Source organism: Pan paniscus, chromosome 2 (genome assembly GCF_029289425.2).
Source record: "Pan paniscus chromosome 2, NHGRI_mPanPan1-v2.0_pri, whole genome shotgun sequence".
In the NCBI taxonomy this organism is placed as follows: domain Eukaryota; kingdom Metazoa; phylum Chordata; class Mammalia; order Primates; family Hominidae; genus Pan; species Pan paniscus.
In genome coordinates, this window is record NC_085926.1 from 188,152,203 (window position 1) to 188,224,291 (window position 72,089).

The following is a 72,089-nucleotide window of genomic DNA, read 5'->3' on the forward strand; positions in this document are numbered from 1 at the left end:
TTGGCATATATTCGTTCATAATTGTCTCTATTGATTCTCTGTATTACTATGGTGTCAGTAGTAATGTTTCCTTTTCCCTTTTTATTTATTTGGTTCTTCTCACTTTTTTTCTTAGTCTAGAGAGATAAAAGTTCATCAGTGTTGGTTATCTTTTTGATAAAATAAGTTTTTGTTTTGTTGATCTTTTTCTCATTCTCAATTTTATTTGTTTCTACTCTGAACTTTATTATTTCTTTTCTTCTACTATTTTGGGTTGCTTTGTTTTTGCATTTCAAGTTCTTCGAGATTATCGTTAGGTTGTTTATTTGGAGTCTTTCCATTTGTTTTTCATATAGGCATTTATTGCTATAAACTTTCCTCTTAGTAGTGCTTTTGCTGTATCCCATAGGTTCTGATATGTTGTGTTTCTATTTTTATTTGTTTCCAAAAGTTTTTAAATTTTCTTCTTAATTTCTTCATTGACCCATTGGTTGTTCATAAACTTGTTGCTTTATTTCTCAGTATTTGTTCAGTTTCCAAAGTACCTTTTGTTATTTATTTCTGTTTTTACTTTATTATGGTGAGAAAATATACTTGATATGATTTAGAATTTTTACAATTTTTTGTCTTGTATTGTGGCCTAACATATGGTCTACGCAGTGGAAATGCTGAGAAGAAAAATGTATATTCTGCAGCAGTCAGATGAAATGTTCTGTAAATGTCTGTTAGGGCCATGTGGCCTAGAGTATAGTTTAACTCCAATGTTTCTTCATTGATTTCCTGCCTAGATGATCTGTTCGTTATCCAAAGTGGAGTATTGAAGTCTCCTTCTGTTTTTGTATTGTAATCTATCTCTCCCTTTAGATCTATTGGTATTTGCTTTATATATCTGGGTGCTCTTGTATTGAGTAGAAAATATATTTATTATTGTTAGATCCTCTTAATGAATCGTTATATAATGCTTATATAATGACCTTTATCATTATATAATGACCTTCTTTGTCATTTGTTTGTTTTTGACTTAAAGTCTATTTTTTCCAATGTAAGTGCAGCTATTTCTGATCTTTTTTGGTTTCCATCTCCATGTAGTATCTTTTTCCATCCCTTTACCTTCAGTCTGTGTATGTTTTTATATGTGAAGTGATTTTCTTGTAGGCAGCCTAGTTAGGTTTTATTTTTAATTTATTCAGCCACTCTATGTCTTTTAATTGTAGAATTTAGTTTATTTACATTCAATATTATCTTTAATAGGTAAGACCTTATTCCTACTATTTTGTTATTTGTTTCCTAGTTTTTGTGTAATTCCTGTCTTCCTTTATTACTGTCTTTATACATGGTTAAGTGATTTTCTTTGGTACTATATTTTAAATTGTTGTTTTTCAACTTTTGAGTGTCTTATACATTTTTGCTTTTTTGTTACCATGAAACTTACTAAAATCATCCTGTAGTGGCTGAGCACAGTGACTCACGCCTGTAATCCCAGCACTTTGGAAGGCCGAGGTGTGTGGATCACCTGAGGTCAGAAGTTCAAGACCAGCCTGGCCAAATTGGTGAAACCCTGTGTCTACTAAAAATACAAAAAATTAACCGGGTATGGTGGTAGGCACCTGTAATCTTAGCTACTTGGGAGGCTGAGGCAGAAGAATCACTTGAATCCAGGAGGTGGATGTTGCAGTGAGCCAAGATCATGCCTTTGTGCTCCAGCCTGGGCGAGAAGAGTGAAACTCTGTCTCAAAAGGAAAAAAAGAATCATTCTATACTTATAACAAATATTTAAAACTAATACTGACTTAACTATGAATGCAACCACAACAAAAAAGAAATCAAACAACTTGCAGGACAAAAACCTGGTATACATTGTGAATTAATTCCCTTCTTCCTCTACAGTTTGAATTTTTTGTGTCACAATTCACATTTTTATATTTCTTATTGCTTTACAAATTTTTGTAGTCATTCTCACTTTTAATAGTTTTGTGGTTTGATATTCTCACTAAAGACACAAGTGCTGTAAACACTACAATTACAATATTAATATTGCAATTACATTAGCATCCTTTTCTTTCAGTTTGAAGAACTGCCTTTAGCATTTCTTGTAGAATAGGTCTGGTAGTGATAAATTCTCTCAGCTTTTGTTGTCTGAGAAAGTCTTTATCTCTTCTTCATTTCTGAAGGATAAGTTCACTGGGCACAGTGTTCTTGTTTAACAATTTTTTCCTCTCAGAACTCTGAATATATTGTCCCATTCTCTCCTGGCCTGTAAGGTTTCAGCTGAAAGCCTGTTGCCAGGCATATTAAATCTTCCTTTACATGTTTTTTCCTTCTTTTCTATCACTGCGTTCAGGATCCTCTCTTTGCCTACCACCTTTTAGAATTTGACTGTAATATTTCTTGGAGTATTCTTATTTGGGTTGAATCTGACTGGTGACCTTAGACCTTCCTTTAGCTGACTATTTATATCTTTCTGCAGGTATGAAAAGTTTTCTATTGTTTCTATGGTTCCATCCAATCATTTTGTCTTTCTCAATTCCCTCTTTAACTCCAGTAACCTAAATATTGCTCTTTTTATGTCATCCAATAGATCACATAAGCTTTGTTTTTTTCTTTATATTCTTTTTTCATTTTCTTCTTCTGACTATATATTTTCAAATAGTCTGTCTTCAAGCTCACTGATTCTTCTCTTTTTTTTTCATTGATTCAGCTCTTGATACTCTGTTGCATTTTTTATTTCATTCATTGTATTTTTCAGTTCCAGGATTTCTGGGGGTTTGTTTTTTTTTTTGTCTGTTTTGCTTTAGTTATTTCATCTCTCTGTTAAGTTTCTCTGATAAATTCCAAATTGATTCTCTTTGTTTTCTTGATGTTTGTTTTCTTTTTTTTTCATTTTTTTTATTATTATTATACTTTAAGTTTTAGGGTACATGTGCACAATGTGCAGGTTAGTTACATATGTATACATGTGCCATGCTGGTGTGCTGCACCCATTAACTCGTCATTTAGCATTAGGTATATCTCCTAATGCTATCCCTCCCCCCCTTCCCCCGCCCCACAACAGTCCCCAGAGTGTGATGTTCCCCTTCCTGTGTCCATGTGTTCTCATTGTTCAATTCCCACCTATGAGTGAGAACATGTGGTGTTTGTTTTTTTGTCCTTGTGATAGTTTACTGAGAATGATGATTTCCAATTTCATCCATGTCCCTACAAAGGACATGAACTCATCATTTTTTATGGCCGCATAGTATTCCATGGGGTATATGTGCCACATTTTCTTAATCCAGTCTATCATTGTTGGACATTTGGGTTGGTTCCAAGTCTTTGCTATTGTGAATAGTGCCGCAATAAACATACGTGTGCATGTGTCTTTATAGCAGCATGATTTATAGTCGTTTGGGTATATATCCAGTAATGGGATGGTTGGGTCAAATGGTATTTCTAGTTCTAGATCCCTGAGGAATCGCCACACTGACTTCCACAATGGTTGAACTAGTTTACAGTCCCACCTACAGTGTAAAAGTGTTCCTATTTCTCCACATCCTCTCCAGCACCTGTTGTTTCCTGACTTTTTAATGATTGCCATTCTAACTGGTGTGAGATGGTATCTCACTGTGGTTTTGGTTTGCATTTCTCTGATGGCCAGTGATGGTGAGCATTTTTTCATGTGTTTTTTGGCTGCATAAATGTCTTCTTTTGAGAAGTGTCTGTTCATGTCCTTCACCCACTTTTTGATGGGGTTGTTTGTTTTTTTCTTGTAAATGTGTTTGAGTTCATTGTAGATTCTGGATATTAGCCCTTTGTCAGATGAGTAGGTTGCGAAAATTTTCTCCCATTCTGTAGGTTGCCTGTTCACTCTGATGGTAGTTTCTTTTGCTGTGCAGAAGCTCTTTAGTTTAATTAGATCCCATTTGTCAATTTTGGCTTTTGTTGCCATTGCTTTTGGTGTTTTAGACATGAAGTCCTTGCCCATGCCTATGTCCTGAATGGTAATGCCTAAGTTTTCTTCTAGGGTTTTTATGGTTTTAGGTCTAACGTTTAAGTCTTTAATCCATCTTGAATTAATTTTTCTATAAGGTATAAGGAAGGGATCCAGTTTCAGCTTTCTACATATGGCTAGCCAGTTTTCCCAGCACCATTTATTAAATAGGGAATCCTTTCCCCATTGCTTGTTTTTCTCAGGTTTGTCGAAGATCAGATAGTTGTAGATAAGCGGCATTATTTCTGAGGGCTCTGTTCTGTTCCATTGATCCATATGTCTGTTTTGGTGCCAGTACCATGCTGTTTTAGTTACTGTAGCCTTGTAGTATAGTTTGAAGTCAGGTAGTGTGATGCCTCCCGCTTTGTTCTTTTGGCTTAGGATTGACTTGGCGATGCGGGCTCTTTTTTGGTTCCATATGAACTTTAAAGTAGTTTTTTCCAATTCTGTGAAGAAAGTCATTGGTAGCTTGATGGGGATGGCATTGAATCTATAAATTACCTTGGGCAGTATGGCCATTTTCACGATATTGATTCTTCCCACCCATGAGCATGGAATGTTCTTCCATTTGTTTGTATCCTCTTTTATTTCATTGAGCAGTGGTTTGTAGTTCTCCTGGAAGAGGTCCTTCACATCCTTTGTAAGTTGGATTCCTAGGTATTTTATTCTCTTTGAAGCAATTGTGAATGGGAGTTCACTCATCATTTGGCTCTCTGTTTGTCTGTTATTGGTGTATAAGAATGCTTGTGATTTTTGTACATTGATTTCTTAAAATAGCTTTGTTGAATTATTTTTCTGAGGGATTACACATCTCCATTACTTTAGGGCTAGTTTCTGGTGCCTTATTTTGCCTGCTTGATGAGGTCATATTTTCCTGATTGTTCTTGATGCTTGTAGAGTGTGATATTGTCTATACATTGAGTGCTTAGGTAAGTATTTTAGTCTTCACAGGCTGGCTTTTTATGTGCCTGTCCTTCAGAGGGCCATGTGGAGATTCTAAACTGACTGATTGTTCTGTTTCCTGAGACTGTGACCACGGTAGTCATCTTAGCCTTAGTGGATTGTCTAAGTCCAGGTTTGTCAAAAGTCTCACAAAGGCTCAGAGGTTGACATGGCTTTCCAGCCTATTTAGACCTGAGGAAGATCTAAGTAAGGTACTAAGGCTGTGTGAGAATGCTGCCCAGGTACCTGAGTCTAGAAGGATATCCCAGTGGCATAGATAGGTGTGCCCCCCAGTAGGTATTTGCACAGGCAGGAATGGTTTCCAACTACAACAAGAAGAGCTAAAGATGGGACTAGACCCCCTTGGGATCTGCTATGGGACAGGCTGAAGAGACCATCTCTTTGATCCAGACAGGTACATAGTTCTCCGCAAGTCCTTGTACAGGTGGGATAGGTTCCTGTTTGTAGTGAGAGGGACCAGATCTAACACTGAGCCTCTTTGGGATCTGCTGTGGAAAAGAAGTTGGCTGGTGTGCCTGTCTAGGAGGGTTAGATTCCCAGGCTGGGAAATATGGGCAAGTCTCCTCTGAGTCATTGTGTGAGCAGCTCTGAGCTGGGAGGTCAACTGAAGAAGGCTGGAGTAGCACCACAGGGCAACTTTTGGGTTCTACTGCCAAGATCAATGTTAGTGAGCAGACCAGCCTTTCTGCCAAGGGACTGGGGTGCTCAATTTCTTCAGGACCACATGGCAGCTGATTTTGGGCTCAGGTTCAAAGCCAAACAGGGCTGTAGCCAAGCCCCTTGGGGGACTGAACTATTACTGGACTTGAACCTAGAAGCAAGCTCAGCAGATCAGCCACCTGGATGTTGATCTGCACTTTTGAAACAACCTTCCAAGGACTTGAGCTCTACCAGGGTTTCACAAACTCCTACCTGAATCCTGAGGCTCTCACAGACAGACTTTTGACTCTAGGTTTTTAGGGGGCATTAGCAGACTACCTTCTATTTTACCATTTTGGTGACATCAGTCCTTCTATGATTCTCTTTATCATATTTATAAGATTGTCTCATTTGTCCAACAAATTTAATCTCACCGTATCTGAGAGACCCACTGTTGCCATGGAGGTTGTATGTTGAAAATAATACCAAAAAAAGATGAATGTAAATTTGAACTATCAAATTCTATGGACAACTCAATAAAAATGTTTTATTCATTTCTTAGTTATTGAGCAGGAAGTCTTAAAGTATCGAATTATCTATTATTAAGACAGTATATATTTAAAATATTTTATTAAAATTTGATTTGAATGATCAATAATTCAAAATTAATCATTAAAATAACTATGTACTCATTGTTATTACTCTCAACTAAAACTGAATAAATTGAAAATTACAGAGGATTAATGACCTCATCAAGGTCATAGAGGTAGTAAATGGAAGGGTACTTAATCATGAGGCTATTTAAGCGTCATGGTGAATTCACAAACTGGTTACAGAAAGAGTTGAGATGGTTCATGTCAAAGTAGGTGGCTCCCTATTCTTACAACTATAGCTGGCATTACTGTTTATCAACACTGACAAGCTTGTCACATAATCTAACACTGGTGTAAGTTCATGACAAAAGTCTCTTTTGAAAGGTCTTTAGACACAGATGTCTCTTTGCTGGGATCTGTGAACTGAATCATGGTTACAGAAAGGCTGACAATCTTTCAGCAGGGCCTGATGGTGAACTTCAGCAATTATGACAGTTTTCACAGTTGCTTAGCATCAAGACAGAGAATCTGAAAGGTGGTTTTTTGGGGACTTCACAGAAAAAATGTCCTCTAGTGATAAATGGAATAAAGTCTAATAATGTGCTGAAAGATTCTCTAAAGGGCGGAGCTTATTTGGGGGAAGTTTCTGAATTATAACATCTGCCACCTTGCATTTTAGAGAGCTTTTGTCTGTGAAGGCTAAAAGAATGGCCACTTGTAGAGGATACTTGAAAAAGAATTAGGTTTAGTCTAAATTGTATCATTTGACCTTCAGGATCTCTTTCAGTCCTAGGTGGAAGACAATTTTAAGGAAAAAAAAACCTACTCTTTCATACCTCACCATTTTTGTTTCCATAAATTGTCCTCCTTTCATCAGCTCATCTCTGAAATTCTACAAGGAGGTAAATGATAAAAGCAATTTATCTTCTTTTGCCAACTATCTCACCTGCTTAGCAATGAGTATCTTAAAATAGAGGGGTAATACAACCTTTATCTTACAGAAAGGATGTAGGAAAATCACAGATAAATAATTATTACAATTCTAATTTATTAGGGATATGTGAAAGAAAATTATATCAAAGTAGTGAAAGAAATGAAGAGGAATTAATTGCTTTTTAGTTATTTATCAAATACTAGCTTTGGGCTAGGCACAGTTCTAGAAATGAGATATAGCAGTAAATGAAAACAAAAAAATTCTACATATCTCTGGGAATATAAAAAACGTGCATGTAAGCCAATAACTGTCAGTTGGTGATAAGAATTATGAAGAAAAAAACAAGTAGCATGTTAGAGAGTAATGAGGGGCTGGGTTATGTACTATTTTCTATATGATGGTCTTGGGAAGCTTCTTGGATGAGGTGACATTTGAGCATAATGAATGCTATGCGGAACCATAGCATGTGGATATCTAGAGAAAAACAATCTAGGCAGAGGGTACAGCAAATGTAAATGGCCTGCAGTGGGACTATCCCTTTGATATCTGAGGAAGAGCAAGGAGATCAATGTGGCTGTTGAAGAATGTGTCAAGGAGAGGTGATGGTATCAGAGAAACAAAGGGCCATGTATTAGTCTGTTCTCATACTAGTATAAAGAACTCCCCAAGACTGGGTAAATTATTAAAAAAGAGGTTTAATTGACTCACAGCTCCACACAGCTGGGGAGACCTCAGGAAACTTACAATCATGGTGGAAGGGGAGGCAGTCACATCTTATATGGCCACAGGCAAAAGAGGGTGTAACAGAAGCAAAGGGAGAAGAGCCCCCTATGAAACCATCAGATCTCATGAGAACTCACTCACTATCATGAGAACAGCATGGGGGAAACCACCTCCATGATCCAATCACCTCCCATCAGGTCCCTCCCTCAACACACGGGGATTAAAATTTGAGATGTATTTGGGTAGAAACGCAAAGCAAAACCATATTATTTTGCCCCTGGTCCCTCTAAAATATTACATCTTTCACATTTCAAAACTAATTATCTGAGACAAGTCAAGTCCCTTCCACCTAGGAGCCTGTAAAATAATAATAATAATACTACTAATAATAAAGTTAGTTCCTTCCAAGATACAATGGGGATACAGGCATTGGGTAAATGCACTCATTTCAAATGGAAGAAATTGGCCAAAACAAAGGTGCTACAGGCCCCATGCAAGTCCAAAATCCAATAGGGCGTTATTAAATCTTAAAGCTTCAAAATAATCCCCTTGACTCCATGTCTCACGTCCAGGGCACACTGATTAAGGGGGCGGGCCACCACAGCCTTGGGAAACTCCTTCATGGGCTGGTATTGAGTGGCCTGTGGCTTTTCCAGGTGCACTTTGCAAGCTGTTGATGGATCCAACATTCTGGGGTCTGAAGGTTTGTGGCCCTCTTCTCATAGCTCCATTAGGCAGTGACCCAGTGAGGACTCTGTGTGGGGCCTCCAACCCCACATTTATTTCCCTTCTGCACCACCCTAGCAGAGGTTCTCCGTGAGGGCTCTTATGCCCAGACTTATGCCTGGACATCCAGGCATTTTCATACATCCTCTGAAATTCAGGTGGAGGTTCCCAAACCTCAATTCTTGACTTCTGTGGACTCACAGGCACAACAGCACGTGAAAGTCACCAAGGCTTGGGACTTACACCTTCTGAAACAATGGCCCAAGCTGTACCTTGGCCCCTTTTAGCCACAGCTGGAATGCATGGCATCAAGTTTCAAGGCTGTGTACAGCAGTATGGCCCTGAGCCCAGCCCATGAAACCAGTTTTTCCTCCTAGGTCTCTGGGCCTATGATGGAAAGGGCTGCCTCAAAGATCTCTGACATGCCCTGGAGATATTTTCCCCATTGTCTTGGCTATTAATGTTTGGCTCCTTATTACTTATGCAAATTTCTGCAGCTGGCTTGAATTTCTCCCCAGAAATGGGTTTTTCTTTTTCTATTGCATCATCAGGCTGCAAATTTTCCAAACTTTTATGCTCTGCTTCCCTTTTAAACATAACTTCCAATTTCAGATCATCTCTCTCAAGTTTAAAGTTCCACATATCTCTAGGGAAGAGGCAAAATGCCACCAGTCTCTTTGCTAAAGCATAGCAAAAGTGATCTTCATTCCAGTTCCCAGTAAGTTCCTCATCTCCATCTGAGACCACCTCAGCTTGGACTTCATTGTCCACATCACTATCAGTATTTTGGTCAAAACCATTCAACAAGTCTCTAGGAAGTTCCAAACTTTCCCACATCTTCCTGTCTTCTTCTGAGGCCTCCAAACTGTTCCAACCTCTGCCCGTTACCCAGTTCCAAAGTTGCTTCCATATTTTCTGCATCTTTATAGCAGTACCTCATTGCCTCAGTACCAATTTACTGTATTAGTCTATTTTAACACTGCTATAAAGAACTACAAATTTTAAAGAAACGATGTTTATTGGACTCACAGTTCCACATGGCTGGGGAGGCCTCAGAAAACGTATAATCATGGTGGAAGGGGAAACAGGCATGTCTTACATGGCAGCAGGCAAGAGAATGTGTGAAGGAAGTGAAGGGGTAAGAGCACCTTATAAAACTATTGGATCTCATGAGAACACTCACTATCACAAGAACAGTATGGGGGAACCACCCCCCATGATCCAATCATCTCCCACCACGTCCCTCCCTCAACACCTGGTGATTACTATTTGAAATGATATTTGGGTGGGAACACAAAGCCAAACCATATCAGGCCATGTAATATATAGGACCTTGTAGATCATATTCCAAGGTGTAGAATTTGAGTTTTATTCTAAGTGTAAAAGCCTTAGATGGTTGAGCAGAAGGGAAACACAATTATGAATTGAGTTGTAAGATAATCATGCTGCTCTCTGGAAATTAGACCATGAGTGGACAAGGATTAAAGTCCAGTGACCAATGAAAAGGTCCAATAAAATATCAATAGTCCAAATGAGGGACTATGGGGTTTGGACTAATATCCAATTGAGAAGTGAGCAGGGATCAGATTTGGGGTAAACTGTAAACTATAGCTAACGGGATTTAATAACGGATTGGACATAGCGTATGAGACAAAGAATGTATTCAAGAGTATTGTCAAGACCTTGGCTCACTGGCTAAAGAAATAGAGAAACAGTTAAACCGAGAAGATTAGAATCTCAGGTTTTTGTTTTGTTTGCTGTTGGTAGGGGACAAAGGGGCTAAAAGATGGAGGACAGAGGGAGAGAACTGGGATCAATAATTTGGTTTTGTTCATGTTTTGTTTGAGATTCCTATTAGATATTTTAGTGGAAATACTGAGCAAGTACTGTATAACAAGTGTGGAGTTCAATAAACAAATGATTCTGGAGTTTTAAGTTTGTGACAGTTTTAGATGAGTTTTGGTTGAAAAGTCTTGACAGAATGTCAGGAAGGAGAAACCAAAGGCTGTCTATTGTCCTGAGAATTGCTTCCTGTTGGGATTTACCCTAATCTGGGGGATTTTTCAGCTAGGGCAGAGTTTTGTGCTTGTATTTAACTTAAAATGCTTCCTTCTAAACTACTTCAAATCTCAACCATGTCTCATAATTTTTACACATCTAAGTTCTGACCTCATGACTTTGTCAAAGTAGACACTTAGTTCAACTAAAAAAATGGAACAATTTAAGCTGCTAGTATTAAATAAGTGTTCAGAGCACACCACATATAGTTGATAGCTGTGGGCACTTAATTCATACTTTTGATTGAATGAGAGGCTGATTGGCATTGAAAGACAATGTATTAACAGTCAAAGTAAATAAGCATTGTCTAAAATTTTAATATTGAATGTAAATTAATTTAATTTTTAAATTTTCTGGATTGTGCATGCTTTTACTTACTTTTTTTAAATAAGGAGAGTTTTAAAAGCCAGTAATAATAAAAACAAGTTTCAAAACATGTCCTGTTTAAACAATTAACAAAATAAACTTTCTTTAAAAGTTTGAAATTATCATTTTACACAAATTATTAATATATTCAATAAACAAAGCTTTTATATTTTAATTTAAAAACAATTTCTTCTGAAGAACATTTTTTACCCTAATCTTTTCTGTAGAACCATATTATTGATTCTGACAATTTACAATGTTCTTACTATATTAAATAGTGTAATTTAAACTATAAACCACATGACTTATAAAAACTGGATTAAAAAGTGCTTTTGAAAATGTCTTGCAAACTCAGTAAGAAAGTAATAAATATGAGGATTAAAACATGAAGTTATCACCACATTTTATTGTTGTCTTCTCCAGTAAACTCAAAATATAATGTGGAGACTGTTAGTCTTTTCTAGCTTTATTTTAATCATGTTCTAACAGATAATAAACTGAAAACATGGGAATTCAATAGAGGCATTATCTCAGGGCTCGAAATTATAAAAATTAAGACAATTTCCCTATAAATTTTTACAGTATTATAGGCAAGACACGCTCATATTCATATTTAATGAATATAAGTTATCAGATGCCTACTAAGTGCCAGGTACAAAGCAAGATACTTTCTCATTTCTCTGACAGTCTTAAGATGAGATTGTGTGGTTGTCAGGTACACAATAATACACAGAAACAATAACTGATTACATTCATCATGATGCAGTGATTTAAAATATCTATGACCTGCAATAAACTCAGAGAAAAAAAGCATGAATGGTACCCGTCTTAGAGGAAAAGAGAATCTTTATAAAAGCAAATTTTCTTTCCTTAACAAACCTATGGCTTAGGTTGGACAGAAAAGATTAATCCTAACATTTTCTTTGCGGGATTTCTTTTCTTTTTTCGGAGTTGGACTCCCTCACAGTGAGGTGGCAGTTTAGACTTAAAACGATTAAACAGCATAGGAAACTTAATATCAACCTACTTAATTTCCTAGGATTCCTGGCTGGAATACTAGGCTGTTTTGTAAATGTACAACCTGAGATCACAGAGCATTGGAAGCTGCTTGTACAGAAGAAAAAGATCAGTACTTGAACTCAGAAGATCCATGTTTACATCTTAGCTCCATTGTTTTTGTGAGTTTGGGCAAAACTCTTCTTTTTTCCAGGCCTCAATCTAACTATTTGTATAAAAGGAGATCAGTGAATATATCAGTCAGGACTCTGTCTGAAGTAAATGTAGAAATACACGTCAAAATACATTAAGAAAATATGAAATGTATATGTTCATAAAACTGAAAATTCTAGGCTTATAACTCACTCTATGTGGGGCTGGATCAAGAGGCTTGATTTATGTAATCAGGCATTTTTCTTCTCCAGCCTCAGTTCTGCTCTTTTCATAGAGTTACATTCATTTGATTTTTTATTGGCTCTAGGGTTTTTTATTTCATCTTCTAAATGAAGACTTTTCTTCCCTCATAATTATAAGAAAAGCTCTGAAATGGAGCCTCATTGATCTGACTTGAGTCATATACTCTACCTTAATCATTATTCATTAGTTTATTAATTTATTTACTAGTTACTATTTGAGCTCTACTATGTGATAGGCACTGTTCTAAACATTTGTGATACAATGACGAGCATAATATACATAAACATATAAAATAGCTGCTTTTATAAAGCATTCATTCTCATGAAACAGTCAGGCAATACAGTAATGCATGAATAAAAATATAATATTCTGTCATTCTTGTCATGTTACAAAGAAAAATAAAGCAGGGAGAGAGAATAGAGTGTCATAGGTGGCTACTTTATAAAGGGTGGTCAGAGAGGTCTTTTCTGGTAAGAAAATTCTTCTGGGAGAAAACTGATGCTGCGCAAAAAGCAGTAAGTTTAAGATGTGCACTTGTTACATCTCAGAAATAGCAAGGAGACTAGTATGGCCAGGTCAAGATGGTCTAGGAGGAGAGTAATAACGTATGAGGATGGGAAAGTAGCTAATGTCAGATTTAATTTTTTTTTTTTTTGAGACGGAGCCTCGCTCTGTCGCCCAGGCTGGAGTGCAGTGTCGCCGTCTCGGCTCACTGCAGGCTCTGCCTCCCGGGTCCACGCCATTCTCCTGGCTCAGCCTCCCGAGTAGCTGGGACTACAGGCGCCCGCCACCACGCCCGGCTAATTTTTTGTATTTTTAGTACAGTTGGGGTTTTCACCGTGTTAGCCAGGATGGTCTCGATCTCCTGACCTGGTGATCTGCCCGTCTCGGCCTCCCAAAGTGCTGGGATTACAGGCGTGAGCCACCGCGCCCGGCCCAGATTTAATTTTAAGTGATCTGGAAATCTTGGAGGATTGTGAACAGTAGAGTGATAACATAATTATCTAACATGTCTTCCAAAGATCTTGCTGCTAGATACAGAATAAACAGTAGGACCACAGTCAGAATGGTGTCACTCTGGGTTTTTACAACAAAGTAGCCCTGAGCCACAGACTGTCTTACTCATCTCTTTATACCATTTCTGTTTGGATAAAGATTTGACACATATTAAACACAAAATAACTAAACACAAAATTAAACACAAATGTTTCATTGTAGAGTGAATAGTTTCACTGATAACATTTCAGTAAAATTGCTTTGCTTCCAGTGTCTTATGAAGAACTAAAATAGCAAAGTGGCTGCATTTAGACTCATTTTTCAGTTTATTCTTTTTAGATAAAAAGTCACATCAACAGAAAATGTCCTTACTTCTGTAATACGTAATTCTCAATGCTGAGTCCATATATTATTCTGACAGACAGACATGAGGCAGGATGATATTTGAAAACGGGGAAAGGACTCTACCCAAATGTGTGCTTGAAATTGAAGATATAGGCTTTCATTTTACATTTATATATATAAAATTTACATACATATGTAAATATATGTATTATGTTATATTATCTATATATTATATATCTATATTATTATCTATATATCTATATATAGATATCTATATATAATATAGATATATAGATAATATAGATATATAATATATATCTATAACATCTATAATATATATCTATATAATATATATCTATAATATAATATAATATAATATATATTATATCTATATATTATATATTATATTATATCTTATATATAATGTAATATATTCTATATCATATTATATATCTATAATATCTATAATATAATATATAATATATAATATAATATATATCTATATTATATACCTATATATCTATATTATATATACTATATATAGATATATTATATCTATATATAGATATTATGTAGATATTAATATATAAATATATAAAATATATATTACATATATTTATTTTTCAGATATATATATACACACATATACACTCACACATATATACATACCTGAAAAAAAAACCCTTTACATTTATCCAGTATTTCTCATTTACAAAGGACATTCACATATGTCATTTGACTTCCACTGAAACCCTGTGAGTTAAGTTGGACACGTATCATGACTGAGACTGAAAGGTAAGTTGGTCAAGGCTACATAGCTAATGAAGTAGGCAAAAGCTGGTTTTGATGGGCAGCAACGTGGCCATCCATGAAACTAAACGCCCTAATTCACTTGCTGCTGAATATGACCATGGACAACCATTCTATCCAATGAGACATAAAAATAGAGGAATTTATTTGTTTTAAAACGTATTTCTTTATTGTCTTTTCCATATACTATCTGATATAAACAAAAAAGAATACGTATGTAATATATGTAAGTCTTAAAGAATAATAATTATATAATGAATACCTATGAACCCACTACCTAACCCAAGGACTAGAACGTTACCAACAATAACCATATACTTGTAACTTCTTTACCATCCTACTGCTTCTTTCAAAGGAAACATTATACTAAATTTTGTTATTCATGTCCATGCCTTTTCTTTACAATAGTTTGATCTCGCATGTATATTATACACACACACACACACACACACACACACACCTTAACAATATATTATTTAGTTTTGCTAGCTATGAGTTAAAAATGATATTACGTGTAATGTGTCCTTCTGGGAGTTGCTTTTTTTTTTTTTTTTTTTTTTTTTTGTATTTGAGACGGAGTTTTGCTCTCGTTGCCCAGGCTGGAGTGCAATGGCATGATCTCTGCTCACGGCAACCTCCGCCTCCTGGGTTCAAGTTATTCTCCTTCCTCAGCCTCCCAAGTAGCTGGAATTACAAGCATGTGCCACCACGCCCAGCTAATTTTGTGTTTTTAGTAGAAACGGGGTTTCTCCATGTTTCTCCCGACCTCAGGTGATCCACCCGCCTTGGCCCCCCAAAGTGCTGGGATTACAGGTGTGAGCCTGGGAGTTGCTTTTTTCACTCAAAATTGTTTCTAAGAAAATATTCATTTTACATATAACTGTATCTATTTATTTTTTTCATTTTTACTGCTATAAAATGTTTCAATGTGTAAACACACCACAAATTATTTATCATTAAACCAGTGAAAATTTTAAAGGTTTCCAGTTTTCTTACTGTAGCTATAATTGTCATTCTTATACATGTACCCTGATATACATATAAGAGTTTCTCAAAAATATATGCTTATTAATGCATTTTAATATGAAGTTGGATGTTTAAATTTACAGTATAATGTTAGTATTCCTTTCAAAATTTGTTAGATCAATTGGCGACCATCATTAATCCACATATGCTACAACACTTGGATGCATATCAGACATCTTATATTTTGTCAATCTTGTGGACATGAGTCTGGTTTAAAATGACATTTTTCATTAATTTTATTAAGGTTTTATTATTAAAGTTATTAATAAGATTGAGCATATTTTCACATTTTAATAAGCTTATATCATTTATCTTTTGCAAAATGCCTTTGCTTGAATTTAGCTTTTTTTTCCATTTGATTGTATTTGTTATAATTGATCTATTGGTTTTGAAAAGTGTTCTCAATATTAAGTCTTTGTTTATTATATACTATGTGGTGGTTACTCTTCCTAATTTTGGATTGCCCCTTCTGATGTTTCTATTATGTATTTGATGAACAGAGTCCTTTACTTTAACATAGTTGTATGTAACTATTTTTTAAGGTTTTGTTTTTGTGTCTTATTTAATTAGAAAAATTCTTTAACTTATGGTAAGAAATTTATTCTTCTGTATTTTTTCTGAATTTTTTTTATATTTTAGTCTTTAACCTATGTAAAAGTAATTTTTGTGTATGGTATGGGTTAGAGACCATGTTTGTTTGTTTGTTTCCCCTGTAAATATCCACTTGCCCTCATTTCTCTGTTGATCTGTAATACTATCATGTCTTATATCACAATTCCATACATGCTTAGGTCTATTTGTACTCTCTATTCTATCCCACTATTCAGTTTTCCACCCACTGAGGATTTATGAAAAAGTTTTGATTTTCTGATATATAGGTACCACTCCTTTCTCCTTTTTGCCTTATCCTTCTTTTGCGTCTTCATCTTCTTGACTTGAATAAGGTGGTAAGAGTGAGGGTGGAGTAACCTTCCTGGAACCAAAATAACCATGAGAACGGAAGCCGTACACTAAGAATGACAAGGAGAGAAGATGACTGAGCAATGATTTTACAAATTCATCAAAGCGTCTGTCTACTACCTACCTTGGGACAACTTGGAATGTGAGAAAACCAAAGCTCTATTGGCTAATTCTCTGTACTTTCATGTGACATTCAGGAGGTATGCTGCTCTTCAAGTAAGAATCTTCCACGGAGTGGGAGTTGAGGGGTCGTGGGGGCGGGCAGTTTGCTGACAGCTTTTCGCTGCAGTGCTGTTGGCAGCTGCTGCAACTTTCTAGTTAAAGCCACACTTTTAACAGCTCACAGATAATGAGTAAATACAGCGGGGACATTAGGAAGTGATCGTTGCTGCCCAAGGCAGGACTACTTTATGGACATCCTTTAAACAAGAACTCCCCATGGGCTGGCCACAAGGCTTTACAAGAACACTCAACAGCCTGAAGTTTTTCTGACACAATTCTCCTGCTTTCCTATTATCCATTCACAGGTGTCAGACCAGGCTGTGTTTGTTAACTGTAGCCCGTAGGCTAAAGCTGGTCCACAGCCTGTTTTTTGTATGGCCGACAAACTAAGAATGATTTACATATTTCGAAGAACGATACAAGCGACTGAATATTAGGAATATATGATAGACAATTTATGTGACCCACAAAGTCTGAAATATTTGCTCTCTGGTCATTTACAGAAAAAAGTTTGCTGATCCCTCCAATCCCTGGCAAAGACTTTTCCTATCTGCTCCTGCTGCCTTTTGCTATTTTTTTTCTCCACAGGCATTAGCCATCATGCTTTTGCAAGTCTAACTCTGTCTTGGCATCCTCCTTCCCAGAACACTTAAACTGACACATTTGGTTTCTATCACATTAAATTATAAAGATGCAATTATTAAAAGGGCAGATTCAGGATCAGAATCCAGGGCTGGTCTGTGACCCTAACACACCAGATGTCTTTGATGATACTCTCACAGTGAAAAAAAGAATGAAAAATTTGAGAGAGAATAAAAGACGGATTCGGTAATGAGAAAAATAAATTTGGTTTCTGCCATTATTAACCAGCTAGCCTAGTGATATGTAACAATCAATCCAAATATCCAAAGACTGGGGCATATTTTCAACTTGACTCAATCCTGTGAAACTGAAGTTTCGTTACTCTCTTTTCTTGAAATCCTTTTCTCCATTCTAGTTCTTCATATGCCCGTTTTTCTACTGCTTACTGGACATCTCTACTTGGATGCACAATAGGCATGTTAAGATGACTATGTCCAGGTTGGGTGCGGTGACTCATGCCTGTAATCCCAGCACTTTGGGAGACTGAGGTGGATGAATTACCTGAGGTCAGCAGTTCGAGACCAGCCTGGCCAACATGGTGAATCCCAGTCTCTACCAAAAATACAAAAATTAGCCGGGTGTGGTGGCTTGTGCCTGTAGTCCCAGCTACTCCAGAGGCTGAGGTGGGAGAATCTCTTGAACCCGGGAGGTGGAGGTTGCAGTGAGCCAAGATCGCACCACTGCACTCCAGCCTGGGCGACAGAATGAGACTCTGTCTCAAAAAACAAACAAAAAAAAAAAAAAAAAAAAAAGAAGAAGAAGAAGAAGGGGAAGGAGAAATTATCATCATGTCCAAAATGAAATTTCTGACTTTCTTTTTCAAACCTGCTCTCTCTCAGTCTTTCCACTTTTGGTTTATGTCTGCTCCATCCTATCAATTTCTTAGGCAAAAAGCTTCGGAATCATTTTTGACAAGTCTTTTACTTTCATACCTCACGTCTAGTCAATCAGCAAAAGCAGTTGGCTCTACTTTAAAATAATATCCAGATTCTAACCACTTCCTCCTATGACAGACTGCAATCACCAAGCCGTCTCTTGCCTGGATTATTGTAATAACCTTCTATATGAACTCATTGCTTCCCTCCTTATCTACTTACAGTCTATTTTTCAACACAACAGGAAGAATACTCTTACTACGTCTCAATTTAGATCTATGTTTCCTTTGATCAAGACTTATTATCTTTTGCTTTCATTCAAAGTAAAAGAGGAAGTCTTTAGAATGGTCTGTCATATCCTATACATTTTAAATCTCTTTCCCTTTATGCCTTCATTTTAAAATACTATCTTCCTAGCTTACTTCATTGCAGCTGCGTTAGCCCCTTTGCTCTTTTCTGAACATGTTGTACGTGATTCTACCTTGGGGAACTTGCATATGCTATTTCCGGAATACTTTCCTACCAGGTACCACTTGATTTGCTTCATCTCTTTTAAATTATTTCTTAAACTTCACCTTCTCATTGAAGACTTCCATTGCCACATTATTTTAAACTGTTACCTTCCTCCAACCTTCTCAATAGTTCTTGGCTATTTAGTTTAGGTTTATCACTGTTTAATAAGCTATATAATTAGTATATCCATTTTATTATCTGCTTTCCTTACCTAGAATGTAACTTCCTGGAAGAAAGGAATTTTTGTCTATTTTATTCATGGCTGCTGGGTTGCACAACTCCAGAGGCACCATTTCCATTATTGCAGAAAATATATTGCAAATGTTAGATTCTTAAAAATATTATGTGAGGCCAGTGTGGTGGCTCACGCCCATAATCCTGCAATTTGGGAGGCTGAAGTGGGTGGATCACTTGAGCTCAAGAGTTTGAGACCAGCCTAGGCAATATGGAGAAACCTCATCTCTAGAAAAAAATACAAAAATTAGCTGGGCGTGGTGGCATGTCTGGGTAATCACAGCTACTTGAGAGGCTTAGGCAGGAGAATTGCTTGAGTCTGGGAGGTGGAGGTTGCAGTGAAATGAGATCATGTCACTGGACTCCACCCTGAGCAACAGGAGTGAAACCCTGTCTCAAAAAAAAAACAACAAATATATATATATATATTATATATATATGAATCAAACAATCAATCTATGTTTAGAAAGTATGTCTGGTAAGAGTATATTACCATATAACGAAATGGAAAATAAAGCACAAGTCAAAATTATTTTTACATGATGCTCTGTAAAAAAATAAAAAATAAGAATAAACCCCAAAGCCTATCTCTGGGAAAGGAAAAAGGGCTGGAGAAATCACATCAAATTATTAGAAAGTTCTACCTTTGGGTAATATGACTATTATAATATTTAAAATAATTATTTCCACTTTTCTGTATTTTTCTACTTTCTTCATTAATAAGTTTTAATTTTATTATCAAATAAATACATATTGTGGTAAAAAATTATCACAAAAAATAATTTAAAAACCACTGCCCTTGCTGCATTGAAGCTCATATATCTTTGCTGTATTTCACTCTCATCTTCCAGCAAGTATTCTCTGCTATTCCTCACCCTTGATCTAGATGTCTGCTTGACCCGGATCACCTATAGGCTGTTGGATTTTTTAAATAGAGTCAAGCAGCAGCAATAGACACTTAGAAAAAGCACAGCATTAATAGAAACAGGAAACTGACAAAAATGATTTCCAAAAAGAAGTAAAAGCCTCTTCAGCATAGCAATGTGTTCTATCCCAGGTCAGCTCAGTTAAGAGATCTGAGCACAGTTTTCAAACTTTATCTTTCCTAAATTGGTGTGTGTGGGGGTTTGGGTGTGTGTTCACTTTTTTTTCTATTTTGGAAAAGGGGAACAAAGCAATAAATTACAAAAATAATGAAATAAGTGAACTAAAATCACAGAAATGCTATTCAATTAAAAATAAATGAAGCAAGCTTAAGGTTTAGCTAAGGACGCTCCTGAAAATTGCACATTAAAGAGAATAACTCAGACTCCACTTTATAAATAACAACTTATCCTCCTGAACTCACATGGTTTGATAAAAAGAAACCTGTTCTTTTAAACAGTATTTACTTTGTATTATTGACTATTCTTTGGAGGTAAATTAAAAATAATAGAGAAAGGCAAGAAAGAAGATCATTTGCCAAAGAAACATGACAAAAGCATCTGAAGGACCACCTGCTTTTAACTCCTCCTTTTCCCCACAAAACACAAACAAAAAGCCCCAATCCTGAACCAGAAAATAAAGCAACAACATTAGGGAAAGGGTGAACTGACAGCAAATCTATTAAGTGCCTGGATGGGTGTTACTCAGAAAATGTTTGGGACAAGGTTGGTCCTGAGAGATGACATAGGCCTGTGGTTTGCAATCCACACAGTATGTTGAAATCCTCTGGGAAGCTCTTGCTAGGACTCTCCTCTCAGAGGTTCTGATTCCTTTGATTTGGGTGGGGCCTTGGAATTGGGAAGTTTCAAAAGCTCCCAGGTGATTCTAACATGCTGTTATGGCTAAGAGCCACTGCATGGGTCTAACGCCTTCATTTTATGAATGAAGAAACTGGGTGGAGATCTCCATGGCTCACCTGGCTCATCAGTGGCAGAACGAGTGCTATGTTTCAAGTTTACTTCTCTTTCCACCTAACATCCTTTTTACTGCTTCAGCCCAGGACAAGGTCTTACTCATCTCATAGCTACTTTACCCTGCCTGCATTTAATGAGGCTGGCCCTGTGATAGGTGTTCAGTAAATATTAATTAAATAAATTCATATCTAGTTTTCAATTGCTGATAATGACCATATTGGAAAGCTTATCAATAGAAGTGGAGTGTGCAAACTGCCAAGGGATTTCCAGAGGTTCCAGAGGTTCAGCATTGAGAAACTCTCTGATTGCCTATTTTTAGGACTCAACAAGCCATCCCCACTTAACCCCAGAAGCTGCAATGACTTCTATCAAAGTTGCATGATACCAGCTAAATGAAGAGATTTTAGGGCAGGCTGGGGGTAAATGGGGTTTTTGGGAAATGAGGAAAGAAGGAAATTCAGAGACGTTACACCTGAGCCACATGTAAAATGAAGGAAATATACACAACCAGATCATACTAGGAATAATGACAGGCTGAAAAAGGTGGGAATATGGGGACAAAGTGAAGTTTTCTCTTGATCTGGGCAAATATAGAAAGTGCTAAACAAGAGGAGGAAAGGTTTGAAGAACAATGGCATTCAGATAAGGATGAGCTCACACAGAGGTGATATCTACTTGGTATGATTCACAATCCACGTTTTCCTTTAGTTCTTCTCAGGAGCACCAAGATACTTTATTGCCTTTCAAACTTCGGCGGCCTTGGCCTTACCTTCAGATATTTAAATTCTGTAGAAACAGAGTGAGAATTCTGATGCATCTGCTTCATTTAAGGAGAATTCAAGTCAAATTGACTGGCAATGATCTTTGCACCTCACCCATCATGCTAATGTCTGAGACTCCACATTAGAGCTGCAAGCCTTTACTTATAAGCCTGGTCTCAATATGAACATTGTCCAGGAACAGGCCACACTTAAGGTTGTGTCAGTTATTGATACTTTAAGATAATGAGTGAATGAGTTCCGTCACATCCTTATGGGGTAGTTTTGATCATCATCATTACAGAAACAATAATGGGTTTCCAGCAGCTGTCTTTCACTCTTCCACCTTTGTGAGGAACAAAGCCACTTAAGTTTGCACAGTGCTTTACAGTTCACAAAATATCTTCATATCTTATCATTTATTATTGTATGTCCCCTTTTTATAGATGAGAAAAAGTATTAAGTAACATCTCCTGGCATCCTCTTCTATTACCACCCTTGATGAGGCACTCAATTTGAGAGAAATAGGGCATTCTAGTGGGTGGAGCCACTCAAATTTGATAGATGGGCCAGAGGCATCATAGTTCTTTCCCAGGATCATGGTGAGTCAGATCCTGTCCCAAGCCACCTCCTCTACCAAGAATGGCAATCTTGCAATAAATGATTAGAAAACAAGCCAATAATCCTTTTTTTAAATTAAAAAACAATTTATTGAAAAAGAGTAATGCTTTATACAAATTCCCATTATAAAACCCCAAAATGTCTATTGGTCTGTTTCCAGGTGTGGTAGAAGAATATAAAAAGATCGAAATTGGATAAATTCTATTGTAACAATTTCGTTGGTCATTTTGGGCCATAAAATTTTTTTGTAATGTTTGGTAACTGATATCCACATGGAATTACACTCACACATCATGAAGATCTATGTATGTGGCAAAAGCCATTTAAATTTTAACTTCCAAAAGCATATATTCTCAGGTTTGGAAGGCACACTAAAATTTATTAGGTCCAATTCCTCATAAGACACGGTGGCTGACTTTCCTTGTGTAGTTTATTATGAAGTACCATTTCCAAACTAACTATCCTAGCAGCGTCAGCTGCCAGCTAACAGCAAGAGCTCTGAGGGCATCACTGAACAGATAGCACCTTACGAGTTATTATGATTCAAAAATCTCCCTTGCTGTTGGATTTACCAACACGTAGGCTTTTATTTCTTCCCATTACATCTGTTTAGCCACAGAAAGCATTGGGCCATACTCACTGCAGAAGATAAGACTTCCTCAGAATCTTATTCGTTTAGTGCACTCAATTTTACTTCACTGTCTCATCACTTGAGAGACTGGTTAAGGCAAGAAACCCATTTCTTAACATTTTTTTTATTTTCAAACATTTGAAAAGCAACACCAAAACGTATGCAGTTAATTCCTCAATTCTTTCCCTTAGTATAGCACTTTTTAAATTACAAAACCACACTTACATGTATTCTATCTCACTGGATCCCCACAACATCACTGTGAGGTGGGCAGATCAGGAATTACAAACCACCTCTTACAGATGAAGCAATAAGCTTACAGCAGCCAAATGCCTTGCTCAAACACAGACGGTGATTGATAGCACCAAGACTCAAATCCAGGTCTCCAGACACCAGTGCCAACACCCTTTCCATTACATCATCTTGCTCAAGTGAAATAGCATTCTGTACAGACTGGAAAAGTAAGAGCAGTTGTTAAAATGGAACAGAGCACAAACATGTCAGACACAGCTGAAAGAATGGAAATAGACTGGTAGAGAGAGGAAGGCACTGAACCACATGAAGGTATGTGCGTAGGTTTTGTTCAGTGGAAATAGGCTGGTAGAGAGAGGAAGGCACTGAACCACATGAAGGTATGTGTGTAGGTTTTGTTCAGTGGAAATAGACTGGTAGAGAGAGGAAGGCAGTGAATCACATGAAGGTACGTGTGTAGGTTTTGTTCAGTGACTTCTTCAGTGACTCAGCCAGCTGAGCAAATAAAGACACTACATAGGCATAGTTCATGTTCAAAGAATGAGAGTAATATAAACTAATTAACATTCACACTACCTCTTCTAACTGGTTAAGTATCATTATCTCAATTTGGCAGATAGAAAAAAGAGGTAGAAAGATTAAGTGACTTGCTTACAGCTACAGAGAGAATATTTGTCACCAGATTATCACTCCAGAAAGTCTAGCACTTTGTTCAGACAAACAGACCACACCTTATTAGGAAGATATAAAATGCATGATAATTACACTTGGGAAAACAATACAATTAAGGAATGGGGAACAAAAAGGTAGTTTAGGGGGATATAAAACTATGAATAAGTAGCTTAAAAATTCAATCAATAAAGTTGTGTTACAACACCTGGGGGAACAGCATGCAGCTACTCAATTGGACAAATATTTTCAAAGCAAACAAGAGTGCTATGGGTCAGAGTACAGGGATTGTGTGGGAAGGTCAACAGGAATTTATCACTTTGGTCATGCAGAAAGATTTGCCTCCAAAGTTCTGATTTGTAATAAATTCTTCTTGGCTTTAGAAACTAAAATGTAGGCTATGAAATGTGTTAGATTCAGGAGATAGAGAACAATGAAACACAAAACAAATAAGGGCTTAATGATGCAAATGCTATACGATTATGGTAAAAAATAAAATAAGTATATGAAAAGGGCACGCATGAAGAATTGAAAGAATTCATTCTTGGTAAATTAGGCTAGGTCTTGTGGCAAAGGCACCAAAAGCTAATGAAGAAGAGTAAATGATATTTGACTGTTACATATGTATATATAGACAAAAAAGAAAATATACCAATAAACATCTTCATCAATATGGAATTAAATACATTTTCCTATTTTAGAGATATTTTAAGTATGATAGTATCAACATAATGAGAAGAGTATTTTACTGTCTATTTTTAATAGAAAAACATGTATATATACATATCTATATATATTTAAGGAGCACCCCTTCCCCCATTTGAGTATGATTACTCAATGGGAAGCAGTAATACAAATGGAAAAATCTTCCCTCCTATATTGAGGAAAGAAGATAAAATAAGATTAAGCCATGTTTAGCACTGAGTATTTTAACACATGGGTTTTTTGTTTGTTTGTTTGTTTTGTAATACCATACTTCAGATTACAATACCCAAAATTCTAAGGTCCTAATGTTAATGATAGTATCTCAATGTCCATTTTCGGTTTGTTCCAACATGATTTTCTCCTTTTGCCTCTGTGTCACACATAGTCTTTCCCACTGGAAGGTGCAGGTTTTGGATAGGGCCTTGGTGTTGGGTAAGAGGTTGTTTTTCGGGGACAGGAACAGCAAAGTAGGGCACCTCCCAGAAGGCAGAGAGAAGCAGCAGCCCAGCCAGTGAAGAGAGCCTGACCAAATTCGTACCTAAAAGGAAAAACCCACGTGCTTGTTAATCAGTGAATTATTGGCAACTTTTCTAATAAAATAAAAGGAAAAAAAATCAATACTCATTGTATTTTTTTCATTGAAAATAACCCCTGAATATCCCTTGGGAAGTACTTTAAGATTTCTGAACATATACACCAAAGAATGTTTATATTGCAATTGGTGACAATTTGTAATAGTAGATCAGGAAATAACACATGTAATACCAGGTTAATTACACAAATAATTCAAAGGACTTTTCCATATATAGGATACTTGTAAAGCATGTTGATATGTTTTAGAAGTAGGGTTTGGATCATGGTTCCTAGGCTGAAACTTAGCAAAGGAAGCTTTATCACTAAGTAGTAATCATATTCTATAAAGAAACTGATAGAGCATAATGGAGATAATCAGAGCTTTGAACAGATGATCCATTGGTCCCAGGCACCTATACAATCTGAAATCCAAATCTTATGGTTTTGTAAAGAAAAGTTCTAAGCAGCCCATGAACCATTCTGGATTAAGCTGATCCAGGCAGATGTATTAAAGCAGACACTTAGGGTGGGGTATCTGTGAGTGATTATGGACAATACGGAAGAGTAGAGAAGGGTTGGTTCTATAAGTTATAAGGCCAAGTCTAAATCCTGATGCAGACTCTCAACTGCTGCAATTCTGGGATAGCAACTTCACCTCTCAGCCTCAGTTTCTCCTACTCTCAAAGCAGGATAATCCCACCTGCCTCAATAGACTGCTTTTAGGATCACATGCAATAATGTAAATAACAATTGCAAAATGGCTGGCAATTTATAAAGTGCTTTCCTGTGCATTACTGGTGTTATTACCTTGGCGAAATTTTAGCCTACTGACCTCTAGCAGTTTCTGTTCTTACACTGTAAATCTTATGGGATGGGCTCCAACACAACCATTGCAGTATGTGTTCTCCCATATGTGGGTGATTATATAAAAAGAAACACATCTTATCTCTCCAAACACTGAGGTTTTTCATCCATTCATCTAAGCACTCAACAAACAATAATTATATTTTAACATCCTGACTGAATGTAGTTATTAGGCGTTAAAGATGTGAAGACAGTGAGATGAAGAGCCTCGTCTCTGATTAAAGAATGTTTTTACATGAGAGCTAAGAATCAGCTCAACTTGCACAACCTGCAGTATTAAGAAAGATGATCTTTGTAAAGCCAATTTTACAGTTGTGAAAGAACAAAAAATTTCAAGGTGGTATCTGAACATACTGAAAACATACATCATAGCTTTACGTGTAAAAATGAACTGTTGGGAATGAAGTATTATTCATTAACCCCCATGGTAGTACAATTTTTCTCAATCAATCATAAACTGTGCATTAGTTACAAATAATCATAGGTAGGTGTTGTAAACATCAGAATACACTTCAAAAAGGAAATTTCAACTATATTAACATCTTTATTAATATTTGAAAAAACAAAAGAAAGCCCAGTATACAGTTGAAAAGCACAGAGCTTGAAACTTTTCTACTTTGGAAGGTATTTTGTCATCAATACAGGGTGTTAAAGCAATTATCAAACTCATTTTGACATAAGTCAGAGATCATTTAAATTGTTTGTAGGTTTGACATAGAATTCTTGAAAGCAAATCTGGGAAATGACGGCACTAGCAGGACTTTGTAGAATATAAAAAGGGCATTTTCTCAGAAAACAAACTATTTTACGCCTGAATAGCGTTACCTGGCATTGACTGGGGTCATAGGGTCGTAGAATTCTTGAACGATTCTATTGCCATACCATGCTGTGGCAACTAAAATAGCCAGACCTATAGAAATTCAGAACAAAAGACTGTTAATCATCATGGAACACTAAGCCTAAATACACAACCTGTTAAACCAAAACAGATTTTGCAAGAATTAAATCTCATCAATAGTGTTGACATTTTTATTTTGGTATTAGGGAGATTAGAAGTCCAGATATGATTTATTCCAAGTATCTATTAAAATATAAAAAAATACTAGGTTGGCATTATACAAAATTTATACTTTTTTATGATATCTTGGCACAAATAATTCTTTTTTGGAAACAATTAGGCAGGTGTATGTTGTACAAAATCTCTTTTAAATATGCTGTTATACATTAGGATACTAAACTACATTTGATAAAGCTATTGTCATTATTAGTACAGATAGAATTACTTGCAAAAGGGGAAGACGAAAACTCTTCTATGTTCTTGATCAAACTCAAAATTTACATTTCTGCACAGTCAAAAGGAATGCAAGCAGCTAGATAGAGTGAGATCAGGACATGTCTCAGAATGGACCAGAATACCTGCATTACTACTGCCCCATTGGCCAAGGGAATACCTGACATAGGTATAGGTTGGCCTGAGATTTGTTGAGGGTGCCACATCAGATCAATTTATGCAACCCAATCTCAATTTCCCATGGCATTTTATATTCAATGATAGCAGAGAAATCATTTAGTCAAAATCATTCACTTAATCATTTATAAGATGTATAAAATACTTCATTTTTTTGTCAAAAAAGTTACCTAACTTTTTTGTAGTAATTCTAAGCATTCATCAATCTAGACAGATTAGATGTTTCTATGCTACTGTCTCTCCCCAACCAAAAACATGGTCCAATGTAATTGCCTCTAGACACGACAGAAAACACTATTGCTTTTGGCTTCTCAAATAGACCATGCGAATGGTCTTGAACTTGTGATGCTTACGCCTAAGAGAAGTCCCTGAAACTGGAATAGGAGTGATGCAGTCACATGTGGGAGTTACAAGAAGGCAAGCGAAGGAAGAATGCAATGCATTTCATCCTCATCGTCTTCCAAGCACTTCATACACTTCATGCCACGATGGCCACAAAGATTACTATTCGCCGCCTTTGATATAAGAGTAAATTATTGGGAATAAGACACTATCCATGCCTTTTCAGAGAGGAGTCAATTTGTATTTGGGTAAACTGAGAGACTGGTCATTTTAAACTAACCACATCTTTAGCAAAGCCACAGATACTCTTCCTCAATTACTGGTTAAACTGACATATTATACTGAAGCAAAAGCCCCTACAAGTCTTCTGTCAAAAAGAAAATAAGAAAATAAAGTCTATTCTAGTTTTTTTCTATTAGTAGATTTGTATCATTAATTATATCTGTTATTTTTTTAAAATAATATACTATAATATATTATATATATAATATATGCATCTAATACCTAATATAGAGAACATATAGTAGTCTATTATTATAGCTGTATAATTTATATGGAGATTATCAACATATATAACACAGTGTGTAGATATAAAGATATATATATACACACAGACAGATTGCATATGTATGTACATATACACACGTAAATATACATACACTATAATTTTTTAAATAAGCATTATTATAAAGCTTTGAAATAATGCTGTCCATGTTTTCTGACTTTGATTTTCTCAAATGACACATAATGTAACTTATCAATCAACACTTGAATTAAAAAACAGATATTTCTTTTCTTTTCTTTTTTCTTTTTTTTTTTAGACAGTCTTCTGTTGCTTAGGCTGGAGTGCAGTGGTGCGATCTTGGCTCCCGAGTTGAGGTGATTCTCATGCCTCAGCCTCTGGAGTATATGGGATTACAGGCGTGCACCACCACACCCAGCTAATTTTTGTGTTTTTAGTAGAGATGGGGTTTCACCATGTTGGCCAGGCTGGTCTTGAACTCACGACCTCAGGCGATCCGCCCTCCTCAGCCTCCAAAAGTGCTGGGATTACAGGCGTGAACCACCACACCTGGCCTAAAAAACACATATTTATTTTCAATGGAAAATATAATATTATTTTATCAAAAATATTTAAAGGTATTTCTGTATTTTTTTTCCTAACTGCTTTAAACTGACCATTCCAACAGGCCACCTCTACTCCAGTTGGCCTTTCTTTTCATTGATCTACAGGCACATCCTGTTTATTCTCGAATTAGATCTGCCCAGCTGGAATGCTATCCTTATTTTTCTCCAATAATCCCAATCCTTCCATCCCTCACAGACCTGAAGGGTTCACATATTCTTGAGTTTTCTCTCACTACTCCCCATCTTTTCCACATAGTATCTGTGGAGACACCATAGGAATTATCTGAATTACATGAACTTCCTCCTTAGCGTTTGCTAAATAGTGAACAACTTTCTTCACTGGAAGAGACTGGTTCTAACAAACCAGTTGCCACTTGAAACTTCAACCAATAGACCTGTCAGATGTGAGCAGAGCTCTCACATTTTCATTTAGTTTGTGTTTGAGAACATGAAAGTCAACTGGACTTCAGGTCTATGTTTGCAGTTTGCCTTAGAGACTGAAATCAAGTATAATGAATCCAACGTAATAGATTTCAAATCATACCAGGAACAGGTTAGTAAGGTGAAAGGGGGGCACAGCCTCTATTACCTGCAAGAAGAAATATCGCGCCCCCAATGACAGCCATCCTCATCTTCTGCACCTCATCGTCTTCCAAGCACTTCATACACTTCATGCCAACGGTGGCCACAAAGATTGCTATCACTCCCAGGAGGATGCCAACCACCATCAAGGCACGGGTTGCTTGCAATGTGCCTGGCAGAAAACATTTTAAAACATGTAAAAATATGCTTGGACCAACAAGAGAAAAATGGAAGAAGACCAAGTATGTGTCACTGTTGTATGGAAGAGAGAAAACTGGACTAGGAATCTAGAGACCCCAGTCATACTGATGTTTCCACTGGTAACCCAACATACAGTATCTTCTCCAGAAAAACAAATGCCAGGCTGGATGATGAAAAAGAGATCCCTCCGCTCCAACATTTTATGTTTCCAACATTAAATTCAAAATCAACTGGAAAATTAATTAATGATCTAATTGAATAGGGTTAGCTGAACTAATACATACTTATTTTTTACTGAGGGATTTTCATGCTTGCTAAGATAATTTTAATTTTAAGTAACAATCATATATACTATCCTGGATGTTAACTATTTGTAATCAAAATGGTTTACAGTATATCTTTGATATTAGTCACCAGCTATACACTCCAATCAGTAAGCTTCAGAAAAACTGGATGAATTGGAAGATAAAAAATAAATGTTTTATAGATTATCATGGCTGGATAAGCGTATTTGTATCTCCAGTGACGTGAATAGGAGGAGTGGGGAAGAATATAGAAGTCATTTTCTTAAAACTAAACAAAATAACCTTTGAGATGTTACCTTGGGACATAGTAGTAGATGCATATTCAAAGACATCACTAGTTTTTAAAACTATTTAAGCTGCCATGTTGTAAAATAGCACACACAATAATTCAATGTAGTGTTTCTCAGGATTCCATTTTTTCTAATTTCCCATCATTATTTTTGGTGTACTTACTCATGATCAAATAAACAGGGTCAAGTTTGAGACATTATCACTATGTTTCTTAAAGAGTAAAAGCTTGATGCCATCATTGTGGCATAAAGGCACAGACTTTTAAATATGAACTGAAACTATGCTGGTTAGAAGATTTTGTTTAAATTCTAGATTTATGTCCTGGTTTAATTAAAGATCACTATATCATTGACAGTGATAATATGTGACAAGTATTTTTTGCATATATAAGTATTTTTTAGCTTTAACAAACTATGCTATCTTGAGCAAGAAACTTAGTATTGTTTGGAATAATATTTCAATTATATAAGTAAAATGTAAATTATATCTTTATCCAGTGGACTGGAACAATTGACTCCTTGATGGTCTTTAAAAGTGGCTGAGATGCTGGAAAGGTTTTGTATCTCAATATCTAATCAGGCCTAGGCTTAGTGTTAATATTGTCAAGATTGAGAACTTAGGTCACCAATCATAATTGAAGCTAAATATTTCTAAAACTTCATTAAATCTTGATTTACTGATTTTCTGTCTTTGCTATAACCAGGCAATCTATGATAAAATTATAGTAATCTCTTTATTTTTCTTTTTTTGAGATAGAGTCTCGCTCTGTTGCCCAGGCTGGAGTGCAGTGGTGCGATCTGGGCTCACTGCAACCTCTGCCTCCGGGGCTCAAGCGATTCTCATCCCACAGCCTCCTGAGTAGCTGGGACTACAGGCACAAACCACCATGCCTGGCTGAATTTTTTTTTTTTTTTTTTTTTTTGGTATTTAGTAGAGATGGGTTTCACCATGTTGCCCAGGATGGTCTCAAATTCCTGAGTTCAGGTAGTCTGCCCACCTCGGCCTCCCAAAGTTCTGGGATTACAGACATGAGCCACTACGCCTGGCCATAATCTCTTTCTAAAAAGTATCAAAGGTATTGTTTACAGTATTTGAGAGATATTTTTGAAGCCAAGGTTAAGTTTTACTTGATTTCATTTAAAAATAAAAAAGAGACTTCCTGATTCCCCTCACACACTGACCTCCTCATAAGCATGTATGGGCACACATGCACACTGACCCACACACTTATCTCAAGATTCCAGGTGGCAGAGGAACTGCTGGATCAAAACACATGTTCCACAGACCACAGGTTTACCAGGAAGGAACTGAAGCTGCTTGTAAGGTTATTACACAACTTTTTCCTTGGAATCACAAGCCATACTGTGGTATGAAGAGGAAAGTACCAAGGGCTCCATGGTTAAGGTATGTCCTCTTTCTGATGGATGGTTTTTGCAAAGGCTATCGTTATTGGAAAATAACGAATAAAATAACTAAACCCATACATAACACAGATTTCAGATGTGGTCCTAAGATTACACTTGGCAGGAAAATATTTCAGGCAGAGATATGCCTGAAGAGGAGATGCTGAAAGTAACAAAGATGATCCATGTCTGGAGGATAGGGAAACCACATATCTCAGTTTGCCTGGAACAGTCCTAGCTTTAAAGTTTAAAGTCCTACATCCTTAGAAGGCCCTCAATCCTGAACCAATTGGGAGAGCTGGTCATCCTAATGCAGGATGATAGGATGTGCAAAGTAAAACGAAGTTTAGCAAGGTGGGCAGAAGGCATATGTCATGCAGAACTTCGCAAATTAGGGTAAGAAGATGGATTCTATTCTAAGTATAATCAGAAGTCATATGATTATCTTGAGAAAGGGGCGACATGATTTTTACTGTCAGCATAGAGATCACACAATCAATAAATATTTCTATGACAGCACTTCAAGCATCTATAGCATCTTACATTTCACAGCCTCCTCCATTTTATTTTTTCATAAATACTATTTTTCAACCTTTTATTAATCATTTTAGATGTTTTCTCTGATCTTACTCCAAGTTTTTCTCTTTGTTCAAGTTGTGGGGCCCCAAACTGGACCAGTTTATAGAATAATCACACTGATCTTTTCTTCAAGTAAAAACAGAAGGTCACTTGCCCAGCAGGTCTGAGCACTTAGATCGCAGGGTAGTCTTCAAGAGAAGTCTAACCGGGCATCAATCTCATGAGTCAGACTGTGTAAAACCCCTGATCTCCCAGGCAAGGAACACACGTGCATAAACTACTCCAGGGCCCTTACTGCACCCACCTGGAATGATCTAATATTCACATTTTTAATCTCTAAGTTTTTGCCCATTAAGTTCTCAAAGAAAACACATTTGATTCATGTCAAATCTATCTTGCCACTTCATCTACAAAGTGTTCTTTCCAAGGGGCTGGGGACTGATATTCTGTTCTATGATTGCTAAGAAACCTATCAGGTTTCCTTTCTCTATAGAATAATATATTATTTGCATAATACACAAAAAGTAATGGAGAAAATGGAAAACACAATATTTAAGAATTGCATAAACCATAGAAATGAGATCCTGCTTTGTTTTTTAAAATGTCGTTTTGCAAAGTAATATTTTCACTTACATCCTGGCAACTATTGACTTAGACAATTTATTTGTATGTTCCAATATTAGATTTGCATCAAACCCAAAATCTTGCTTTGCTTCATTGGAGATATTTGGATAAATTCTTAAGTTTAGTTATATGTGAGGAAAATGCAAAAATAATATACACATGTAGTCACGCACAAAAAGCTGAGAATTAAAACAGCACGAAAACTCACAAGCAAGGCGTAGGTAATGATAGGTTACAAGTCAAAGTAAGCAACTATTGTGTTACAAGTTACAAGTGTTTTATGTGCAGATCAAATCTAAATTGCACAGTTTTAAGCTGGAAACAGATGAATACCTTCACATCATAGAAGTGTTTTAAATCAGAGTTGTAAAGTATGTAATCATGAACTCCTGGATGGTTTGAGTCAGATATTTATTCCTATTTCCATCTAAAGCACCAAGCACAGTACTTGAAAAGTCACATGGATTTATCAAATTTCAATAAATTTAAATTAGAACATGTCTTTATCCTTTAAAAATCTGTACCAATATGATAGGTAAAAATACTTATTCTCTTGTGTTTAGCTTAATTTTTGAAATAATACTGAGAAATACCTCCCTTGAGAGCCTGGTATGCTAAAATCTTGCTACTAAAAGCCAGACTTAGCTTAGGTCACTGAAAACTAGAAACTCATGCAGATAATACAAATTGTACTTTTTGCTTATTTTGATCTATTTTTTAAAGTATGTATCTAATGAGCTTCAAAGCTGAAGTTTTGTTTCTTTTTTCCCTAATGGAATGATGAATGGCAGAGCAGAGAAGTTAAAAAGGATGTTTGAAAGCTACAAAACAACAATTTGGATGAGATAGATGTTGTATAGCCTTGCAATATTAACTTTGAATTGGTCTGATTAGAACAAACCTAGGAACAAACATATTCCTTTTCTCACCTCTTAAATTTGCAGCTAAATCTACAATATTATGACCACTGACTAAAGTTGTCTATGGAGAACCTGGTTAGCAAACATTAAAAAAATTACACTATTTTTTCTCATCATTATTCAGCAGTAAACACAGAAGGCAGTCTTTTAATTATATTTAGCTAGACTGACAATCTTGAGATTAAAGACCCCCTAAGGAGTTCTCATCATTTTCCACCTGAAAGTAGAATTAAAAGTAAATACTTACAAAGATCTCTACTTATAAGACAAGAAGTGAGTTGGAAGTTACTGATCTACTACAGTTAGGTTAATCAACAAATGTGTAGAAAGACAGACATATATGTAATTTTTCTAAAGCTTGAAAGTCTTGCTACACAAGTAGCAGAATCTACTATCAATACCAGACATTGTTTATGCTATTTTCTAGCCATATTACCTTAGGTTCTATATATCATAAACAAAATATAGTCATCTCTTGGTATATAAGGGTGATTGGTTCCAGGACCACCCACAGGTAACTAAATCTGCACAGGCTCAATTCCTACAGTTGATCCTGTGGAAACCTTGTATACAGAAAGTCAACCCTCCCTACATGCAGGCTTTGGACTCTCAGATACTGTATTCTTGATCGGTATTGGTTGAAAGAAATCCACCTATAAGTGGACCCTTGCTGTTCAAACCTGTGTTGTTCAAATGTTGACTGCAGATTCCAATTCTCCCTTTGCATCTGTAGTTGCTTAATAAGTATTAAGTGAATAAATGAACTGATGATTGAGTGACTAGAACAAAAATATTGTACTTTCTTCTCCCCTGCAATTAAATGAGCTCAACATAGACAGTCACAGAAGTGTACTTCCCTGGCTTTTCTCCATATTAAATCTTTTACTTTTACTGAAGTTCAAAGTTTTGTAAAAGTCCTAATCATTAGCATTTCCCTCTTATTGGTGCATGAGGTGATGGTCACCAGATGTGAACTCAGAACATAAGCAAAATCAGGAGTGAAAATGATCCTGGATGAGGCAGGATGTACCACTTTTCAGGATGTCCTCAGAAGTTTTGCTACCTTTCTTGTTTGTGCGTTTCTTCAAGAAATTTTCTCAGAATTAAGTTGATGCTTCTATATTACCTCCACTATATTTCCTTAATCACTCCAATTAAGGAAACCTAAGCTATGTGACTTGCCTCTTCCCCTTCAATCACTGAAGTAATAACAAAGAATGCTGGCACTGGAAGGAATCTTAGAACTCATCTTAGCTGCACCATCCTTAGCAGCAAGAATAGGGCCTAGCTTGCATCTGTTGAATGGATAAACGAATCATAGATTCATCTCCCCATTCCTCCCACTCTGCCCTATTTTATAAGTGGGGTAACTACTTGAAACCAGGGAGATCAAGTGGCTCACCATTATACACTTGGCTACTTAGTGCCAAACCACAGTAAGAATAGAGAATTTCTGATCTCAAGCCTGGATTTTTGCTTCAACTTCCATTATTCTAAGAGTCAGAACTAATTTATGAAGTATATCTGAACACCAATGGCCCTTCGAGTACCCTCGGTTCAGCAGGCATAACGCATCTGGAGAAGCATAAATAGGTGCCCTCCTCTCCACTTAGGCTTCAGAGACTGTCCACGTCAGTGATTTTGTCTCTCTGATTGAGCCTGACATCATGGTGAGAGTGCTGGGAAAGCTCACAGCCACCAATACTCATTAAGCACACCTACACACATGTGGATTCATGCAAAGCAAGTTAAACAGGCTAGAGGAGCTTATAAACAAATTACAGAATCTCAGGGTTCGGTGAGATTGAGAGAGAGTCTAGCCTAACCTCCCATTTGTCTGGTGCTTGGATCTTCTCTACAACATTCCTTCAAAATGCTTATTTATTCTCTGCTTGCACACCTCCCACCCTGCAGCCTCCTACAGCAGCTCAATCTTTGGACAGCTCTAGCTATTAAAGTCAAGTAAGAAGAAGCATTTAAGCAAGCACATAAAATTGGCGCTAGCTTCCTAAAAGTTTGAGAATTAGACGAAAACAAGGCGAGAGGTACAGGTGAATCAAGAAAAGTCTACTACAACTGTATCTGGCACTTTTTGTATATTCCAACTTTCAGCTACAAGAATCCCCAGGGTCAATAAAATCACATACTTTGGATGAAATGGAAATTGTATCAGCCATTGTAAAACTACAATACACAATGTGACATTTGTTTCCCCAGGAAGTTCCTCAGTTACATTTTCATAAACCGCTTGGCAAGAACTACCTAAAAGAAGAAGCCTTGCTCTATCTCATTTTGTATTTACTGTATACACTATTAGCACACTGTATTCCTTCAGATACTTTATGAAGGTCATATGCTTTTTATGACCTACCCTACATAAAGCAGGGAAACAGATTTTAATACTTCCCGTGCTAAAGCCCTGCATCTGGACTGGAAGACAAGTGTACTCTACTGGGAAAGACAGCAAGGTACAATTTCGGGAAACCCACAGCTAAGCTTTTCACCTAAACACACTTAATGAAATGCAGCTTTTTTCTGAGGGATACTGCTTAAATATACACACATAACCCTTTTCATCTCTACATGTAACAAAACTGTACCAAAACCAGCCAATGAATCACCATCCCAGATCTCTACAGCTGGTGGGCGTAAACACCACTGCTCAGGCAGAGAAATGAAGTAAGGTTTCCTGGGTTCTATCCAAAAGCATCCCCTGAGTCACGGCAGGTGAGAGGAGAACACCTGTGAGTCAAGGGTCCCTCTTCTGAGAATGGGTTTTGAGAGAAAGGCCTAAGCCACACCTTGGATAAACTATGGCTTTAAGTAAAATAAAAGTGGATTCTGATCTGGAGTTTTAAAAAAATAGGAAGACATCTCTAAAGTGTGTGTGGGGGGGTAGGTATTTAGTCCTTTCACCCTAGTTTTAAAAACTGTAATAACTACATTAACCAAAAAATGAAAGTAAAACATTTTAACACATTATCATGTGTAAGGATGATCCATTTGAGTATTTACAACATAGATCAATCTGATTTCATTTGGTCATTTCAGGAAGTTAAAAGAAAACCTATTTAAAGATGTTGAAAAGGAACTATTTTGATCAGAGGAATAAAACTGACAGTGAGACCTCTCTGGAATTGTCCTTAGAAACCTCCACCTGCCAATTCCTTAACGTGGTACCTAAAATGCCTGACACCGTTTCCTTAAATATATTTATCTTTCCATGGAGAAATTCAATAATTATTACCAAATTTTTCATTTTATAAGTACAAATATAACCCCTGAGGGCAATGAGCAACACATAATTACTAAACTTATGGATTGGTTTTGGTGTAAAGAAGTCCTAATATGAGAACCTTCAAAAGCTGAAATAATAACACTCAAAACAACCATGCACATTGACTGAGCAAATGCCACAGGTATTCAAGGTGTTCAAACAGATTTGGAACAGGTTTAATAACTCTAAACTATATGGCTTTTGATATACACTATTAAAAGTTGTCCCTTGATAGGAGGTAGACAAAACAAATTAAGTAAACTTGAACAATGCCAACACTTTTCACCCTTAGCATGCAATGGGGGCCAGTGGGCAGTCACGTTCATCTAGGCAAAGACTAAGGGATCTTTTCTTCAAGTGAGTTAAAGGGCATAACAGACACATGATATAAGACAATTAATGTGATTTCTGAAGGAAGATACTCCAGCCGTGAATCATTATTATCTAAGTAAATGGGAATTTAATGACTTTTCTGACAAGGAACTCGAAACCTTTAATTTAAAAAAAAAAAAAGTAAAAAAAAATTATCCTATTATCCTTCTTCCCACCATCCTTAGAAATATGTCTCTCTATACAATCCTTTCCAGTTTTACAAGGGGTCACTGAACATCCATTACACAGAAATTTCTTTGTGGAAGATGGAAACCTAAGGAAGACCCACCTCTTCTTTCTCTCTCACTGCCTTCCACTCCCAGCTGACCTCTGATTTCATCAGCTATGACTATTTTGCTGCATTTCCCTTCAGTGCCTTTACTTTTTTCTTTGTATTATGTTGTGCAGGTTATTTAGAACCTTTCTTGTCAGCCTTTCCCCACCTGCCACCAACCTTCTCTTTCCAAGACAGCACTACACCATCAGCCTCTACAGAAGACCTTGGGTCTGAAAATTAGAACTTCGGGGGAATCTCAAGCAGCTTCTCCAAAGAGTCTTGCAAGGGGCCTCCCTGCACTAACTGGATCTTATAAATTAAAAGAATCAACCTCAAGCATAAGCAGAAGACACTTAGGACATTTCCAGTAGGAATGTAACTTTTACTATGAAAAAAATCATATTAAAGGTTAAAAAATTATATCTAATACTTGAGGATTATTTATTTAAGCATGCACACTTGAGAAGTTACCAGGCTTCAAACTTTTTAAGTCATCCCATTTTCTTGTCTGAACTCTACCAATCCTCAATTTACCCCAAATCTCAGAATGCCTAGGAGAGGTCTAAGAGCTCAAGTTCAAGTTTGGCCTTCACTCCCTCAACTCGAACCACCAGCATAGGAATTTAGGATGAAGCCACACCTAGAGTGGCAGAAGTGTCACCCAGGGAGTTAGAGGCAAAACTAGAGCTTATGCCTGGGCGTCCCTTTCCTCAAACCAGGATTCTCTTCATTTCCTTATGACAGAGCACATGATCAGAAGACTTGATCAACTGAAGACTGATAACCATGGAATCACACAACAGAATGAGCCCATAAGGGAGCTGCAGGGGGACTGGGGCCTCTGGACGGCCGCTGTGAGGTGGGGGTGCACTCACTGCTCAGATTCAGCAAGGAGTCAAAGACTTTGCACTGGATCTGCCCGGTGCTCTGCGACACGCAGGACATCCACAGCCCCTCGTACATGGCCTGGGCGGTCACGATGTTGTCGCCGGCATAGGAGTAAATCCTCCACTGGGGCAGGGCAGTGCTGACGATGGCGCCGATCCATCCCAGGAAGGCGAGAATGAAGCCCAACAGCTGCAGCCCCGCGTTGGCCATGACTCGCTCGGGCGCCCGCGCTGGCTCAGGGGTGGCAGGTGCAGAAGGCGGAGAGTTTGCAGGTGCGCAACCCGGACTCCCGAAGGTGGCTGGGCCCCGCGGAGGAAGTTAAGGCGGGGAGCCCTGCTCGCTGCGCCGCCGCTGGAGAAGCTCTGGGTCGGGGTTGGGGTCCGCGCCCGGGGCGGCGCTGGAGTCTGAATACTAGAAGCTGCGGTTGCTCCCAGGCTCAGGAACTGAGACGCAGAACCGCTGGGCGCCGCGATTTAAAGCAGCTCCGCCCGCCTCAGCCCCGGCAGCCGGGGAGCGCCCCCTGGCGGTTTCAGGGCGGCTCACCGAGAGGGCGCCGGGAGCGCCCGGTTGGGGAACGCGCGGCTGGCGGCGTGGGGACCACCTGGCAGGACCAGGCACCAGAGCTGCGTCCCTGCTCGTTTTCTCTCGTGGATCTTCTCGCTCCTGTGAGACGTTTCACGCTTTTCATTCATTCACTCCAATTATCCAAAAATTACTATGCACTGTACCTGTAAATCCTAAAAACAAAGGTGAAAAAATGATCCTTCAAGAGCTGCAGTTTTAGGTTTAATACTTTTTTCCCAATATCTTATTAAAAGGCATTTCTACCCAACTCCGCGTCTCCTCCCTCATCACACCATTTCTCTCTCCTTTGCTTAGCTTCCTCCCCCTTCTTTCCTCTCTCTGCTCTCTTCTGTCAAGGTCGTTCCATCACTTGTCTCTGCAAGGAGCCTCAGAGACTTTTACACTCTACAGATTGGGAAACAGACCCAGAGAGCAACATGATTTACACACACACACACACACACACACACACACACAGACACACTCACGCACGGAGCATATCCAGTACTTGGCTCCCCTCCCAATCTGCTTTCCACTACATATCAAGTTGACCCAAAATATCCCCTTTGATCTATGATTGTCCTTTTTGATGTATTATTGTCCTTATGAAACCGCAGCCTAGCAGCCCTTCCCCGCCAAACACCAACCACCTCCCCACAGCAGTTATGTCTTAGAGCAGCAATTCATGATCAGAGGGACCTGGCCAGTGCCCCGCTCTCCCTGCAAGGTTAATTTTGTGAGTTATCAAATGTTGTTCGTTGCAGGTGAGGACATGTAAACAGCGTTTCCCCAGTGGAAAAAGGACTGGGCTGGAGTTGAGGAAGTCTGGGCTCTGGTTCCAGCTTTTACTGTGACTGGCTATGTCACCCCTCCGGTTTCGGTCTCGCTGGGACTGTAGTTTCCCTCTATGCTTCTCCAAAGCTTCCTTCTTTGTAGTTAGTCAGAAGTGCTGTTGTGGTTAGGAATCATTGAAATGTTTTTCCAACTGCTTTTTGTGTGTGGTGCGAGTGTGGTGGGAGGGGAAGCTTCTATGGTTTTAGTAAAAACAGAAGCACCTTGGAAGCAGAAATAAACATACTAAGGAGAAAACAAGATATACCCTTATATACCATGGCAACTGCTAGTTGGTGACAGAGAAGGAAAGGTGCAAATTCTCAAGGTGGGAATGGGAAGAAAGGCCAAGCCCCACCACCTTCATTTCCACCTGGCTCTCCCTGCATGCCTTTCATGTAGGCTTAAAACTAAAGGACTTGGCCACGCTAGGATTTGGGGACAAGCAATGAAGAATTTAAGAGAGGAGCTAGATGAAGACAATTAATTTTGACTGAGATTAACATAGTGAATACTGTCTTTCTCCTATCAGCTGTTTAGGACAAGACCATGTTCGTGTTGTATCCCAGGGTTAGGGCCTGCAGTCAGTACTACTGTCTAGGTCTCGGTGGATGTTCTGTGGGTGCCTGTCAGTGTGGATGAAGACGTATCAATCACATTTGATTTTGTAAAAATTCCCTGATCAGAGAAGGCACTGGAATTTGCTGCAGGACTAGAGCAGTACCATGTGAATCATATAATCTCATTTTCTTCTTTTTTTTGTTTCAAACATTTAAGAATTAAAACTATTATTAAACACCCAGGCACGGTGGCTCAGGCCAGGCGCAGTGGCTCACGCCTGTAATCCCAACACTTTGGGAGGCTGAGGCAGGCGGATCACTTGAGATCAGGAGTTCGAGATCAGCCTGGCCAACATGGTGAAACCCCGTCTCTACTAACAATATGAAAATTAGCCAGGCATGGTGGTGGGTGCCTGTAATTCCAGCTACTTGGGAGGCTGAGGCAGGAGAATTGCTTGAACCCAGGAGGCGGAGGTGGCAGTGAGCCGAGATCGTGCCACTGCACTCCAGCCTCGGCCACAGACCAAGACCCCATCTCGACAAATAAATAAATAAACAAACAAATAAATGACATTTTCTGCGTTCAGTAAATATATTTGTGCACAGGCCCTTTTACTCTGCATTACGACTGGTTTCTATCAACCTACAATTAGCGGGGAATCGGAGGGATGAGTTCTGTGGTCAGCAGGGTCCCGTGTTTTTGTTTTGTATTTCAGGTCTGTGCGAGGCTGATTACTTCACTACCCACAACCATGTTTGTGAGGCTGAGGTGAATGCTGTTTGCTTCACTGTGATTCAGGCCCATCTCTAGGCATCCTTAATCCTGTCTAGTTTTCTGCTCCTAGCTTCAGTGCAGAGGACAGGTGAGATAATGGCTCAGCATAAATCTATCAACTTAAGAGGAAAAACAGCTTCCAAACACTGGCCTTTCATATCTGAAACATAAACAGTAAAGGCAGCACTGAGACCAAGAAGGCTCTAGAAAGGCTGGCAATGGTATGGTAAGTGTCCTAGCCTGTTGAGTAGTAAAATCTGCTATGTACCCTCAGACAAATTACTTCTTTTCTTCCTCAGTTTCCCTACCAATAAAAGGGATGGGGTTAATTTCTGAAAGTCACCCAAGTCTAAAGCTTTATGACTCTAAGTAATGACAGCTGGCACTTGTTGCTGTATATTTTCATCAAGTGTTGAGGTCAGAGTTTTATATGCTATCTCTACGTGCAGGTAACAGACACAGAGAGGTCAGGCTGCTTATCCAAGTTCATATTGAATATGGCAGCGCTGGAATTCCAAACTGTATAATTTGACGCTCGTGTCCATGCCTTTGACTGCTCTCCTGCAGTATTTCTCTGTGTTTTGACCCTCGTGTCCATGCCTTTGACTGCTCTCCTGCAGTATTTCTCTGTGTGACCCAAATCAATTGAGGACATTTTTTTTTCTTCTTCTTTGGAAGAGCTTAGACATACTTATCATGTGTTTCTTGCTCCAGGCAGTGGCAAGATATTTTACTCTGTGACTGTCTCTTCTTAATATCTGTTGCAGCCCACTGAGGTTTTATACCCTGGGGATTTAGAATCATGTGGCAGAAACTTGTTGCTGTTGAGGAGGAAGAGAAGTGTAAAAACAGCAAATAGCGTACTGGTTTATTCCATGTGCTTGTGCGACTGATGCTTGGGCTTAGCCATGATCTTGAGAACCAATAATAAGTAGAAGAGATATACACATAAAAGACAGAAGCAAAGATAAGACTATGAGTGTCAGAAGAGAGTGTAGACAAAGAAACAAGCCTCTAAGAGGCAGCATGGCAGATTCTCAGAAATGGTTAATGATGACAGTATGAAAGCCATTGGGATGTAAATTTTTTTGCTTAGTGTTAATATATGTTCATGTTGACTTTTCAGAGCTTCTTAAGTGGTAAAACAGAACGAACGAACACATTACTAAGTAAGCAATCTGCTGTGTAATTATTTAGGGCTTGAGAAAAGGATCAGACTACAAATATTGTATAAATTTAACATGAGTTTTAGTATTAAAACATTCAGGTTACTAAAAATACATTGGTGTGTGACTGACACAACCTTTTCAAATGGCCCTTTGAAGCTCCTTGGAGTCTTTGAGAGGGTAGTGAGGGGTAGTGCTTAAAAGCACAAACCTTTTGAATCCCGTTTCTGCCACTTAAAGTAGCCTTGAGAAATTTGCATAACATCCTTGTGACTCACATGTTTCCTTCTTTCGAATGGCTCAAACCCTAGTGCTGTTATGAACATTAAACAAGTTCAGACATGCACATTATTTAAAATAGTAGCTGGTATAGAGCAAGCATACATGAAACGGTACTTATTATTTCAAGCAGATCAGATACGTTCAATTTCTGATCCTGCCATTTGCAAATGATCCTCATGTTTGTTCAAGAGGACTCTTTCATGCTTCGATTCTGTTACAGTCCCACTGAATGCCATAGTTAAATCGTCATGAAAAGATACGCAGTTTCTCTAGAAAGAAGACACAATGTTGTGTTCAGAAAAAGAGAAGGCAGCAATGGCAGGGATATGAGCTTTCAATGAGATTTCTACGTCCCCTCTCCAAGCCTTGCGATGTTTTCCCTCCTAGCCCTGGATAGTTTCCCTGGTTAGGACTAATGCCTGAGGGCTTCTTCTGAGGCGGGGTTGGCCAAGAGGGAGAATGGCGATGTGATATCAAATGACTCCCACAGATCTGCAAGAATCTGTAGAGGGTAATGAGAGAAAAACAAACAAAACCTCAGTTTGATATTTTTATTATCAAGTGTCTCCCTTGTTTTCAGGAACATAAAACTTCCCCCATAGATTCCCCCCTTAACTCCTAGCCTAGCAGGTCCATCTCTTCAGAGAATTTGGGAGGGGATGAAATTTTAGCCATAAAACCTTCTGTTTCAGTCATAAAAGGTTACCTTGAAACAAGGTGCTGAAGGACTGTTCCTTTTATCCTTTCACTTGTGTCATTTGGGGAAGATCTTTTTTATCTTAGAGATACTAGAAACATTCAACTGATTTGAACAAGAGTCAAGGTCAAATTGCTAATATTTTACTTGTAATCTCTTTAATATGACACTAGCTTTATTAGTGGGGGTTCTCCAAAGAATAGACTATATGTGTGTATTTGTGTGTCTGTGGAGAGAGAGGAGAGAGAGAGAGAGAGAGGAAGGGAGAGACAGAGATTTATTATAAGAAATTGGCTCATTCAGTTGTGGGAGCTGCCAAATTCAACATTCGTAAAGCGTTCCAGCAGGCGGAAGACTTGAATAAGAGTTGACTTCACAGTCTAGAGTCTGAAATTTTTTAGGTTTCAGAATTCCTGCTCTTCTGGGAAACCTCAGTATTTCCTTGATTGAATTAAGCCCATCAAATTACGGAGGGTAATACATTTTATTCACAGTCTACTGATTTAAATGTTAATCACAACTAAAGAATACAGCCACATCTAGGCTGGTGTTAACCTAACATGTGGACACCATAGCCTAGCCAAGTGGACACATAAAATCAACCATCACACTCACTAACACTTACTGATCATTTAGATTCTAAGGGCTTTGTTGTATAAACTTACTTAGTGCTCAAAAAAGCCACTGAATTAGATAACTATCAATACAGATGAGAAAAGTGGGGTGTGAATAAGTAAAGTAGTTTATCCCAAGTTACAGAGCTAGCAAAAAGCAGAGTTGGCCTCCAAATTCAGTTGTTCTGGCTCTTGATCCAGAAAGCTTATGTGGTACGCTATCCTACACCTGAAGCAAATATTTATCATTTACCTCCTTTGTATCTCTCCAAAGTTACAACTACCTAGTACAGTGATACCCAAAGACTGCATCCTCATCAAGGCACCAAATCAGAGTCATATCAGAGTGAATAGGAAGTACTCAGTAAGTGAGGGGTAACTAATGGAATTAGTGAACAGATGGATGGACTGACAGAGGAAGACTCTCTAATCTTTATTAGTGCCTTTATTCCAAGGCACTAGGAACACTTTAGTGAATAAAAACATTTTGACTCACAAGTAGATCTTGTTTTTTTTTGTGTTTGGAGAACATATCAAAGCAGAAATAAGTAGCAATGCGATGAAGATCATAATTTTTTGGACAGGTGTGGTGGCTCATCCCCATAATCCTAACAGCTTGGGAGGCCAAGGTGAGAGAATTACTTGATTGTAGGAGCTCGGGACTAGCCTGAACAATATAGTAAGATTCCATCTCTACAAAAAAAAAAATAGCTAGACATGGGTGGCATGCACCTATAGTCCCAGCAACTCGGGAGGCTGAGGTAGGAGAATCACTTGGGCTCAAGAGATGGAGGCTATAGTGAGCTCTGATCATGCCACTGCACTCCTGCCTGGGTGACAGAGTGAGACCTGTCACACACACAAAAAAATCTTAATTTTTAATACCTTGATCTTTGGGATAAGACAGAATCTAGGATATGATACTACTTTCTCTCTCCACTAGACATGATGTTAGGCAAGTTAATTAATCTTTCTATGCCTCATTTTCTCCATCTGTAAAAGAAAAGAAATATGTGTATCTCACAGTGTTGTGAGGAGTAAATAAAATTGATTGAAGTCACTTATGGATAATGCTAAATCCTGTATCTGGAACTTGGAAAGTGTTTGATAAATGATAGCAGTACTGTGAGAACCTGGGTAAGTATTCCATTAGCAAGGAATAGAGTGTGGTAGGCTGGCTGTGACTTGATCATGCTGAACAAAATATTTGAACTAAACTCCCAGCTACATAAGGGAGAGAACATTCTATGTAAAAAAAAAAAAAAAGATTTTATATATAATTATAGAGCAGTGTTACAAACTGGTGAGATGCATCTCAAGTTTGACCTGAATATGCATTTTGTTTGAACTGCTCAGCAATTTTCCAAAAACTAAATTAGCTTTTAACTTTGAAAAATTGAAAGATTTCCCTAAAAATCTAGATTCTCTTTTGTTTAGAGTAATCAAACAAGATGGCAATACTATGCAGCTCTATGGTTTCTGATTTCTCCATAGTATCTGCTATTTCTACTTTGTTCATTTATGTTACTTCTCTGGGCCCTGTAGGTGTTTGGTGCAATATATGCATAGGTAGTGCACAACGTAAATAGTTTAATTTACAGGATTTGCATGCCAAGCTAAGTGTGGACTTTATCACATAGTAGTCAATAAGGAGCAATCACACAATTTCCAGAAGACACTTGAGCAAATTTGTTATGTTTTGGGGGGGGAGGCAGAAGGAAGAGATATCAGTTAATTTAATGAACAAGCTGAATAGTTTAGGGATGGGTTGGTGAGAGGGTTTGAACTATGTCAAAGGCGGGACATTGCAGATGGAGAGTTGAGTGCACCCACCAGAGATGGGTGAAAGTGAATATTTATACCTTTATGTGATTTCATATCTATTCTGAGCTAAGAGCCATGACAATTTCAAAAACTTCTGGGGATTTTACCCAGTCATCACAGGACGGAGACATTACTTGTGTTCCTAAAGGAGATCAAACATTGGATAGGAAGAATGACTCTTATTCCCTATCTCAGTTTTAGCCATTTCAGAGATGAAGGAGAAGCTCAACCTTTTGAATTTATACAGTATGTCAATCTCTATTATGGCTCTTTCCTGAGGGATTTTCAAGAACAATAATATTATGCATGATTTTAGCCTGTAAGATGCAATTTGGCTGTATTGTCTTAGGAGGAATAATAAGACTTGGAACAAGGAAGATTGATGAGGAAAAGTGGGTATTAGACATTAGTTTTGATTAATATGCTCATGCAAATCATTAACTTAACCTGTGGTTATTTAACTTTTTTTCTCAGGGGAATAGAAAGACACTCAATGGTTTAAAGGAGGAATAATACCTGATAAGACTTGCATTTGAACATTACTCTGAAGAGTGAAGAATGGTTTGGGGTGAGGAATCTTGGAGAGGTATAGCAGTGTATTCCAGTTAGAAGGATGTTAGTATTATCTAGGTGAGGAATGGACTTCAGGACTGAAGTCTGAATTGAAAGAAAAACAGGAAAAGAAACAGTTGAAAAAGTATGATGGGGTTGGATTCTTAGTGTACTAGAGACCAGTTAGCTGACTAATTTGGGGACTATTGAAATATTGTAGAAGAAATATCTCAACCTTTCCCCTCCCCCCCAGCATCACTTAATCATATACATGACTGAATACAAGATTATATGCAATTTCAGGTTCACTAGCTAGAAATGTTTCCAAAATTGAGGATATAGTACCTAATATTCTGAGTTCCAACTGTATGCTCACTATTCTAAGCATTCTGCCTGAGATTCTAGAGGCAGAAACTTGAACGACCTTTTGTTTACTGAAAAACTATTGTTTCATTGTGAAATATTGGTTCTAAGGAATAAACTATTAAAATACTAAATTATGCTGTTTTATAATAATAGTAACTAATTGTGATCCATGTTCTAACTGAGGCTCACTCTCTGTGTGTCATAATGAAGTTGTTTAAGTCAATATGGTAAAAATGACAAGAAGCATGAGCTGTAGCTTCCGATTGATGCATTCCAATCTTGGCTTTGCTGGTTGCTCACTGTGTGATATTAGATAAGTTACTTATCATCCTCTGGATGCTTAATTTTTTTATTTGCAAAATAAGAATACTAGTACTACTTTCATCATCCGGTGGTGGTGAAGGGTGGGTTATTACATATAACTTATTTAGAAAAGAGCCTGGCACCTGTTAGCTGCTCAAGAAATCTTATCTCTTGTAATAACTGGTATAGGAGGAAGATGTGAGAATCGGAACAAGTACATGACCCTAAGGATGGAGAATGGGGTGAAGTGAGAGATTTTACAATGGAACAAGTTGCCTTATTGTGTCATGAGATGAATTATAAATAATTAACATGCCATAACCACTAGGAAAATAATCAAAAGTAAAATTAATTTTCCAAAGACATGCATGTGTCTATGTAACTTTTAACCTTCAAATTTAAAACTAAAGTCTTCAAACAAATCTGCTACTCTTTCAGCCTTATCCTGTTCTCTCTCCTACCTAAGAAAGCCTCAGAAACAACTGCTTATTCTATGACATTTGCACAAGGTAGAGGTTAAACCAGGGAGAACCAGAATCAATGAGTAAACGTGAGAAATAGAAAGAGGACAGAGTGCAACATTGCAAAATTCCCACAGTTAGGAATGAATTTGAAACTGATTTTCTGTTACTCTGACCTTTGCTACCATACCTATGTGAGGTTAGGGTCAATAGATGAGCATGATCTGCTGTCTGATTATGCCTGCCCTTAGTGCTGCAGAGACCATCCTGGCTGGAATTTGAATGCAAACAGTGATGTCTTCTCCCAAGCAACTTTCTTCCTCTACCGTTGACATTAATGGTGGCTGCCACCATATTCCCACAAGCTTTATCAAATATTTACTGAGTACACAGTTTACTAAACACAGCTCCAGGATTTAGAACAGCCAAAGGCTTGTTTATTATTTGCTACAGTATTATTTGGTAAAAATTGTCTTTGGAATCCTAGGCAGGATATAGAAAGTAGCATTTAGTTATAATCTAGGCCCTAACTGCGTTGTCCAACTTGATAGCCACTAGTCACACATGGCTATTTAAATTTTAATTAATGAAAATTAAAAATTCAGTTCCTCTGTTGTACTTGACAGTTTCAAGTAACTACATACTGGCAATGCAGATATAGAGCATTCTGCCACCTCACGTACTTATGTTGTTCATCACTACTAGAGTGTTCTTGTCACAGTTCTAAAATGGATTTGACTACATGGATAGTCTCTGTTGAAATTTTTAAAATATCCTCTAAAAATTAGTCTATTAGTTTTCTGTGGTTACTGTAATGAATTACCACAAATTTAGTGGCTTAGAACAGCAAATTTGTTATTTGCAGTTCTGTAGTTGAGAAAACTGAAAGGGATCTCACTGGGCTATAATTAAAATGTCCACAAGCCTATGTACTTCTCTGGAGGCTCCATTCCTTGTCCTGGTACATTCTAGAGGGATCTATATCCCTTGGCTCATGGCCATCTTCCTCCGTCTTCAAAGCCAGCAAGTATGGGCCAAATGCTTTTCACAAAGCCATTTCTCTGGTTCACTCTCTTTACCTCCTTCTGACATTTATAAGGACACTTGTGATAACATTGGGCTCATTCAGATAATCCAAGATAATCACATCTCAAGATCAACTGATGAACAATCTTAATTCCCATCATGCCATGTAACATAACATATTTCTGAATTTGAAGAATAAAGACATGGATATCTTTGGCAGAGGGAGGTTATTATTCTACCTACAATCATGAGTAAATATTTTATGAAGTACATTGATTTTCCTTGTAGAAAGAGGCTATGTAAATATATTGCAGATAATTATTCACATATTTCTGAATTTAACAAAAGTTCTGATTATATATAATGAAATTAATTAATAAAAATAAGATATTAATAGTTTACTTAATATGCACCAGACAGTAAGGGCTAAGATTTTAAGAGCTTATATGCATGAACTCATGATTGAGTAAAGAGAGACATTAATAACACCTTAAGTAGGAGTGTGGGATAAATGAAGACATGGAATCTTAATTGGGAAAATGGGGTTCTCTTCCTGGCATAGCCACTTACTCACCTGTGCAATTTCTAAGGATTTAAATTTTTAAGGTAGATAAAAGGAGAACAGATTAAAATTATCTCTAAGGTCTCCTCCAACACTTAAATTTTTCCACTATTAATTAAGTTAGCAGAAAGATAAGATTATGCAAAAGCACAATATCAAGTAATACAGAATTGCTGTGTATTACTGGAAAATTAAACAAGATAATATGTCTTGGAAGACTAAAGAAAGATTATTTAATCAGGTATAGCAGAGCATGATTTTTTTTTTTTGTTACAAGACATAATATGGCTTAAGAGACTGGATAGTAAAGAAACTGAATAAAAATAGTCAAACCGAGCCCAGAAACTGATGGCATACACTTTGCTTTATTAAGGATTGAGATTGAAGGAGGAATATGAAGGGAACATTGTATTTCCAGTTGGGTTAAACTGACATTAATTATTAGTCATACACATGGTTAAGCAACTTTTTATCCCCCTGTTTTGTTGTAGCCAGGTGTTTAGGGAAAAAGGAGAATATTACTGCCATTAGAAGAGCTACATCTCTGTCAAAAGCTATCAGACCATACCCAAATAAACCTTTACACTCAACAAGGTCGATAAACAACTGAGACTCTTTTTGTGGTAGACATTAGCATGTGCGTTATGCGGTAACTCAAAGAGTGAGACAAAGGCATTTTCTCAATAAAATTAGGAAATTTCATTCTATTTTAAATGAAATAGACCTCAGGTTTAGGAACTCTGAGGATCCACAACTTTCAGATCAAGGTGTGTTAAAATAATTTATTTTCCCTAAAAGGGTATTAATTCTAAAACTTATTCAGATTCTTAGAAATATTTGGGCCAATGGCACTGTAAGTATGTTAACAAATTACCCATTTTGAGTGCCTTAAAGTACTTTAAGTATATGCAGTATTACTCAAAAACTATGGATAAAATTTTATATAATACCAGTAGGATATTTTCCCTTATAGGGATTGAATACTATGTAGCTAAAACAATTATCATCAGTCTATCATCTATCTATCTATCTATCTATCTATCTATCTATCTATCTATCTATCTATCTATCATCTTTCTATAAATCTACTGATCTTTCATCTTTCTATGATATTCTACCTAATGTTCAGCAGCCCATTGCGCATGCCACACTTACTAAAATCTTATCATAACGTGGAGTTCTTTCTCTGATAATGAAAAAGAAAAGTATGCTGTCCCTCCTTGAAATTCTATGGTTTTTCACTCTCTATTACACACATTTACTCATTCAATCATTTATTAATCTTTCATATTCTTCAAAGGTGTATTATTTGCAAGGCACTGGAAATACGGTGATAAAAGGCACATACTTCAATGGGGTGAGGGGTAACATGCAGCTGACAGAAACATTGTCACAGAACCATGTAAATTTTATGAAAATTTTAGGTAAAGAGTATTATGGAATCAGGGTAGAGTGGCATCTAAAATTTGAGACAAGGAGGAGGGGCTAGAGTTGCCATTAAAAAGATATTGCTTAAAGTGGAATCTTGAAGAACATGAATGAATCATTCATGATTTCTTCCATTCATTCATTTATTGCTACTCTGCCAAAATGATGCAAAAACAAAGCCATTCCTGTGCTCAAGTAATTAAAAATCTATTTGAGAAATAACTTGTAACAAACTGGAGTACAGAGTGATTGTTGTTAGGTTAAAACTATACGTGTGTGTTTAGCACAATGAGGGAAGTTGTAGTGGGCTAGCAGAAGGATGTACTCAGATTAGGGAGAGCAATATCAGATAAGAGGAAAAGTATTTGAGAAGTGGAAGGATAAGAAATTTGACTGGAGTATATGCGATATCAGGTAGGGAGCCATGGAATATGAAGCTGCAAAATGGAATAAAGAGACTGAGAAGGGCCCACTATGCTAAAGACTTTGAGCTTCATCTCTTAGGTTGTGTGCAAGCACTGAATGATTTGTGGACAAGCACTGGACAATTTTTTGTGTGTGCTCCTCTACATCCATTCTGCAACCTTTTCCACTCAGTCTGTTCCCCAGCAACTGAATCTTTCCACTTGCATTCATAGTCTCTCTTGCTCTCTGGCTTTGGCCACAGAGAAGCACCTTTAGAAAGTCAGAGCACAGGAGAAAAGTGAAACTGGAATGGTAGATGTTGTTGGTAACCACCACGTCATCTTCTTTGTTAGGAGGGTAACCCATCTCCCAGGTGCTACAGGTATTGGTTATGAGCAAATTGCATTGTTAGCAGCAATGAGGAAAGCCCTTGGCTAGTGAAAGCCATGTGACTTAGAGATGCCTGGGAAGGTATGCAGCTCTCCTCTTCACCAGTGGCTGGTAAGTGGTGCTTGACCTATGCAATGGTGTTACAGCCTTGCCCCCTCGCATCTAGGCAGTAGAATCTCTGGAAACAATTTGTACTCCAGAGCTCGTTGTGGGTTCAGTCTAAAGATGAATTCTTTTATTTTTCTTTTCTTTTCTTTTTATTTTTTCTTTCCTTTTTTTTTTTTTTTTTTTTTTTTTTTGTTGTGTTTGTTTGTTTTTGAGATGGAGTTTTGCTCTGTTGCCCGGGCTAGAGTGCAGTGGCATGATCTTGACTCACTGCAACCTCTGGCTCCCAAGTTCAAGCGATTCTCCTGCCACAGCCTCCCTAGTAGCTGAGATTACAGGCACCCGCCACCATGCCCAGCTAATTTTTGTATTTTTAGTAGGGACGGAGTTTCACGACGTTGGCCAGGCTGGTCTCGAACTCTTGACCTCAGGTGATCCTCTCGCCTCTGCCTCCCAAAGTGCTAGGATTACAGATGTGAGCCACTGCACCTGGCCCTGAGGATGAATTCTTCTGAAATCACATCTTTATCTAGCTTCTTCCTTTGTACTCTTCTGCTACTCTTGCCTCTTTAGAGGTTTATCCTGGCTGGGTACAGTGGCTCATGCCTGTAATCCCAGCACTCTGAGAGGCCGAAACGGGTGGATCACGAGGTCAGGAGATCAAGACCATCCTGGCCAACATGGTGAAACCCTGTCTCTACTAAGAAATACAAAAAAAATTTGGGCATGGTGGTGCATGCCTGTAGCCCCAGCTACTGGGGAGGCTGAGGCAGGGGAATCACTTGAACCCGGGAGGCGGAGCTTGCAGTGAGCCGAGATCGTGCCACTGCACTCCAGCCTGGTGACAGAGCAAGACTCCATCAAAAAAAAAAAAAGGTTTATCCTAAGGGCATGCCCTGAATAAATGACTTGCATAAAATTATCTGTCTCAGACACTGATTCTAGAGAACACAGCTTCTAGGGAGCTCAATATAAATGATAGTTATTGCTAGAAATTGTCCCATAAAGCAGACTCTAAAGATTTAATTCTGGAGTTGAATCAGACCCCAGCTTGGTAGTAAGGATGACCCCAAACCTAGTGGTAAGTAGAGTATTTATAGTTTCTTGAATGTTCTAACAGTACAATTGCTGAAGTGTTGGAGATGCCGTAGCTTTTACAGTGTCTTTGGCATTTGAGAGAAGTAGGGGAAATAATAAGATTATGGAATGTGGAATTTGGTGTTAGTTGTTGTGTGCCTTTTGGTTACTCAGGAGAAAAAAAAATGACTAATCATTAATTTAAAACTAAGTGCAAAAGTCAGAGGTTATTTCTGGAAGTCTTTAAAGAGACTTTTCTCACTTGCAGCTTGGGAGCATGTTGAGCCGGTGAACCATAGGCCTTAGTTGTGACAACAGCAGAACTTCAGAAAAGCCTAAATTCATGCCTAGGTAAGACTCTGGATGCCATAATAAGGCAGATGTGCTTCAGAGAGTGGGAGTTAAGCCAAGCAGATTCAGTGGCTTGCCACATATACGATGCTTTTAGGGATCCAGTGGTCTGGTGCATACTCGAACATCCCTTCCAAGGTAAAGGGCAAAGTTATGGCATCTTTTGTATACTACCATTAAAAAAGAAGTAAAACACAGCACATACAACACTTGGGAATACTGCAATGAATGATTTAGCAAGTGCTGTGGAAAGTTCCCAGTTTTCAGTGAGGCCCTGAGCAAGAAAGGGCATGTTCAGGCCATATAGCACAAGCTGTCCTACCACATGGCTTATGTGGCCCAACAGATCCTATAGTGACAAAAAGTTATCTCTAGGAGATAAAGGTTTTGTGTGGAGTCTCTGACAAGCCCCAACAGAAGGGTTTCATAACAGGCTGCTGAGATTGTGGAGCAAGGCCATGCCATCTGCAGCAGAGCATGTGATTTAAAATGCAGTTGCATCAAGACATGAGACAAAAGCTGTTCGCCAAGAACTGGACGCTGGCAGTCCAAGTAATAAACTACAGCAGCCCCAGCAGCAATTATTTATAAAATAGAAGTGTTACAGAATGGATCACCCTTAAAATATCCAAAGGGCATATGTAAGCTGGATGAACAAATATTCCAGACTTCTTTGTCACCAGCACAGTCTCACCTGACACCACTCAATCAGCTCACACTTGTAACCTCATGGGAGAATCCTTATGAGCAGCTAATAGAGGAAGAAAACAACACAGGCTTGGTCCATGGATTGTTCATCTCAGTATGTTGGTGTGGACAATGGACTGCTGTTGTAATATAGCCCCACTTGGTAAGTCCTGGAAGACAGTATTCATGGGAAAATACAAACAGGAGGCAGGATTTGGGTTAGCGTTACTTGTAATCCAATTTTGTTGAGTGACAAATGGCTTAAAAGAAGGCTATACACATGGTCATTGGTGGATAGCTTGGCCTGAACAAAGCAATGTTTTCATATTAGGGACAAGAAGATCCAAGAAAGAAGCATGTGGATGAACACATGGAAATGGGCAGAAACTAAGAACTCGCCATTACATGTTAACCCTCATCAAGTTAGAGACACAAAGCAACCAAGTGTGAAGAATGGCCCAATAGATAAGAAGAAACTTAGCTAGCTGAAAGGTCTCACGAATGTAGTAGTCATGGCAGCATAGATGGAGACAATATGTGGACGATAAGAATGCGTTCTCCTCTCACCAAAGCTCATATACCCGATGCCATATCCAACCTATCAACCAACACATTTCTGCACTGAGCTCCTTATATGATAATATTCTTTGACAAAACCAGCCAGACATTTTGGTGGCAAGCTGATAAAACTGGACTCCTCTCATCCTGACAAAAGCAACAATTAATCCTGAGTAGTAGTGACACACATTCCTAGGATGTGTTTGCCTTTTCTACCAGTAGTATTTCTGTCAGCATTATACAGAAAGGCTCACAGAGAGATATATTGGATAGCATCTCATACAATATCACTTCAGATCAAGAGAACCCCTTTATGGCAAAGGAAGCATGGTAGTGGGAACATGGCAAAGATATCCCCTGATCCTATGATACATTGAATCAATTAGTGGCAGCTGACCCTATAGAGCATAGGAAAGCCCCTTTTAAAGTATAGCTGTAGTACCATCTTGAAGATGATGCCTGTAGATGGAGACACTATACTTCAGAAAGATGTACATTCATCCTAAACCAACAGCCATTACATGGTGCCAGGGTGCCCAGTAGGTAGAGTACATGAGTTCAGTAACCAAAAGATGGAGGAAATAGTAGCCCTACTTCACCGCCACTCCAGGAATTGACTAGGAGATGTTGTATTGCCTGTCTACTCAATTTTAGAGCCTGTGGATCCAGAGGTCCCAGAGAAGATATGCTTTCACTCAGGGACACAAGAGTCTCATAGAACTTAAAGATACAGCTGATACATGATCACTTCTAGTTCTTCAAGTGGACCAACAAGCAAGAAAAGGAATTATTATACTGCCAAGATTGTGTACACTAGGATATTTGAATGTGTACTGGGGTATTTTAGCCTGATTACCTAAGGAAAAGGGCTGCTGTTACTTAATAGGGGCATGGAGAAATACTTTTCATACCTACGTGAACTGCAGGTTATCTCTTGGTACCCTCATGCCCAAGTTTAATTATAAATTGACAAGTACAGCAATTATTGCCTGGCAAGTGCATGGTAACTAGGGAATCAAGGCTCTCAGGGATGAGTGTCTGAGACATCCCACCAGACAAGCCACCTAGATGAACTGAAGTCCTAGCTGAGTGTACAAGGAATCTATAATTGTAGCTGACAGGAATAATGTGTATTATTGACAGCCTTGAGATCGATTGCAGCAAAGAAGGCTGTAATTCATCCTACAAATGCTCCTCTTACAAGTTTTCCAATAAATTGAGACCAACTCAAATTCTGAAGAAGCTAAGACCAGATAGGAAGAACTTATTGTGAGAAGTGAATGGATTTGAGAAGTGTGAGTGGCAGACTTGGAAGTGGCTCTTGGCACTTCTCCAGATCTCCTTGACTGGGCTGGTACACTCATACCGCTGCAGGTCTTGGCTGATAACTGCTCAAGTTAGCACATTTCACTGTAGGGTTGTCCTCAGCTGATTGAAGCTACCTCACCCAGAAATGCCTGAGAAGTTACACTGTTCTCTCTCCAAAGACTGACAAGTGCAGGGATAAGACAGTGAAGCTCTCTTTTCTCTGGCCAAGAAAATATCTGATTATAATCTATGTTCTAGAGAGCTAACTAGGGGATTAGATTGAGACTAAACTTCTGAAATCATATTATTGCCTAACTCTACCCATCCTTCACCTTTTCCTGCTCTTCTTGCTTCCTTAAAGACTTCTAAGAGTATTCCTTCTAGAAATCACCTGCACAAGACTCTCTGTCTAATACTCTGCTTCTAGGCTTCTGGGCCTAACTCAATTACATGTGGCAATGGCTGGGTTTCTCTATGGAGAACCACAGTCTCACCTAGTGGTCATTTCCTGTGTATACTTTATTCTTCATTCGTGTGTGACATTGGTTTCCTGTCACAATCCTGACTAATGAAGCAGAAGCAAGCAGGGAGTGATGTGATTAGATTCACATTTAGAAAGCTCAATCTGGCAGCAGTGTTGAGGAGAGAATGTATGAGAGGCAAGTCTAGCTGCAAAAATATAATTTCATAGATTATGGTAATAGTCTAGAAAATAATTGAAAAGGGCTAGAAGTTTAATAATCATTGGAAATAGCATACATTAGGTAAACTTGTAAGATAGGTCAGCAGTAAAATTGATTTAAGGATTAATATGTCCTAACCTCCTGTGAGAATTGAAACCACATATACTGCCTTAAAAACTCATTAAACAATTATTGTTTTACCACATATGTAAAAAAAATTACTACTACTCCTGAGAAGCTTGTAGTCTTAATAGTGAATAATGACTATCTTGGTAGTTGTTATAAAAGTCAAAAAATAAATATTATACTAGAATTATAAGCAAAAGGGTGTGAAATCAAGAAAAACTATAGGACAATATTTCCAATGAACACTGACACAAAAGTCAGCAGTTAAATATTAGCAAATCAAATTCAACAGCATATCAGAAAGATTATACACCATAATCAAGTGGGATTTATCCCTGGAATAAAAGGTTGGTTTAATATAAACAAATCAGTTGGTGATATATCATCTTAACAGACATAAAGTCAAAAAGCCACATGATCATATCTATTGACAAAGAAAAAGTATTTGACAAAGTTTAACATCCTTTCTTGATAAAAAACTTCTAACACTTTAGGTATAGAAGGAAAGTTCCTCAATGTAATAAGGGCTATTTATGGAAAACCCACAGCTAACATAAACAATGGGAAGAAACTGACAGCATTTCCTCTGAGATCTGGTATAAGACAAGGATGCCTACTGTATTAGTCCATTTTCATCCTGCTGATGAAAACATACCTGAGACTGGGCAATTTACAAAAGAAAGAGGTTTATTAGACTTACAGTTCCATGCGGCGGGGAGGCCTCACAATCACAGTCATGGCAGAGATGAAAGGAATGCCTCACGTGGTGGCAGACAAGAGCTTGTGCAGGGGAACTCTCATTTTTAAAACCATCAAATCTCATGAGACTTACTCACTATCATGAGAGGGTAGCACAGGAAAGACCTCCCACCCATGATTCAATTACCTCCTACCAGGTCCATCCCACAACACGTGGGAATCGTGGGAGTTACAAATCAAGATGAGATTTGGGTGGGGGCACAACCAAACCACATCATTCTGCCCCTAGCGACTCCCACTCTTGTTCTAACATTTCAAAACCAATCATGCCTTCCCAACAGTCCCCCAAAATCTTAACTCATTTCAGCATTAACTCAAAAGTCCAAAGTCTCATCTGAGACAAGGCAAGCCCCTTCTGTCTATGAGCCTGTGTAAAATCAAAATCAAGTTAGTTACTTCCTAGATACAATGGGGGTACAGGAATTGGGTAAAAACAGCCATTCCAAATGGGAGAAATTGGCCAAAACAAAGGGGTTACAGGCCCCATGCAAGTCGGAAATCCAGCAGGGCAGTCAAATCTTAAAGCTCCAAAATGATTTCCTTTGACTCCAGGTCTCATGACCAGGTCATGCTGATGCAAGAGGTGGGTTCCCATGGTCTCGGGCAGCTCTGCCCTTGTGGCTTTGCAGGGTAGAGCTTTTCCTCCAGCTGCTTTCATGGGCTGGCATGACATTGAGTGTCTGCAGCTTTTCCAGGTACACAGTGCAAGCTGTCAGTGGATCTACCATTATGGGGTCTAGAGGATGATGGCCCTCTTTTCACAGTTCGACTAGGTGGTGCCCCAGTAGGGACTCTATGTGGGGGCTCCAACCGCACATTTCTCTTCCACACTGCCCTAGCAGAGGTTCTCTATGAGGACCCCATCCCTGCAGCAAACTTCTGCCTGGGTATCAAGGTGTTTCCATACATCTTCTGAAATCTAGGCAGAGGCTCCCCAATCCCAAGTCTTGACTTCTGTGCACTTCCAGGCTCAACACCAGGTGGAAGCTGCCAAGGTTTGGGAATTGCACCCTCTGAAGTCATGGCCTGAGCTCTATGTTGGCCCCTTTCAGCCATGGCTGGAGCAGCTGGGATGCAGGGTACCAAGTCCCTAGGCTGCACACAGCAGAGGAACCCTGGGCCTGACCCACTAAACAATTTTTTTCCTCCTAGGCCTCCAAGTCTGTGATGGGAGGGGCTACCACAAAGGTCTCTCTCATGCCCTGGAGATATTTTTTTCCATTGACTTGGTGATTACTATTCAGCTTCTCATTAGTTATGCAAATTTCTACAGCCGGCTTGGATTTCTCCCCCCAGAATGAGATTTTCTTTTCTATCGCATTGTCAGGCTGCCGATTTTCTGAACTTTGATGCCCTGTTTCCCTTTTAAAACTGAATGCATTTAACAGCACTCAAGTCACCTCTTGAATGCTTTGCTGCTTAAAAATTTCTTTCACCAGATACCCCAAATCATATCTCTCAAGTTCAAAGATCCACAAATCTGTAGGGCAGGGACAAAATGCTGCCAGTCTCTTTGCTAAAACATAACAAGAATCACCTTTGCTCCAGTTCCCCACAAGGTCCTCATTTCCATCTGAAACCACCTGAGCCTGGACTTTATTTTCCATATCACTATCAGCATTTTTGGCAAAGCCATTCAACAAATCTCTAGGAAGTTCCAAACTTTCCCACATCTTCCTGTCTTCTTCTGAGCCCTCCAAACTGTTCCAAACTCTGCCTGTTACACAGTTCCAAAGTCGCTTCCACATTTTCAGGTATCTTTTCAGGAGCACCCCACTCTGCTGGTACCAATTTACTGTATTAGTTCATTTTCATGCTGCTGATAAGGACATACCTGAGACTGGGCAATTTACAAAAGAAAGAGGTTTATTGGACTTACAGTTCCACATGGCTGGGGATGCATCACAGTCATGGCAGAAGGTGAAAGGCACGTCTCACATGGTGGTAGAATTTGGTAAAGTTGCAGGATATACAATCAACATACAAAAATCTGTGGGACTTATATATGCAAATAATGACCTAGGTGAAACAGAAAGCAAAAAGACAATCTGATTTACAACAGCATAAAACATTGAAATTCTTAGGAATAAATTTAACCAAAGAGGTGAAAGACCTGTCCCCTGAAAACTATAAGACATTAATGAAAGAAATTGAAAAGGATACAAAGCTATAGTAAACAAAACAGCATGGTACTGGCATAAAAGAGGCACGTCAGCCAGTGGAACAGAAGGGAGAGTCCCACAATAAATCCAAACATTTACAGTTAACTAATTTTCACCATAGACACCAACATGATGCAATGGGAAAAAGATAGTGTTTTCAATAAATGGTGCTCAGAAAACTGGATTTTCACATGCAAAGGAAATAAATTGGACCCTTCCAGCACACACAAAAATTAATTTAGAATGGATTAAAGACTTAAACATAAGAAATGAAGCCATAAAACTCCTGGAAAAAAACATAGGGGAAAAACTCCTTGACATTGGCCTTGGCAATGATTTCTTGAATATCACACCAGAAGTTTAAGCTACAAAAGCAAAAGTAAATAAGTATGACTATATCAAATCAAAAAGCTTTTGCATAGCAAAGAAAACAATCAACAAAATGAAAAGACAACCTACGGATTGGAAAAAATATTTGCAAATCACGTAACAGAGAAAGGGTTAATATAAAAGATTTATAAAGATCTCATACAACTCAATAGTGAGAAAACTTATAACCCACTTATAACTGGGTAAGGACTGAAATACGTATTTCTCCAAAGATGACATAAAAGTTGCCAACAAGTGTATGAAAAAGAGCTCAACATCACTAATAATCAGGAAAATACATCATAAGCTACTATAAGATACTACCTCACGCCTGTTAGGATAGCTGGTATCAAAAAGACAAGAGATAAAAAATGTTGGTCAGGGTGTGGAAGAAAGGGAAGCCTTGTACACTTTTGGGAATGTAGATTGGTACAGCCATAAAAAAAGTATAGAAGTTCCTAAAGAAATTAAAAATATAGCTACTATATGATCCAGCAATATCTCTTTTGGGTATATACTCAAAGGAGATAAAATCACCACCTCATAAAGATATCTGCACTCTCATATTCATTGCAGCATTGTTCATACAATACCTAAGATACAGAAACAACCTAGTTGTACATCAGTGGATGAATGGATAAAAAATCTATAGTGTATATATACAAAGAAATATTATTCAGCCTTAAGTACAAAGAGATTCTGCCATTTGCCACGACATATATGAATCTGAAGGGCATTATGCTACGTGAAGTAAGACAGACACAGAAAGAAAAATATCACATGACTTCACTTATATATGGAATCTTAAAAAAATGGCAGGGGAGTCAAATCAATGAAAAGAGATAGAAAATAAAACAGTGGTTATCAGAGTTCAGGTTTGGGGGAGAAAATGGGAAGATACAGGCCAGAGGATACAAAGTAGCAATGTAGGATGAACAAGTTGAAAGATCTAATGTACAAATAGAGACTACAGTAAATAATAATGTACTGTAGTCAAGATTTTTGCTACATGGGTAGATTGTATCTTCACATGTGATAGGGCGAAAAATGAATAAATATGTAAGATGATGGATTTGCTATTTTGTTTCACTGCAGTAATCATTTTACTATATACATGTATCATAACATCATGTTGTATAACTTAAATGTGCACAATACATTTTTTAATGAAATGAAATATAAAAAATATAAAAAATAATTTTGAAAAAGGCTTTGAAAGCACATATGAAGAATAGCCATCATTATGAAATACAGAGCTGCCAAATTTCTGCAACTAAATAACATCTTCAGAGAAATTGCTTATATTACCTAAACATCTCTGAATAACTTCTTAAAATTCCCAGAAAAGTCATATGTGGATTTTTATGCATGCGCCTCCCAGAAGCTTTAATTATCTTAATCATATTCACTACTGGTATTAAAAGTACTACAGATGAATTGCTATTAAATATTATTTAAACAGTCATTAATATTTGATAGATTTAATGTGCACATAAATTGTTCTTAATTTTCATATAAGTATTATAGAGTAGTGAATAATGTATATTATATATAATTCATAATTATACATAGTACATACTGTATTACATACTATGTATTCTGTAAATGCATTTGTATAAATGTGAAAATATATTAAATGTTAAAATTATATATGTATGTATACTTTGAGCCGACACTTTTATTTTGGCAAAACATTAAGAATTAAATCACTAAATTTTCCTTGTCTTCCATAAAAAAGTAGCATAAGGAAAGCTGTGGAAATAAAAAAAAAAACTAAGGATTCCAGATAATCATGTGATTAGGTTATAGAATAAACGAGGCTAAATGTCTGGAGAAAGAGTTGCAAAAATTAGGCCAAGCTGTAAAAGGGGGTCTTCTTGCTCATGCTAGGAATTTGGTTGGGATTTAGGGACACATTGAATATTGGCAGAGAAGGGTCAGGTAGCTGTGTTTTCAGACAGATCGACTGAGAGGAAATAATTCTATTTACCCAGAAGTGTAAATAAATGAATAAGATCAGACTTTTACTTAGAAGAGTATGGGGAAAATAGACAAAATTCAGAGACAGAGAAAGAGTTAAGCTAATACCAGTGTTAACACTGAAATTTGTAGATTTAAAGGGTAAAGTAATTTGACTAAAGACACCCCTCTCCACCTAACACACACACAGTGCTGCTAGTGAACTCTGTATTAAGCTACAGTTTAAGTTCCTGGTTCTTGTTGTCTTACCAGCTTTGATAGTAACCAGGGAGATAGCTGGCAAGAGCTTCTAGGGGCAGACAGGCAGGATTTTGGCTCGGATGGATACTACCAGATAAAAGGTCTTTCACAACCTCTTTGTTCATTTTGTGATATTTCTCAGTTTAGGGACTTTCTCTTCTCCTCTTCATATCACACACCCACTGCACCTCAGGAATTTGACTTCTCCTCCCTTAGTTACACATTCTCTCACTGCACTTATGGAATTTGAGTTACTTCCTATCAGGTTTGAATCACCCTATTTGGCAATCCTGGAATTATTTGAAAATGCTCTCATCTCATCACTATTATTTTTCCTCTGTAAACAAGCCTCGTGTTTTTCCAGAGCCTCTTCTTTCAGTTGTGTTAATCTCATATTTATTTTTTACAGGCCTAGCTCTGTCTCTCTTTATCATAAGCAGTATAATGCTCTCTAGAAAGACTCTTTGATGAGGAAAAGGAATTCTGGTTCTAGTTTTGCCACTGATAGGTGTTCAGCTTTGTTTAAATGCTTTACCTCACTGGGCTTCCAGTTATTCATTCGTGAAATAGAGGAAGAGGCTAAAATAAACACACTTTGGCAGCTTTCCTTCCTTCTCATAAAATTCTGACTTTCAGTTTGTCCCAGGTAATCTGCCAGTCTATCCATCTGTTCCCTCCTTTAAACTAACAACTGTAGGTTTATTACTGTATTGATTACATTGTATTGAAATAATCTTATTCATTTATTTATGTAATATATATAATATTTATTGAGGTAGTGCTGAGCATATGCCAGGGACTGGACTAAACCCAAATAACAAGACTCCTGTAACCAGTCCTTTTAGGCCTTACAGTGTAAGTGACGATACACATGAACATTCAGAAGTGTGATGGAAGTAGCCAAGGACAGAACTGAAGGGTCCTATGGCACATAAGACAGAGGGATCTTCCTTAACCAGGAAGGAACTCCCTTAAAGAAGGAATTTACACAGAGACCGAAGGAAAGAAACAGAAAAGAAAGTGTTTTAGCAGAGGGAACCACATGTTAGAATGCCTGGAGGTGAGAGAGAATAAAAATTCGAAAGAAGTTCTGTTTGCTTAGGGAAGGAAAAAAAAAACTGAAGGAAAAAGAAGTACCGTGTAGAGAGGTGGGAGTGTGACCAGATTTTGCTACAGGGAATTTTGAACTGTTTTAAAGTTTTGGTCTCTATTCTATGAACAATAAAAATCCTCTGGCAATTTTAAGCAGGGTTGTGACCCGGTCATATTTGCGTTTTAACAGTTTTGATCTAGATTCATGATGATGCTGAAATTAAAATAATAACTAAATTTTATTTTATGCTTACTATAGCCAAAACTGTACATTCTTTATGTAAGTTGTCCTAGTATTCTTTACAACAACTATACTAGTTTCTTAGGGATGTGGCAACAAATTACCACAAACTAGGTGGCTTAAAAGAAATTCATTCTCTCATTGTTCTGGAGCCCAGACATCTGAGATCAGGATACCAGTAAGGTCATATGCTTTGTCTGAAGGGGATCTTGGGAAGTATCCTTCCCTGCCTTTTCCTAGCTTGTAGTGGTTACTCACAATCCTTGGTGTTGCTTGGCTTGCAGATCCATCACCCCAGCCTCTGCCTTTCCACATGACATTCTCTCCTGTGTCTCCCATTGCCTTCCCTCTGCCCATGTTTCTGTGTCCAAATTGTTCTCTCCTTATAAGGACATCAGTTATTGTATGGCTCACCCTGATCTAGTATTACCTTATTACTTCCAAAAAGCTCCTATTTCCAAATAAGTTCACACGCTGAGGTTTGGGCGGGGGGACACTTTGGAGAACACTATTGTTATTTTGGAGGATACTCTTTATCCTCATGCTGTAACTGTAAGATGTTTGCCTAACTGGAGAGGTGAGTGAAGAAACTGAGGCACTATGAAGTTTAAAAATATGTCCAAGGTCACAAAGCTAATATGTGGCAGAGCCGATTGACAGGGAGACCAGCTAGGAAACGATTGCAGAGCCATGATGATGGTGGCAATGGGGATGGCAACATATACATGATTCTGATTGATAAATATTTTTAGAGTAGACTCAATAACATTTGTTAATAATTTTGATGTGATGAGAAAGTAGGGAGGAGTCAAGAAAAACTACCAGTTTTTCTGGGTAGACCTCCTATTTATAGTGCTAGAAAACACTGGACAAAGGGTAGTTTTAGAGAGAAAGGAGAAAAATTCAGAGATGCCAGTGCTGAGTTTGAAGTGCCCATGGAACATATAGTTATAAATGGATATAACGGTCTGGCACTCAAAAGAAAGGTCTGTGTTAGACCATCAGAAAATTGTAGCATTCATTCATCATTACTAAATACTTATGAGTGTCTGCCACATGTCAATTATTATCTTAGGTGTCAAGGACACAGTTGTTAATAAGATAGGCAAGTTCCTGCCCTCATGGAAATGTCATTCTTGATGGGGGAGACAGATAATAAACAACAAAAATAAATAAGACAATTTCAACTAGGCATGTCTGCTGTGTAGACAATAAAAAGAGGTGATATGAAAGTCAATGATTGGTACAGATTACCTTCTTCAGTTTGGAGGATGAAAGTAGGTTTCTCTGAAGTGGCGACAAGTGAGCTGAGACCTGCATGATATGAGGTGATTTCAGGGATCTAAGTGCACAAAAGCCCAGAAGCAGTAATGATCTTGTAGTTTGTAAGGAACAGAAAAAAAGGTCTGTGGCTGGAGCATAGGGAACCTAGTGGTGGTACAGGGCGAGGAATCGGTAGAAGATGAGACCATGGGCTGGGCGCGGTGGCTCACACCTGTAATCCCAGCATTTTGAGAGGCCAAGGCAGGTGGATCACGAGGTCAGGAGATCGTGACCATCCTGGTTAACAAGGTGAAACCCCGTCTCTACTGAAAATACAAAAAAAAAAAAAAATTAGCTGGCACGGTGGCACTTGCCTGTAATCCCAGCTACTCGGGAGGCTGAGGCAGGAGAATTGCTTGAATCTGGGAGGCAGAGCTTGCAGTGAGCTGAGATGGTGCCACTGCACTCCAGCCTGGCGACAGAGCAAGACTCCGTCTCAAAAAAAAAAAAATGAATAAAAAAAAAAAAAAAAAGATGAGACCACAATGTCAAGGAAGACGGCAAGACTGCAATGTGTGTGTGTGTGTGTGTGTGTGTGTGTGTGTGTGTGTGTGGTGTGTGTCTTTGGAAGATTATGTTTCTTACAAAGATATACACCCACACTGATTTTTGTTTCATTTAAAGCCATGGGAATAGAAGATATTGCTTAGAGAGACTGTGCAGAGTGAAGGAAAACAAAAGCCTACAACACAGGCCTGCAGTCACTTAAGTCTCATGGATAAATGTGGTCAGACCAGAAGAAAGAAAACAATATGCTTTCATGTCTGTTTGTCCCATTAAAATAAAAACTATGCCCCCATTGCCAAGCAACCTTCTTTTATGAAATTGTGTCAATAAATATTTAATGAATTCATTTTTTAAGTTTTAAGGTCAGGGGTACATGTGCAGGTCTGTTACACAGGTAAACTTGTGTCATGGGGGTTTGTTGTACAGATTATTTCATCACCCAGGTACTAAGCCTAGTACCCATTAGTTATTTTTCCTGATCCTCTTTCTCTTACCACCCTCCACCCTCCAAAAGACCCCAGTGTGTGTTGTTTCCCACTATGTGGCCATGTGTTCTCATCATTTAGCTCCCACTTATAAGTGAGAACATGTGGTATCTGGTTTTCTGTTTCTGTGTTAGTTTGCCAAAGATAATGGTCTCCAGCTCCATCCATGTCTCTGCAAAGGACATAATCTCATTCTTTTTTACAGCTGCATAATATGCCAGCATGTATATGTACCACATTTTCTTTATCCAGTCTGTCATTGATGGGCATTAAGGTTGATGAATCGATTTCAGATAGATGAAAGGAAATAGTATGGTAAGACCCTGGTATGGTTTTTGTGTCCCCACCCAAATCCAGTTGTTCAATTGTAATCCCCAGTGTTGGGGGAGGGACCTGGTGGGAGGCGATTGGATCATGGGGGTGGATTTCCCCTTGTTATTCTCATGATAGTGAGTGAGTTCTCATAAGAGCTGGTTGTTTAAACGTGTGTAGAACTTCCCCCTTCACTCCTTCTCTCCTGCCACCACATGAAGACATGCTTGCTTCCCCTTGGCCCTTCTGACATGATTGTAAGTTTCCTGAGGCCCCCCAGCCATGCTTCCTGTGCAGCCTGAGGAACTGTCAGTCAAACTTCTTTTCTTTATAAATTACCCAGGCTCAGGTAGGTATTTATAGCAGTGCGAGAACAGACTAATACAGATCCCCCTTCATGGTATGTTTCATCCGTGGTCATGTCTTTACTTTTCCTGAGTCCACATCATTTTCTGTGTGACTTCACTGTTTTTGTCTATAAAAGGAATATAGTATTGTTTCCCAACCGTTGACTTGCATAGTTTGACCCTGTGACTTGTGTTATCCATTGACATGAGGTGAAAATGATAGTGTGCCAGTTCTACATGCAGGTCACAAGAGGCTTTGCATGTTCCTTTTATACACTTGCACTCCTGCCATTACCATGAGAAGAACATGCCTGAGCTAGACCCAAGGTAAAGAAGGAAAATGAAAGATTTCCCAGCTGTGCTGCCCCAGGCAAGCCTATCCTAGGGTAGAGCCCCAGTCAAACTGCAGGTATATAAGTGAGTTCAGACTGGGTCAGCCTTGATTAGCCCATTCAACTCACAAGCATGGTAGCTACAATAATGAAGGATTGGTCTCAAAACCATTGAATTTCGGGTGGTTTGGCATAGAGAAATGACTGATGTACTGATCTTTTGAGGGGATGACCTGACCAAACAAGCTATGGGAAAATGAGGAATAGATGAGCGGACCAGGGCACAGGGCAGGGCATGGAGACAAGCATTTAACCATCTCCCTCCCACATCTAAGTACATCTTAATGTCTTATGAAGACTCTAAGAATCCAGTAGAATCCAGTAGAAATATTTTCAAATTTGTATGAAAAAGGAACAGGTTTTTGAGACATGATTCATTTTATTCCCTGCATAAAGCTCTTCAAATTAGCCCAAAGTCTGGTGTGAAATGATAAAGCTTTTCTACATAAAAGCAGTACTTGAAGTTTAAGAATCATAGTTCATAATGTTATATATATATATATACTTTATTATAGATGTTGGATTGTATTGTTACTTATCATATTAAAGATATTAAAAATGGCAATGTTAAAAAGAGTCAATGTGTATTTTGAAAAGCAACTAAGAATTGCTAATTTTGATTTTATAATGTTGAAAAAAGTATTCGATACCAAAATCAAGAGAACATGCAAAGGTCATGAAAAATATCACAGGTAAAGGGAAAGGCCTCTGGAGTCAGGAATGTACAAGGATGAATTTCAGCTCCACCATTTAACTAGCTGTGGCAGCCATGAGAATGCACCTTCCAGACCTACAGGCAGCTTAATTGACTGGGCTCAGGCTACTGGCATTGAAACCTATTACTGTGTTTGGGTTCAGGCCATAACTTCCTTAGGCTTATCTGACCAATGACTGAGTATAGAGGAGATACTACGCTGACCTGTTCCTGGGAGTTAGGCAAATCTTTTATCATTGAGTTTGGCTCAAGGGTTCACTATGATTTTGCTCAAACTTCTTTAGTCTATAGACAATCTTTCCTCGCGGTCTTCTTCATTCTGGGCCAGACTTGCATTGTGGTCTGTGATATGGTTTGGAGGTGTGTCTCCAACAAATTTCATGTTGAAATATGACCCCTATGTTTGAGTTGAGGCATAGTGGGAGGTGTTGGGTCTTGTGGGTAAATCACTCATGAATGGCTTGGTGCTCTCCTTGATTAATGAGTGGTAATTGAGTTCGTGGGAAATCTGGTTGTTTAAAACACTGTGCACTTCCCCCCACTCCCTTGGTCCCTCTCTTGCCATATAGATAGGTCTGTTCATTTTCACCATCCACCTTGATTGGAACCTTCCTGAGTCCCTCACCAGAAGCACGGGCTGTCACCATGCTTTCTGGACAGGCTGCAGAACCATGAGCCAAAAAACCTCTTTTCTTTATGAATTACTTAGTCTCCGGTGTTCCTTTACAGCAATGCAAAAGGAACTGAAACAGACTGTTTTTTTTCCCAGCCTTCTCCAGCTCTATTTCTATTTTCTTCAGCATAAGTGCTTCCTTTACTTAAATTTACACATTTAATCCCATCTTGAGAGCTGCTTCTTGAGAACCCAGATTAACACAATAGCCTCTCTGAGTCTCAGTTTTCTCATGTGTAAAATGTAACCTAGTCCATAGGATTGTAGTAATATTTAAACAAACCAGTAAATTTAAAACAAAATTGTACAGTGACTGCCATTTAGTAAACATCGAATTAATAGAACATTTTATTATTGTTGTTGTTATTATTACTTTTTAAGGTTTTTATTTTTTTAAGTCAAAATCATGAAACATATTAGCAGATATTGGGCTGAAGATTATCTGTTGCTGGGGAGAAATAGAGGCAAACAGATGGAAAACAAAATAACCAAGAAACAAACTAGGTAAATAATTAATGCAAATATTGCAGTCAAAAAATCACAAAAACTTAAGGTTATTTTATCTATTAGCATTCTAAAAGGAAAGGTAATATTGACTATAGGGCCACTGGGAATTATATTCTCTTTTAATTGTGGAAACATTCAAGAGTATTCAAGTTAAACTGGGCCATTTTCTCCCAAATATAAATCAGAATATCAGGGAGAGCTCTAGCAAGTACAGCAAAATGTTTTTCCTGGCTTGAATTACCCCAGTAATTGCATATATTCTGCATTTTGCTTAGGTTGAGAACACACAGGTAATTAATGGTCTTAATTTGACAGTGATTATAATTTTGGAATCATGCTTTTCTAAATATTATTTGTCTGAAACTAGAGGGCAATTGAAAGAGTTTTTTTTTTTTTTTTAAAAAAGACAAATAAATTAGTAAAACAATAAAAAAGGAAGGGGGTTCAGGATAGCTTCTTTACAACTTCAAACATAATTAACAATTTTAAAGAGTAAGAAAAGTTTGCCAAGTAAATTTAGTTTTTCTTTTTCTAGATATTGTGCCTGGTACATATAAATTCTCAGTAAATATTTGTTGTATTTAATTATATTGGAATAGCTCAGAAACAGAATACGTGATTGGAATCGTCTTTATTTAGATCTGTCCTAAAGCAGAAGGATAAACAAGATTAACATTCCAGGTCATTTCCAGCTTTAGGAATATTTATGACACTATTTTGAAATGTTTATTCTAACAGTAAATTCCACTTTCTGTAGCAAAGTGCTGTCTGAATTTTGTATCCCAGGCAGAGCTAATCAGGTTAGCTACTAATCGTGTAATTAGAAATCAAAGTAGCTATGGTTGCGAAAAGTCGCACAGAAAACTGCTGTATTTGATGTGACCATTTTCTTTTTCTCCGTGTCTCATTAGTATAAGCAAAAGCTACTGTTCTAGAACATCAAAAGGTCCTTGAAATATTGCAGTTGCTTTCAGAATAGTTTGGGGCCTCCAAAGAGAATCTCATAGAATTTATCGGGGCTCTGTTTTTTTCTCAGAAAAAAAAAAAAAAGGATAAAAAAACCTCTTTTCTTACATCAACTGTATAAGCAGTGAGTAGATCACTGGTTTTAAACAATTAGGATAGTGCTAAATTATTTCATATTTCCCTTTCCTCATTCTTCCACCCTTCAGAAATAGGTGTCAAACAGACTTGAATGTTATCCCAGCTCAGTATCTAGAAGCTTTATGGCCCTTAACTACAATTTAATTTCCTCCTCAGCTCTTAATAAAATACGCAACCAATAGTAAATGTTCATTAATATTTGCTGAGTAAGTGATTTTGTAAAATGGGATAAACATAGTACCTACTCCAAAGAGTTATCATGAGCATTAATAATACAAAGTCACAGAGACTGCCACCCAGTCAGCAATCCTGTAAGTTGCTTATCATTATATTATTAACTGTAAGACTATGCCACCTTCATCCAAAATTCAGAGTGACCTGCTGTGAGCAATTTACTTTCACAACCCCTTAACTGATCTCTTTGCTTTCAGTTTCTTCTCTTCAACCTACTTTCCACACCATACCAAAGTTATTATGTCTAAAATATAAATTTTATCATGATGAGTGCACCCAGCTTCCAATAGCTTCCCATTGTTTATGGCAATGGCTTTCAAAGTCATTTGGTCACCCAATCCTAATAAAAACATAAATAAATGAATAAAGCATGTACCCCAGGAATATGTATATTTAATTATTTAGTTATGTCTATGGACCACAAGTTTGTGTTATTAAATCTTAAATGAAGTTGTGATCAAGATGAAATAAACACTAATTTAAAGGTTTTCTTACATGGCTTTATTTTAACATTCAAGGCACAATATACACTTAAGAGTCGTTCAAACAATTGAGATATGAAATCATCCTCTTGATATTTAATTCATTTAGTTATCTATAGTTGGCTTTACCAGACCTTTCTGTATCATCATTTTTATTGATAAGTTGCTGACAAAGAGCTGGTTCTAGTAGTAAAAGTGATAGCCCTCCTTGTCTCATGGAGTTTGCCTGTTCTTAACATTATTCATCTTACCTTCAACTCATGGTTTCTGTACTAGTTTCCTGTGGCTGTTGTAACAAATTACCACTAACTTGGTGGTTTAAAGGAATGGAAATTTGTTCGCTCCCAATTCTGAGGGCCGTAAGTCAAATCAGTTTCACTGGGCTGAAATCAAGGTGTTTGAGGACTGCACTTTCTCTAGAGGGTCTAAGGAATCCTTTCTTTGCCTCTTCTAGCTTCTGCTGGCTGCCAGCATTCCTTGGCTTTTGACTACACCACTCCAATCTCTGTCGGTTATAGTTATGTTGCCTTCTTCTATGTCTGTATTGAATCTCTCTCTCTCTCTCTTTTATAAAGATACTGGTGACTGCATTTAGGTCTCATCTTGATAATCATAGTTGCAGAGGCATTTTTTGGCGTATAATATTAACACTCAGAGGTTTCAGGAATAAGGATGCAAATATCTTTTAGGGAACTATTATTTTGTCAACCACAGTTTCTTTGCAGGAATGTTTAATAAAGGTGTGATAGGTAGAATTCTGAAATGATTCCCAAGATTTCATTTCCTGGTGTGCCTACCTTGTATATTAATTTCCCCTTGTACGGAGGTGGAACTGTCACATGATGGATTTCATTTTTAATTACTTTATATAAAAAGGGATTTTGAAGACACACTCTTTTCTTTATGACACTCTTGTGCTGTCTTCGTGTTCTCTTGATGGCAAGACTGGTGAACCAATCATTGTATCCTGATGCCTGGACCACAGGCTGAGATGGCACGTGATCCAGTCTGGCCAATAAGAGACATTTCTACTTTTTAAAAGTGGTGCAAATTGGGCAAAATTTTGTTTTCATTGGTTGTGAGATTATGGGGAATGTTTCACAAGAAGAGATTCAGAGCCAAGCCTAGGACTACTTGAAACCTTATAGTTTCAGGCTTTGTGGCGTTTCTGCCATTAAAGAATGAAGCAAACAGCTAGCGAGAAGCAGGGAGAAGAGATGGGAAACCCTAAAGGGTTGAATACCCTGAACTTGGATGTCCCTGATATTAGATCTATTCCTGCCCTTTTTGAAACCTCTGCTTTTTTATGTGATGTCATAAAATCTTTCCTTTTGCTCAGAGTAACTGTGTTTTTATACACCTTACCATGTCAAGTGCCTAACAAGTGGTTTGGCTCACAGAAAAGGTCAAATTATTAGTTCAATAAATCAACATTATTCTAATGGTTTTTTCTTGGCACTGTTATATTCATCTGAAGAAAAGTAACTGAAAAATGTCTAACACACAAAAAGCATTTCAAAGTTATTTTTAGAGCTCCTTTTTCTTCAAATTACACTTACACACAACAAACCCTCCTGGTAATCTGGTCTCTCTTTCTCACACCATTATTATATACTTTTAGAGATAATTAAATGTCTGTGATAAACAGGGTTTGTCGTGGCTAGACTAAGAATCATTTGTTTTTTAGTTGTTGATGTCTTTAACTTTGTTTTTTTAATATATTCTAATTCACACCAAAATATTGATTTCTGTGACTTTTCTTTACCTCCACCTTAGCCAAATACTTAAAAATTATTGGCCTGTTAAAAATCCCCAAGTCCTCTTCTTTTCTCTTCAAACTTTTGATTTTGGA

The 72,089-nt window shown here is 37.9% G+C and overlaps 1 protein-coding gene across 1 annotated transcript; it reads right to left on the reverse strand.

The window, feature by feature from the left end:
- Positions 1-22,326: 22,326 nt before the first annotated feature.
- Positions 22,327-39,245, reverse strand: CLDN1 (claudin 1). Its single transcript, XM_003824966.6, has 4 exons — positions 38,600-39,245; positions 29,483-29,647; positions 26,781-26,865; positions 22,327-25,056 (listed from the first exon to the last, which is right to left on the reverse strand). The coding sequence occupies exons 1-4, from the start codon at positions 38,820-38,822 to the stop codon at positions 24,894-24,896; spliced, it is 636 nt and encodes a 211-aa protein (XP_003825014.1). The 5' UTR covers positions 38,823-39,245; the 3' UTR covers positions 22,327-24,893.
- Positions 39,246-72,089: the final 32,844 nt, after the last annotated feature.

What these genes read in the sequence shown, in the direction of transcription:
- CLDN1 (XM_003824966.6), bottom strand. Translation starts at nt 38,822, where the DNA reads ATGGCCAACGCGGGGCTGCAGCTGTTGGGCTTCATTCTCGCCTTCCTG. An exon ending in CTCCTTGCTGAATCTGAGCA is followed by an intron (nt 29,648 to 38,599) that starts GTGAGTGCACCC and finishes GTTTTCTGCCAG; the next exon opens with GCACATTGCAAGCAACCCGT. An exon ending in ATGACCCCAGTCAATGCCAG is followed by an intron (nt 25,057 to 26,780) that starts GTAACGCTATTC and finishes TTTTCCTTTTAG; the next exon opens with GTACGAATTTGGTCAGGCTC.